The sequence below is a fragment of the Zea mays genome, chromosome 9, assembly GCF_902167145.1.
Source record: "Zea mays cultivar B73 chromosome 9, Zm-B73-REFERENCE-NAM-5.0, whole genome shotgun sequence".
NCBI lineage: Eukaryota > Viridiplantae > Streptophyta > Magnoliopsida > Poales > Poaceae > Zea > Zea mays.
This window is the reverse complement of record NC_050104.1, coordinates 130,243,418-130,314,590: the sequence shown is the minus strand read 5'-3', so window position 1 is coordinate 130,314,590 and position 71,173 is coordinate 130,243,418. Positions and strand designations below refer to the sequence as shown.

General features: G+C 50.3%; 3 protein-coding genes, 1 long non-coding RNA gene and 1 pseudogene across 7 annotated transcripts; 1 reads left to right on the top strand and 4 right to left on the bottom strand.

Moving 5' to 3' along the window:
• Window positions 1–16,805: 16,805 nt before the first annotated feature.
• On the top strand, window positions 16,806–18,467 carry LOC103639069 (uncharacterized). Its single transcript, XM_008661862.4, has one exon. The coding sequence runs from the start codon at window positions 17,275–17,277 to the stop codon at window positions 17,980–17,982; it is 708 nt and encodes a 235-aa protein (XP_008660084.1). The 5' UTR covers window positions 16,806–17,274; the 3' UTR covers window positions 17,983–18,467.
• Window positions 18,468–29,424: 10,957 nt separating this feature from the next.
• On the bottom strand, window positions 29,425–31,170 carry LOC103639070 (protein ALP1-like). Its single transcript, XM_008661863.3, has 2 exons — window positions 30,738–31,170; window positions 29,425–30,658 (listed from the first exon to the last, which is right to left on the bottom strand). Exons 1-2 carry the CDS (start codon window positions 31,151–31,153, stop codon window positions 29,644–29,646), a joined length of 1,431 nt encoding a protein of 476 aa, XP_008660085.3. The 5' UTR covers window positions 31,154–31,170; the 3' UTR covers window positions 29,425–29,643.
• An 80-nt stretch (window positions 31,171–31,250) lies between these two features.
• On the bottom strand, window positions 31,251–34,204 carry LOC100502405 (uncharacterized). Of its 2 annotated transcripts, NM_001358083.1 has the most exons (3): window positions 33,415–34,063; window positions 32,932–33,285; window positions 31,956–32,837 (listed from the first exon to the last, which is right to left on the bottom strand). In NM_001358083.1, the coding sequence occupies exons 1-3, from the start codon at window positions 33,883–33,885 to the stop codon at window positions 32,190–32,192; spliced, it is 1,473 nt and encodes a 490-aa protein (NP_001345012.1). In that variant the 5' UTR covers window positions 33,886–34,063; the 3' UTR covers window positions 31,956–32,189. The 2 variants fall into 2 exon arrangements, with proteins under 2 accessions (XP_020399396.1, NP_001345012.1); XM_020543807.3 differs by having other exon boundaries at window positions 31,251–33,285; window positions 33,415–34,204.
• A 6,817-nt stretch (window positions 34,205–41,021) lies between these two features.
• LOC100274678 (uncharacterized) lies at window positions 41,022–44,690 on the bottom strand. 3 transcript variants are annotated; one of them, XR_002265315.1, is made up of 9 exons: window positions 44,560–44,690; window positions 44,101–44,271; window positions 43,348–43,804; window positions 43,089–43,247; window positions 42,071–43,001; window positions 41,893–41,983; window positions 41,770–41,817; window positions 41,602–41,668; window positions 41,022–41,487 (listed from the first exon to the last, which is right to left on the bottom strand). It is a non-coding gene; the product is annotated as an uncharacterized lncRNA (long non-coding RNA). The 3 variants fall into 3 exon arrangements; XR_002749275.1 differs by having other exon boundaries at window positions 41,569–41,668; window positions 41,770–41,826; window positions 41,895–41,983; XR_002265316.1 differs by lacking the exon at window positions 44,101–44,271.
• Window positions 44,691–44,816: 126 nt separating this feature from the next.
• On the bottom strand, window positions 44,817–46,804 carry LOC103640282 (uncharacterized; annotated as a pseudogene).
• Between the last annotated feature and the right edge of the window lie 24,369 nt (window positions 46,805–71,173).

Sequence of the window (71,173 nt, the reverse complement as noted above, 5' to 3'; positions counted from 1 at the left end):
CCGGATATTATGCTTAGCGTATGCATGTGTGCTAGATTTCAATCCGATCCTAAGGAGTGTCACTTAGTGGCAGTGAAGCGAATCCTTAGATATTTAGTTGCTACGCCTTGCTTCGGGCTCTGGTATCCAAAGGGGTCTACCTTTGACCTAATTGGATATTCAGATTCCGACTATGCTGGATATAAGGTCGATAGGAAGAGTACATCGGGGACGTGCCAATTCTTAGGAAGGTCCCTGGTGTCATGGAATTCTAAGAAACAAACCTCCGTTGCCCTATCCACCGCTGAGGCCGAGTATGTTGCCGCAGGACAGTGTTGCGCGCAACTACTTTGGATGAGGCAAACCCTCAGGGACTTTGGCTACAATCTGAGCAAAGTCCCACTCCTATGTGATAATGAGAGTGCTATCCGCATGGCGGAAAATCCTGTTGAACACAGCCGCACAAAGCACATAGACATCCGGCATCACTTTTTGAGAGACCACCAGCAAAAGGGAGATATCGAAGTGTTTCATGTTAGCACCGAGAACCAGCTAGCCGATATCTTTACCAAGCCTCTAGATGAGAAGACCTTTTGCAGGCTGCGTAGTGAGCTAAATGTCTTAGATTCGCGGAACTTGGATTGATTTATAGCATACATGTGTTTATGCCTTTGATCATGTTCCTTATGCATTTCGTTGCTTACTTATGGTGCTAAAGTTGTACAAACACTCCCCGGACCTCACAAGTCCTTTGTGCAAGTGATGCACATATTTAGGGGGAGCTGTGCTACAACTTGACCCTTTGAGACTAACCATGTGCTTGAGTTTGCTTATTTTAGTCTCAAAGGAGGTTTGAAAGGGAAAAGGTGGACTTGGACCATGAAAGACTTCCACTGCACTCCGATGAGAGGGTAACTTATTCCAAGTTCATCTCATGTACTCTTATTGCCTTTGTATTCTTATTGAAGATTTTGGTAAGGCAATGAGGTTCAAGGGCCAAGATTAATCCCGTTTTGGTGCTTGATGCCAAAGGGGGAGAAAATAAAGGCCAAAGTGATAAATGGATCAGCTACCACTTGAGAGATTTTAAAAATAGTAGAATAGAGCTTTTGGTTTGTCAAAACTCTTTTATTGTCTCTCTTGTCAAAAGTTGGCTTCTTGTGGGGAGAAGTGTTGATTATGGGAAAAAGGGGAGTTTTTGAAATCTTGAATCAATTTTTCTTGTAATGACTCTCTTTACGTCTTAACATGTGTGTTTGACCTAGAGATAGAAATTTGAGTTTGATTTGCAAAAACAAACCAAGTGGTGGCAAAGAGTGATCCATATATGTCAAATTTGAATCAAAAACAATTTGAGTTCTTATTTGAATTGATTTTGTATTTGTTCTACTTGCTTTATATTGTGTTGGCATAAATCACCAAAAAGGGGGAGATTGAAAGGGAAATGTGCCCTTGGGCCATTTCTAAGTATGTTGGTGATTTACTGTCCAACACAAGTGCCTAAGTGTAAAATGGTGGACAAAGTACAAATCAAGGATAAAGGTATGTTTCTCAGACTTAGTACATTTTTTTAGAGACTAATGTATTGTGTCTAAGTGCTGGAAACAGGAAAAATCGAATTGGAAATGTGATGGCCTTGTTCAGCCAAACTCTGCTCAGTCTGGGAGCACCGGACTGTCCGGTGGTGCACCGGACAATGTCCGGTGCGCCAGGCTGGATCGAGCGAACTGGCCGCTCTCGGGAATTCACCGGCGACGTACGGCTATAATTCACCGGACTGTCCGGTGTGCACCGGACTGTCCGGTGAGCCAACGGTCGGCCGGGCCAACGGTCGGCCGCGCGATCTGCGCGGGACACGTGGCCGAGCCAATGGCTAGAAGGGGGCACCGGACTGTCCGGTGTGCACCGGACATGTCCGGTGCGCCAACGGCTCTTTGGCTGCCAACGGTCGACTTCGCTAAAAAAGGAAAGAAACCGGGCACCGGACAGTGTCCGGTGTGCATCGGACTGTCCGGTGCGCCACGCGACAGAAGGCAAGGATTGCCTTCCCAGATTGCTCTCAACGGCTCCTAGCTGCCTTGGGGCTATAAAAGGGACCCCTAGGCGCATGGAGGAGAACACCAAGCATCTTTTAAGCATTCTTGATCACTCACACTCCACTCTTGCGCACTTGTTCGACATTCTAGTGATTTGAGCCCCGTTCTAGTGTGCTAGTTGTCGGGGACCATAATTAGGGGTACCCTCAAGACGCCTAATTCTCAGCTGGTAACCCCCATCAGCATAAAGCTGCAAAGGCCTGATGGGTACGATTAAGTCAGGGATCAGTCCACACGAGTGACTCGATCACGCTTCACCCGAGCCTAGCCTCGGCCAAGGGCAGCCGACCTCGAGAGACTTCCGTCTCGCCCGAGGCCCCCCCTTTTTACGGCGGACACATCACCGGCTCGCCCGAGGCCTTGGCTTCGCTCAGAAGCAACCCTGACTAAATCGCCACACCGACTGACCAAATTGCAGGAGCATTTAACGTAAAGGTGGCCTGACACCTTTATCCTGACGCGCGCCCCCCCGGCAGAGCCGAAATGACTGCCGTCACTCCACCGCTCCTCTGACCAGTCTGACAGAAGGACAGCGCCGCCTGCGCCACTCCGACTGCGGTGCCACTCGACAGAGTGAGTCTGACAGGCAGTCAGGCCTTGCCAAAGGCGCCACGGCGAACTCCGCACCACCCGACCCCAGGGCTCGGACTCGGGCTAAGACCCGGAAGACGGTGAACTCCGCTCCGCCCGACCCCAGGGCTCGGACTCGGGCTAAGACCCGGAAGACGGCGAACTCCGCTCCGCCCGACCCCAGGGCTCGGACTCGGGCTAAGACCCGGAAGACGGCGAACTCCGCTCCGCCCGACCCCAGGGCTCGGACTCGGGCTAAGACCCGGAAGACGGCGAACTCCGCTCCGCCCGACCCCAGGGCTCGGACTCGGGCTAAGACCTGGAAGACGACGAAACTCCGCCTCGCCCGACCCCAGGGCTCGGACTCGGGCTAAGACCCGGAAGACGATGAAACTCCGCCTCGCCCGACCCCAGGGCTCGGACTCGGGCTAAGACCCGGAAGACGACGAAACTCCGCCTCGCCCGACCCCAGGGCTCGGACTCCGCCCTGGCCTCGGCCGAACGACTTCCGCCTCGCCCGACCCCATGGCTCGGGCTCGGCCTTGGCAACAGAGGACAGACTCAACCTCGGCTTCGGAGGAGCCCCCACGTCACCCTGCCTAGGGCACAGACCCGCCACGTCAACAGGAAGCGCCATCATCATCCTACCCCGAATCAACTCGGGTCACAGAGAACAAGACCGACGTCCCATCCGGCCAGCTCCGCCGGATGGGCAATGATGGCGCTCCACAAGCTCTGTGACGACGGCGGCCCCCAGCTCTCTTACGAAAGCAGGGCGACGTCAGCAGGGACTCGACCACTCCAACAGCTGTCCCTCCGCCAGGCTCCGTCGCGCCTCCGACAGCCACGACATCACGCCAGCAAGGTGCCAAGACCTCTCCGGCTGCCACATTGGCATGTACCTAGGGCGCTAGCTCTCTCTCCGCTAGACACGTAGCACTCTGCTACACCCCCCATTGTACACCTGGATCCTCTCCTTACGACTATAAAAGGGAGGACCAGGGCCTTCTTAGAGAAGGTTGGCCGCGCGGGACCGAGGACGGGACAGGCGCTCTCTTGGGGCCGCTCGCTTCCCTCACCCGCGTGGACGCTTGTAACCCCCCTACTGCAAGCGCACCCGACCTGGGCGCGGGACGAACACGAAGGCCGCGGGACTTCCACCTCTCTCACGCTCGACTCCGGCCACCTCGCCTCTCCCCCCTTCGCGCTCGCCCACGCGCTCGACCCATCTGGGCTGGGGCACGCAGCACACTCACTCGTCGGCTTTGGGACCCCCCTGTCTCGAAACGCCGACAGTTGGCGCGCCAGGTAGGGGCCTGCTGCGTGCTGACGAACAGCTCCCCGTCAAGCTCCAGATGGGCAGTCTCCAGCAACCTCTCCGGCCCGGGGCGGTGCTTCGTTTCGGGACTCTTGAGTTCATGTCCTTCGACGGCAGCTACGGCATGATACTTCTTCCACCGCCGCGCGACGACGACAATGGCGGCCGACAACCCGCCCGCCGGTGGCGGAATCGACGACATCTTCCTCGCGTGGTGGAAGAGCAACATTCGAGCTCGCTCCGTTCTCTCCCCCGCCAACGGAGGAGGAGGCGGGGCCGTCAAGGCCAGGCGGGAGACCGCGCTTCGTTGGCCGTCGAGCGAATCGACGCCCCCGACGCCCCGGCGGAAGGCACGCCGGACGTCGACCTCGCGTTCAAGACGGAGGCAAGCGTCGTCCCCCCGCGACACGCCGACCCCGAACAAGAAGATGACGCCGGCGCGCTCGCGGAAAGCCTGCAGGACGTCGCCCTCGTACCTGAGATGACGGTGCAACCAGTCCCCGATGTGACTACGTCGCTCCCCGTCGACCAAAAGGTACCAACTAACTCCCATCTTGCGTCATTTCGACTCGGCCTCAACCCGCCAAACGACCTCGTTTTGGCGGGCGCTCTCATTGAGGCGAGTGCAACCCCACTGGGTTTCGTATGCGGTCGCCTTGGGACCGGCTGACGGACGTCTCGACCTACGGGCCCTCTGGGTCCGAGGAAGATGACGATCCCAGCATCTGTTGGGATTTCTCCGGACTTGGCAACCCCAGTGCCATGCGGGACTTCATGACCGCATGTGACTACTGCCTCTCCGACTGTTCCGACGGAAGCCGCAGCCTTGGCGACGAGAGCTGCGGCCCAAGCCGCGAATGTTTCCACATCGAGCTAGGGGATCCCTCCGAAGGCAACCATCTCGGCATGCCGGAGGACGGTGATCTTCCTAGGCCGGTGCCTCGCGCCGACATCCCACGGGAGCTAGCTGTGGTCCCCGCTCCGGCGGGGGGTTACGACCCACAACTCGAGCAAGTCCGCGAGGCGCAGGCCAGGCTCAACAAGGGAACAGGAGCGCTTGAGCCGATCCGTCGGGACGTCGGACAGGCATGGGCGGGCCAACCCCTAGCCGGAGAAATGCGTCACCTGCCCCAAGGTCTCCAGCACCGCGTCGCCAACGATGTCAGGGTCAGGCCGCCGCCCGCATCCAGCGGGGTTGGTCAGAACCTGGCAGCCGCAGCAATGCTCCTCCGCACGATGCCGGAGCCATCAACCACCGAGGGTCGGCGAATCCAGGGAGAGCTCAAGAATCTCCTGGAAGGCGCTGCGGCCCGACGGGCCGAAAGCACTGCCTCCCGAAGGCAGGGATATCCCTCGGAACCTCATGCCGCGACTTCCCGATTCATGCGGGAAGCCTCGGTCTACACCGGGCGCACGCGCAACACCGCGCCTGCGGCCCTGGGCCACCTCGGCAACGAGCACCATCGACGCAACCGTCGGGCCCACCTCGACGAAAGGGTGCACCGAGGCTACCACCTCAGGCGTGGGGGGCGCTACGACAGCGGGGAGGATCGGAGTCCCTCGCCCGAACCACCCGGTCTGCAGGCCTTCAGTCAGGCCATCCGACGGGCGCCATTCCCGACCAGGTTCCGACCCCCGACTACTATCACGAAGTACTCGGGGGAAACGAGACCGGAACTGTGGCTCGCGGACTACCGCCTTGCCTGCCAACTGGGTGGGACGGACGACGACAACCTCATCATCCGTAACCTCCCCCTGTTCCTCTCCGACACTGCTCGCGCCTGGTTGGAGCACCTGCCTCCGGGGCAGATCTCCAACTGGGACGACTTGGTCCAAGCCTTCGCTGGCAATTTCCAGGGCACATACGTGCGCCCCGGGAATTCCTGGGACCTTCGAAGCTGCCGGCAACAGCCGGGGGAGTCGCTCCGGGACTACATCCGGCGATTCTCGAAGCAGCGCACCGAGCTGCCCAACATCACCGACTCGGATGTCATCGGCGCGTTCCTCGCCGGCACCACTTGCCGCGACCTGGTGAGCAAGCTGGGTCGCAAGACCCCCACCAGGGCGAGCGAGCTGATGGACATCGCCACCAAGTTCGCCTCTGGCCAGGAGGCGGTCGAGGCTATCTTCCGAAAGGACAAGCAGCCCCAGGGCCGCCCATCGAAAGAGGCTCCCGAGGCGTCTGCTCCGCGCGGCGCCAAGAAGAAAGGCAAGAAGAAGTCGCAATCGAAACGCGACGCCGCTGACGCGGATCTTGTCGCCGCCGCCGAGTACAAGAACCCTCGGAAGCCCTCTGGAGGTGCAAACCTCTTCGACAAGATGCTCAAGGAGCCGTGCCCTTACCATCAGGGGCCCGTCAAGCACACCCTCGAGGAGTGCATTATGCTTCGGCGTCACTTCCACAGGGCCGGGCCACCCGCCGAGGGTGGCAGGGCCCGTGACGACGACAAGAACGAAGATCACCAAGCAGGAGAGTTCCGCGAGGTCCGCGACTGCTTCATGATCTATGGAGGGCATGCGGCGAATGCCTCGGCTCGGCATCGCAAGCAAGAGAGCCGGGAGGTCTGCTCGGTGAAGGTGGCGGCGCCAGTCTACCTAGACTGGTCCGACAAGCCCATCACCTTCGACCAGGCCGACCACCCCGACCATGTGCCGAGCCCGGGGAAATACCCGCTCGTCGTCGACCCTGTTGTCGGCAATGTCAGGCTCACCAAGGTCCTGATGGATGGGGGCAGCTGCCTCAACATCATCTACGCCGAGACCCTCAAGCTCCTGCGCGTCGATCTATCCTCCGTCCGAGCAGGCGCTGCGCCCTTCCACGGGATCATCCCTGGGAAGCGCGTCCAGCCCCTCGGGCGACTCGACCTCCCCGTCTGCTTCGGGACGCCCTCCAACTTCCGAAGGGAGACCCTGACGTTCGAGGTGGTCGGGTTCCGAGGAACCTACCATGCCGTACTAGGGAGGCCATGCTACGCGAAGTTCATGGCCGTCCCCAACTACACCTACCTGAAGCTCAAGATGTCGGGCCCCAACGGGGTCATCACCGTCGGCCCCACGTACAAACACGCGTTCGAATGCGACGTGGAGTGCGTGGAGTACGCCGAGGCCCTCGCCGAGTCCGAGGCCCTCATCGCCGACCTGGAGAACCTCTCCAAGGAGGTGCCAGACGTGAAGCGCCATGCCGACAACTTCGAGCCAGCGGAGACGGTCAAGGTCGTCCCTCTTGACCCCGGTGGCGACACCACCAAGCAGATCCGGATCGGTTCCGGGCTCGACCCCAAATAGGAAGCAGTGCTCGTCGACTTTCTCCGCGCAAACGCCGACGTCTTTGCGTGGAGTCCCTCGGACATGCCCGGCATACCGAGGGATGTCGCCGAGCACTCGCTGGATATTCGGGCCGGAGCCCGACCCGTCAGGCAGCCTCTGCGCCGATTCGACGAGGAGAAGCGCAGAGTGATTGGCGAAGAGATCCACAAGCTAATGGCAGCAGGGTTCATCAAAAAGGTATTCCATCCCGAATGGCTTGCCAACCCTGTGCTTGTGAGGAAGAAAGGGGGGAAATGGCGGATGTGTGTAGACTACACCGGTCTCAACAAAGCATGTCCGAAGGTTCCCTACCCTCTGCCTCGCATCGATCAAATCGTGGATTCCACCGCTGGGTGCGAAACCCTGTCCTTCCTCGATGCCTACTCAGGGTATCACCAGATCCGGATGAAGGAGTCCGACCAGCTTGCGACTTCCTTCATCACGCTGTTCGGCATGTACTGCTACGTCACCATGCCGTTCGGTTTGAGGAATGCGGGCGCGACGTACCAGCGGTGCATGAACCATGTGTTCGGCGAACACATCGGTCGCACAGTCGAGGCCTACGTCGATGACATCGTAGTCAAGACAAGGAAGGCTTCCGACCTCCTCTCCGACCTTGAAGTGACATTCCGATGTCTCAAGGCGAAAGGAGTCAAGCTCAATCCTGAGAAGTGTGTCTTCGGGGTGCCCCGAGGCATGCTCCTAGGGTTCATCGTCTCCGAGCGAGGCATCGAAGCCAACCCGGAGAAGATCGCGGCCATCACCAGCATGGGACCCATCAAGGACTTAAAAGGTGTACAGAGGGTCATGGGATGCCTCGCGGCCCTGAGCCGCTTCATCTCGCGCCTCGGCGAAAGAGGTCTGCCTCTGTACCGCCTCTTAAGGAAGGCCGAGTGTTTCGCTTGGACCCCTGAGGCCGAGGAAGCCTTCGGCAACCTGAAGGCGCTCCTTACGAAGGCGCCTGTCTTGGTGCCCCCGGCGGATGGAGAAGCCCTCTTGGTCTACGTCGCCGCGACCACTCAGGTGGTTAGCGCCGCGATCGTGGTCGAGAGGCAAGAGGAAGGGCATGCATTGCCCGTTCAGAGGCCGGTCTACTTCGTCAGCGAAGTGCTGTCCGAGACCAAGATCCGCTACCCACAAGTTCAAAAGCTGCTGTATGCTGTGATCCTGACAAGGCGGAAGCTGCGACACTACTTCGAGTCTCACCCGGTAACTGTGGTGTCATCCTTCCCACTGGGGGAGATCATCCAGTGCCGAGAAGCCTCGGGCAGGATCGCAAAGTGGGCGGTGGAAATCATGGGCGAAACGATCTCGTTCGCCCCTCGGAAGGCCATCAAGTCCCAGGTGTTGGTGGACTTCGTGGCCGAATGGGTCGACACCCAGTTGCCGACGGCTCCGATCCAACCGGAGCTCTGGACCATGTTTTTCGACGGGTCGCTGATGAAGACAGGAGCCGGTGCGGGCCTGCTCTTCATCTCGCCCCTCGGGAAGCACTTGCGCTACGTGCTGCGCCTCCATTTCCCGGCGTCCAACAATGTGGCCGAGTACGAAGCTCTGGTCAACGGGTTGCGGATCGCCATCGAGCTAGGGGTCAGACGCCTCGACGCCCGCGGTGATTCGCAGCTCGTCATCGACCAAGTCATGAAGAACTCCCACTGCCGCGACCCGAAGATGGAGGCCTACTGCGACGAGGTTCGGCGCCTGGAAGACAAGTTCTTCGGGCTCGAGCTCAACCACATCGCTCGGCGCTACAACGAAACCGCAGACGAGCTGGCTAAAATAGCCTCGGGGCGAACGACGGTCCCCCCGGACGTCTTCTCCCGGGATCTGCATCAACCCTCTGTCAAGATCGACGACGCGCCCGAGCCCGAGGTACCCTCGGCTCAGCCCGAGGCACCCTCGGCATAGCCCGAGGTACCCTCGGCCCCCGAGGGCGAGGCACTGGACGTCGAGGAAGAGCAGAGCGGGGCCACGCCAGATCGAGATTGGCAGGCCCCGTACCTGCAGTATCTTCGCCGAGGAGAGCTACCCCCCGACCAAGTCGAGGCTCGGCGGGTAGCGCGACGCGCCAAGTCATTCGTCTTGCTGGGCGATGAAGAGAAGCTCTACCATCGCAGCCCCTCGGGCATCCTCCAGCGATGCATCCCCATCGCCAAAGGTCGGGAACTGCTGCAAGAAATACACTCGGGGGCTTGCGGCCATCACGCAGCACCTCGAGCCCTTGTCGGGAATGCTTTTCGACAAGGCTTCTACTGGCCAACGGCGGTGGCTGACGCCACTAGAATTGTCCGCACCTGCGAAGGGTGCCAATTCTATGCGAAGCAGACCCACCTGCCCGCTCAGGCTCTGCAGACAATACCCATCACCTGGCCCTTCGCTGTATGGGGTCTGGACCTCGTCGGTCCCTTGCAGAAGGCGCCCGGGGGCTACACGCACCTGCTGGTCGCCATCGACAAATTCTCCAAGTGGATCGAGGTCCGACCTCTGAACAGCATCAGGTCCGAGCAGGCGGTGGCGTTCTTCACCAACATCATCCATCGCTTCGGGGTCCCGAACTCCATCATCACCGACAACGGTACCCAGTTCACCGGCAAAAAATTCTTGGATTTTTGCGAGGATCACCATATCCGGGTGGACTGGGCCGCCGTGGCTCATCCCATGTCGAATGGGCAAGTAGAGCGTGCCAACGGCATGATTCTACAAGGGCTCAAGCCTCGGATCTACAACGACCTCAATAAGTTCGGCAAGCGGTGGATGAAGGAACTCCCCTCGGTGGTCTGGAGCCTAAGGACGACGCCGAGTCGTGCCACGGGTTTCACGCCGTTTTTCCTGGTCTACGGGGCCGAAGCTATCTTGCCCACTGACCTGGAATACGGCTCCCCGAGGACGAGGGCCTACACCGATCAAAGCAACCAAGCTAGCCGAGAAGAACCGCTGGACCAGCTGGAGGAGGCTCGGGACAGGGCCTTACTACACTCGGCGCGGTACCAGCAGTCCCTGCGACGCTACCACGCTCGAGGGGTCCGGTCCCGAGACCTCCAGGTGGGCGATCTGGTGCTTCGACTGCGGCAAGACGTCCGAGGGAGGCACAAGCTCACGCCCCCCTGGGAAGGGCCATTCGTCATCGCCAAAGTTCTGAAGCCCGGAACATACAAGCTGGCCAACAATCAAGGCGAGATCTACGGCAACGCTTGGAACATCAAACAGCTACGTCGCTTCTACCCTTAAGATGTTTCCAAGTTGTTCATATACCTCGCACCTACGCAAAGTTTAGTCGTCAAGGAAGGGTCGGCCTAGCCTCGGCAAAGCCCGACCCTCCCTCGGGGGCTAAAAGGGGGGAGACCCCCTCTGCGTCGAATTTTTCCTCGAAAAAGGATCTCTTTTTAGCAGGGTTTCTTTCGTGCCTCTTGACTACTTCGGAAAGCGGATCCTGGAAACGACGGAGTACACGTAAACAGCCAAGGCTGACCGAGCCGAGGGACTCCTACGCCTCCGGGATACGGATACCTCACTCATCACCTTCTGCGATAAGTAACTCGCGCTCGGATAAAGCGACTCCGTGGACCGAACAAGTCTTCACGTTCGGAAGCTCTCCTGCCGAAGCAGTCCTTCGAGCTTTCTCGACTAAGTCGGGGACAGGGCCTCATGGACGGGTGAAAGTACGCGTAAGCGGCAAGGCCGACCGAGCCGAGGGATTCCCACGCCTCTGGGATACGGATACCTCACTCGTCCCTTCCGTGAGAAGCAACTCTCGCTCGCACAAACATCCCTGTTGCCGACAGAGAGTCCAGATGCTCGAAACGAGAGGAAAAAAGACGCAGCTTCGCAAGCACGGCGAAGGTGTGTTTTCTGGCCTCGGCGGCCGCAGAAGGCACACGCTGCAAGACGATCTGATCCTGCAGGCTCGGGTCTTCACGCTGAAGGGAGCCGTAGCACCCTCGGCATCGACGGCGTCTTCAGCAAAGTCCGACCCAGCCTCGAACGGCGACGCGCTCCAGGGACTCCTCCGGGAATCCGGCCCGAGCAGGCGGCTCGGCCGGTTACCCCTGGGGCCTCGGCCAACCGGCTTCCAAGGGCGCCAGCCCGACCCGAGGCCGCGGCTGATCGACTTTGGCGTCGGCTCCGCTAGACGGACAACACGACTAGGCTCCGGCCAACCAGGTTCCCATTCTCGAGCCAACTCCGCCTCTGTTCATACTGATATCGCTACCCCTGGCCTCGGTCCATCGAAGGGCGGCCGAGGGGTCTCTTTAACTAAGCTAGAGGAGCCCCAGACAACAAGGCCGAACGGGCCGAGGGATTCCTACGCCTCCGGGATACGGATACCTCACTCGTCACCTTGACACGGGGCGACTCATGCTTGGGAAAGCGGTTCAGATAATCAACAGGCGAGACTTGGTGCTCGAAAATGAGGAAAAAACATGGCTCCGTGCCGAAATTACATACATGTTCAGGCCCCGACAGCCACAATGAACAAAAGACACTGGCATTCGAAGTGCCATTACAAACGGAACTCCGGTTCCCCTCCGCGGGAACGAACAACCCCACTCCGAGAGGGAAGGCCTGCGGAGTAACAGAAGAACGATGAGCGGCTCGCTGCCGCCCGTTCCAACCACGACGACAACCACCCCCGCCCTAGGCAGCGAAGCGGCTTAGGCAGCAGCTTCGGGGCAGGTGTCACGACAGGAGGGCTCTCCCCCGCTGAGGACGAGAACCAGCCATTGAGGCAGGGAGACGGAGACCCAGGGCCACTAGCGCCCTGCCTATCCCGGCATGGCTGGAGGAAGTCTCCGTGGGACTCGAGGACGCCATCCTCCCCCAGGCGCAGGGGGAAGAAAAAGGCAGCCGACCCACGCGGGGGCGGCCCCCCGACTCGCCTCATCTTCCATCTTGGCCTGAATGACGAAAATCCTTGAGGCCGAGGGAGGAGTAGAGGCCGCGGCCTGGCCCGCTTTCCCCACCGACGAACTGGAGGTCACCATCTTGGGTGACCGCCGGTGGCGGGGTGTGGCCAGGCTGCGTGATGAAAATCCTTGAAGCCGAACGATGGCTGAGAGGTACCAACTCCCATGGAGTTGCGTTCCTCCAACGAGGAGGCGGAAAGGTGGCGGATACCCCCCATCCGGGGGCTTGGAAGATGGAAAGACACGACGCATAAGGGAGGAAGAAGACATGGTTGCCTTCTGAAAGGAGTCTCCCTCCTTTTAAAGGCAACTCTCCCTACGTGCGCCCCCAGACGCCGCGGGCTAAGTCTTCTCCAACACGCTCCAAGGCCCTCCCCTGCGACTCGGGGGCTAGGTCCCGCATGTCATCCAAACCGGCTCAGGGCAGAAGAAGCCAAACCGCCGCGCGTGGTGCGCACGACCGCCCAGCGGTTACAAGCGACCCCCACTTTTGCCCAGACCAACGGGCGGAAGGGGCGGGCAGCCATGCAGGTGGCATGCAACCGCGCCAGGTGGACGCGCTTCTCCGACTTCTGACACGCCAGCTTGGAAGCCCAGGCCCACGCGTCAAGCAACCGGCGCGCCAGTTGCTGCATGCAAGCAACCGCACCGCCACTCGTGCCACCGTCGCGCCTCTTCGGTTGCGGAGCCTATGCCGCGACTCGAGGCGACCCAGCAGCGCCAGCCTGGCGCGTCGGTCAAAGCGACCGAAAGTGGGCCGGCGGTAATGGCGGTGGCAGGCGGGCGGGCGCAGCAGTCACGTCGTCAGCCAGGCTCACGTCTCATCCTGGGACAACAAGAGAGCCTCCCCTCACGGCGTGAAGACGGTGCACCCGTGACCCGTTCCTCGAACGGATCGCGCATGCGCAACGGCCGCCCCGCCAACTACACGCCCCGTCGCATTAACTCCGCGGCGGGACACGCGGCGCCTCTGGCGGGAGAAGCGCGCGACGCCTCGCCTTCGCCGTAATAACCGCGTCAGAAAGAGGTACGCCACGTCGTTCGATTTCGTATCCTTTTCCTTTTTCCTCTTTCTCTATCTCTTGCAACAGGGATCGGGAAAGGGGGATACCCCGAAAAGGACCCTTCTCCACGAAGGAACCGGGCTCCGAGCCCCCTTACTGATCAGGGGTTCGAAGACTGGCCCTCCGAAGGGTTCAACAGTCGCCTCAGATCGCGTGGGCCTGACACCCACTACTGGTCAGGGGTTCGAAGGCCAGCCCCCCGAAGGGTTCCATGGCCGCCTCAGGCTACTCGGGCTCCGCGCCCATTACTGATCAGGGGTTCGAAGGCTGGCCCCCGAAGGGTTCACAGTCGCCTCAGACACCGAGCGAGGGATGACCAGGGGTACGTTCGATACATAACCGAGGCTCGGGCTGCGCTCCCGAGGTACCATAGGACATTTCCGAGACCAGCGGGAACAATCTTGTAACGGAATCCCATCGGAGGGAGGCATCGAGCCCTCGGACCCCGTCGCCAGGGGACCGGGTCCGGCAAATCACCCGCAGGTACTTTTGGGCGTGCCTCTGGGCCCCTAGCCGACCCCCAACGAACGGGGCACGGACGTCCACTCGGATTACCCGCTTGCAGCTCACCGGAGACACCATGTTCGGTGCCCATCGAGGGTAACATGGCGCACTCCCCCCCTCCTCCTTGCGGAAAGGCGACGTAGGGGCGTATGTAAAAAGCCGAGTCTGTCCCTGATCGTCCTCTCGCCCTGTGCAGAGGCTCGGGGGCTGCTCTCGCAAAAACCGGCTCCGGCCGAACCATTGACAGCGTCAACATACCAGCCCGAGAGCTTGGGCCCCGACCGTGCACCCGGGCTACGGCCAGTTCGCATGAGGGAACGACCAGACCAGCCGAAGCGTTACGCGAGGTATTAAGACCTCGAAGGAGTGTAACCACTCCTCCGAGGCCTCGGGGGCTACACCCGGCGGGTGCGCTCGCGCGCACCCACCGGAACGAAATGCTACCGAGAAAGGCTGGTCCCCTTGCAAAAAAGTGCGACGAAAGCCTCCAAGCGAGTGCTAACACTCCCTTCGAGGCTCGGGGGCTACTGTCGGGGACCATAATTAGGGGTACCCTCAAGACGCCTAATTCTCAGCTGGTAACCCCCATCAGCATAAAGCTGCAAAGGCCTGATGGGTACGGTTAAGTCAGGGATCAGTCCACACGAGTGACTCGATCACGCTTCACCCGAGCCTAGCCTCGGCCAAGGGCAGCCGACCTCGAGAGACTTCCGTCTCGCCCGAGGCCCCCCTTTTTACGGCGGACACATCACCGGCTCGCCCGAGGCCTTGGCTTCGCTCAGAAGCAACCCTGACTAAATCGCCACACCGACTGACCAAATTGCAGGAGCATTTAACGTAAAGGTGGCCTGACACCTTTATCCTGACGCGCGCCCCCCCGGCAGAGCCGAAATGACTGTCGTCACTCCACCGCTCCTCTGACCAGTCTGACAGAAGGACAGCGCCGCCTGCGCCACTCCGACTGCGGTGCCACTCGACAGAGTGAGTCTGACAGGCAGTCAGGCCTTGCCAAAGGCGCCACGGCGAACTCCGCACCACCCGACCCCAGGGCTCGGACTCGGGCTAAGACCCGGAAGACGGCGAACTCCGCTCCGCCCGACCCCAGGGCTCGGACTCGGGCTAAGACCCGGAAGACGGCGAACTCCGCTCCGCCCGACCCCAGGGCTCGGACTCGGGCTAAGACCCGGAAGACGGCGAACTCCGCTCCGCCCGACCCCAGGGCTCGGACTCGGGCTAAGACCCGGAAGACGGCGAACTCCGCTCCGCCCGACCCCAGGGCTCGGACTCGGGCTAAGACCCGGAAGACGACGAAACTCCGCCTCGCCCGACCCCAGGGCTCGGACTCGGGCTAAGACCCGGAAGACGACGAAACTCCGCCTCGCCCGACCCCAGGGCTCGGACTCGGGCTAAGACCCGGAAGACGACGAAACTCCGCCTCGCCCGACCCCAGGGCTCGGACTCCGCCCTGGCCTCGGCCGAACGACTTCCGCCTCGCCCGACCCCATGGCTCGGGCTCGGCCTCGGCAACAGAGGACAGACTCAACCTCGGCTTCGGAGGAGCCCCCACGTCACCCTGCCTAGGGCACGGACTCGCCACGTCAACAGGAAGCGCCATCATCATCCTACCCCGAATCAACTCGGGTCACGGAGAACAAGACCGGCGTCCCATCCGGCCAGCTCCGCCGGATGGGCAATGATGGCGCTCCACAAGCTCTGTGACGACGGCGGCCCCCAGCTCTCTTACGAAAGCAGGGCGACGTCAGCAGGGACTCGACCACTCCAACAGCTGTCCCTCCGCCAGGCTCCGTCGCGCCTCCGACAGCCACGACATCACGCCAGTAAGGTGCCAAGACCTCTCCGGCTGCCACATTGGCATGTACCTAGGGCGCTAGCTCTCTCTCCGCTAGACACGTAGCACTCTGCTACACCCCCCATTGTACACCTGGATCCTCTCCTTACGACTATAAAAGGGAGGACCAGGGCCTTCTTAGAGAAGGTTGGCCGTGCGGGACCGAGGACGGGACAGGCGCTCTCTTGGGGCCGCTCGCTTCCCTCACCCGCGTGGACGCTTGTAACCCCCCTACTGCAAGCGCACCCGACCTGGGCGCGGGACGAACACAAAGGCCGCGGGACTTCCACCTCTCTCACGCTCGACTCCGGCCACCTCGCCTCTCCCCCCTTCGCGCTCGCCCACGCGCTCGACCCATCTGGGCTGGGGCACGCAGCACACTCACTCGTCGGCTTTGGGACCCCCCTGTCTCGAAACGCCGACACTAGTCTTTTGAGCTCAAGTCTGGGTCTTGTGTGTGCGTATTTGCTGTGATCTTTGTGTTTTGTGTGAGTTGCTCATCCCTCCCTTACTCCGTGATTCTTTGTGAACATCAAAAGTGTAAGGGCGAGAGGCTCCAAGTTGTGGAGATTCCTCGCGAACGGGATAAGAAAAGAAAAGCAAAACACTGTGGTATTCAAGTTGATCATTGGATCACTTGAGAGGAGTTGAGTGCAACTCTCGTCCGTTGGGACGCCACAACGTGGAGTAGGCAAGCGTTGGTCTTGGCCGAACCACGGGATAAACCACTGTGTCATCTCTGTGTTGAACTCTTTGTGGTTATCGTATTGTGCAAGATCTTCTCTCTAGCCACTTGGTGATTATTGTGCTAACACTTAACCAAGTTTTGTGGCTTAAGTTTTAAGTTTTACAGGATCACCTATTCACCCCCCTAGGTGCTCTCAGTTACCGTTATTAAGCCATTTTCCACATTAATAATTCAATCACCGTTAATAAATGAGATTAATCTATACCATCTATTCTTAACAAAGAAAAAAAGGAAAAAAATCGATACAGGGCCTTGAATTATGTGGGCCCTGCCCTGAGCTCTAATATTGATTTGTGCCTAATTTCAAAGGCACCTACTCATGGCATAATGTGGGATCAAATCTTCATGCCATCCAACAACCAGGGAAACCCTCATACCTTTTGCAGAGGTTTTGCCGAGTCAATGATATATTTTGCTGAGTGCGGTGACTGGTGAGCCAAGCCCCGAAGCTAACACACAGCTTAGCTATAAGGCACCGAAAAGCACAAATTTATATATTTTTCTGATTATGAGAAACGGAGAGAAATGTTTTTTTCCCGCTGGCTTGCGCATGCCACATTGGGCTGCTACTGCCCAAATCACATGAGCCCACCCTGGCATTCACACTGGACATGGACACAAGCCCAGCAGACCCTTGGAACATGAAAACGGTGGTCAGATTACGCGGCATCGACTTGGTCTGGTCAACGAAATGCGGGTCGTCCAAGCTCCCCCGATTGACTGGCAACTGGCATGTGTATTTTGCAATCCAACCATGGCCTGAGCAAGAAACGGACCTGGAGGACACATGACCTTTGTTCTCTTCCATTACCTCATCTCCTGTGCTCCGATCCGATCATCCACTCCTGTGCAGATAGTGGACCGATCTGATGTGCTTATCAGCATCTGTAGGCGTTCGCCAGTGAGAGAGTAGTACTCGAGAGACCTATCGCAACAATGGCAGAGATGGTCGGGTCCGTCGTTGTCGGCGAGGTGGTCAACCGGACCTTCTCCTTCCTCATCAGCAAGCACAGCAGGGAGCGCCTGAGCACGCGGGAAGGCGTCGAGCGGCTGGAGATGGCGCACATCAAGATGGAGGCCGCGCTGGAGCTGTCCAGCCGCTGGCAGCACCACGCCACCGACGCCGACGCGTCCCTGCTCCGCTGGCGCCGGAAGCTGAGGCGCGCCGCGGACGAGTGCGACGCCGCGCTGCACCGGTGGAAGCTGCGGGAGCTGCAGGAGGAGGACGCCCGCGAGAGGCTGGCCCGGGCGCCGCTCCCGCGCCGCGTCGCGCACGCGGTCCTCTGCTTCCTCTCGGCGCTCCTGCTCCTCGCCCGCGCCCGCGGCGGCGGCGGCGACGACGACGCGTGCTCCCACGCCTGTGCCGCCGTCCGGAGGTTCGAGAGGCTGGCCAGCGGCGCCGCCGAGTTCCTCAGGTGCGTGGAGTTCGGCAGCGCGCCGCGGAGGTGCGGCGGCCTGTTCGGTGGCGGCCCCGTCGCTGGGAGGCTCGCGAGCTACGAGAGGCTGCAGCTGGGAGCTCCTCAGCAGCACCGTTTCTTGGGCGTCGGGCCCGCAAGTCCGGCGGAGGTTTGGGCGGACAGCAAGCCCTGCCGTGCTTACCCCAATCGTAGGCCGTCGTCGGGGAAGAAACTGCTGCTGGTGTGAAAAATGGCGAAGGCAACAGGAATACAGGATACACGATCTGCTCCGGTTCCAGACTTCCAGTCAAGCCAGCCAAGCAGGGCCATGTCACAGCAGCTCTGGCAGGAGGTTCCGTCTGGGCTCCGGACCGGAGAGCGCGCGGTCACTCTCAACTCCATGTGACGTTCGTATCTGCGCTGAAGGCGACAATTTTATGGCCCAACTTGTACACTGTACACCGTTGAAGTTCATCGAGTCTATGGTCAAAATTATCGTGTTTCGTGTCTTTTCAAGATTTCTGGATTGGGAATTTTAAGACCCTGTTTGGATCCATTAGGTCTCGAAACTGGTTTTTAAAAGCTAGAAATAGGTCTAGTTTTTATTTAGTTTTCAGAAACTAGTTTACTGGTTTCTTAAAAACCAAGAATCTGATTACCTACTGCTAAAACCAGTTTTTAGATGGCTATTTATGTACTACCTTTAATGAGATAGAGAAAAATTACTAACAATGCCACCGTCTCATTGGCAACTCCACGCGAGATCCTCCCAGCAACCAGGTCATCTTCATCCTCCCAGCAATGCATCTGGCCAACTCCATGCCTAGGCTTTCGAGCGCGCAGGCCTCCACGTCTTTAGCCGAACACATCGTATCGGCGTCTCGCCCAGGAGGCCCGCTCTCGCGACTCCTCCATGCATCTCGTCCTAGCGCCCAGGCTACTGTTTCCCTCAGCGCTGTCGTAGATCGTAGACCGATCGCACGCATTCGGCCAAGGGCGACGCCGCTCCCTACCGCCCATCGCAGAGACCAATTTTTAAAAACTAGTGATCCAAACACCCTTGTTCAGTTTTTTTTTTATAAAAGCCAGTTTCCAAGTTCAAAAACCATTTTTTATGAAACTGAGGGGGATCCAAACACCCTAAAGTCCAGCAGGCTCTTTTGGTGCCATCCAGCCACTTCAAATGGATTCGGACTGTTTCTGTGCACGAATATATTCAGAATTGTTTCTTTCAATACGACGTGTTAAAATTATGAACAGACAAATGGGCCAAGAGCCCAAAACCAATGGGTGTCATTGGTCTCGGCCCGATGGCCAGTGCCATATTTCTACCGTGATCTTGGCCCTATTAAGAAACCGTAACAAAGCGTTATATAGGTAAATACCGACTTTACCTCTCATGGGTCTCGCATCTCTATATAAGGAATATGTACATCTCTCATAATAAAGAAAAAAAAGGCTAGAAGCTCAACTCTACATATTATGTCTCGTGTGTTCTCTCTGTCGTGCTTCTGAGAAGGGAGACGAGTCTTCCACATCTTCTCACGCCTAATCTGCTGACGGAAGGGAATGAAGTATATCTGGTGATCCGCGGTAACGTAGTTCTCAACAGGCCCGACAACTAGAAGCCTAGCACAATAGCACAAGCACAACATGCTTGGTCTGACCTCGTCTTTTTACCTTGAAGACTCATCTTCAAACTTTGGTTCTAGAGTATAGTGGGACTCGGACAGAGCCCCTTCATTTCCAATTTATTTTTGTTTGGATTGGTTCCATATAGAACGGGATGACTCTAAAACGAAAAAAATTATACTCAAATGTTAAACCATCCGGCTCTCTAAACTTTTCTGGACGAAACCATAAAGTTGTTCGTAGAGATGAAGTCGCTCTATCCCAACTAGCTCCAAAACCAAACACTACCTAAATCTCTCACCCCACTACATGGCGATGCTCCTTCCTCGACTCCACAGCACCCCCTTCCCTCCACAGTGCAGCGCTCTATCATCGCTACCCATGCTATAGGTTGTTACCTTGAGTCAAAAGTGCTTACCCAATGGCTATTTTTACTCCCCTCCCATCTCGCTTCGACCCAACATTGTGCCGCCACCACCATTGATTTGAGCTGAGCCACTACGACACTGCCATTGCCTTGAGCAAGTATTGCTTTCTAGGTATCGGTGGTAGACTAAGATCGGAACCTAATCTAAGGATCAGTTTTTTTAGCTAATAGATTATGTCGGAGGGGTGAATCCTTAGGTTGGGTGGCGGATTGCACCGCCCTGATCCTCAGATGAGGGGTAGGCTTAGGTGATTGTTTGGCCTTCTCGATGAACACAAGAACACAAGGGTTTAGAGTGGTTCAGGCCTCTATAGCGTAATACCCTACATCCATTGTGGGTTGTATTGCTTGAGGACTGGGGAGTCGAACGTTTGAGTGTGAACTGACCTCCCCTACTACAGAGCAAGTACTCTCCCTTTTATAATCCAAGGAAGGCACGTTATAAGGGAGTTCATGCCCTAACAGGTGGGCCTAGAAGAGTTTACAATATGGAACGAGAAACAACTGGATAGAGCTGACAATGCTAGATCTTCCTGAGTGTGTATATCTTCTTTAGGGTTCAGGTTTCGGGTTCAATTCATTTCCTGACCCATATAACCTGAAAAGACATATTAACCCGAATTAAATCACTGTCAGTCACTGTCAATCGGTTACCTTGCCAAGAGTAAAGTTTCTAGTTAGTTTTTTTAATCCAACAAATCATTTATTGGTTAGTACACATTGCAAAAAAAATGCTAAAATAAGTAGAGACAAATCAGTTTTGCTGATCTGGATATCAAGATTTTTTGTATGACATACTGTTGTCTATTCGGTGGATCGAATAGACCAAACCAAAATTTTTGTTCTATTAGGGTTCGGTCCCTATAATTATATGTGTCATTTAGGTCCATTGTTTGTGATACCGAAATTTTCAGCATCCAAAAATACTGAACCGTATAGACCAAATAGACCGAATGGCCACCCCTGGCCTTCTTGGGCGCTGTATGATCTTCTGGCGTCCTTATGCTGCCATCTTGTCCCGTCTAATCAGAACACAAGCCTTGGTGTAGGTTGCGGCGTAGTCTGATACACTGTCGTACGTAGGGTGTAACGTATGGTGTCGTCTAGTCTTCTCTATCCGTATGTTCATGCCTCGGTAACACACAAAGAATAGTAGAATTCATAATAAAAGGCGTCCAAACAGCGACCTAGCTAGGTCAATGCACCATGCCTCGGTAACATGCGAGTAACAGTAAAAGTTGCATGTTAAAGTCCTGGCATGCTACACATATTTAATGTGGGGATACGCTACCCGCTGTTGGCAGACCCTATGTCAGAGGCTTTCGTGAGGAATCGTCCGGTGGCTTACGCTAGGGGCCTCTGGCCACATGTTAGCATTAGACCCCTGCCTTAGTGAGGGACAAACCTAGGGATAAGTGGTGACAATGTTTTCCCAAGTCATTCCTGACCGTGGGCGCGACTCGCACCCGAGGGGGTCTAGGCTCCTGCCGCCCCTCCCTGGACACGTGGCGACTTTGGACCTCACCTAGTCTGAGGTCCGGATAGTGTTTTCCATGCCTGGAGCCGCTCTGAAGGCTTGCTGTTGTAACTAGAGAGCGTATTGTCCTCCGGGGCTTTATGTTCCCTTCGGATCCCTTTGTCTGGAGATCCATTGGGTCACAAGGAGTTACAGGTCCTATGTGCATGATCCTAGAGCTATAGCTAATAGTTGTTGATTCTTCCCTTTACGGGTAATGACTCCATATGGTAGGTCTCAACCCCGTGCTGGGCCGGCTGCATGTAAAATCCTCAACGGTAGCCCATCGAGGACTCACATTGACATAATAGGAGTGAATACCCTGTATTCAGGGTACCGATAGATTATATAATCTGGATTATGATATAGATTACATAATCTAGTTGTAACTGTTTAGTAACCTAGATTATTGGAACTCAAATTATTATACTCATAGATGTAAAGACAGAGGCGAAGCTACATGGAAACGTCGGTGTCAACTGATACCGACGACGACATGCTCGGCACCTTTAATATTCCTATATTAATTACTATTCGATACCGGCCAAAATGCAGCATAACTGAGAATAGCCCAGCAATCAGCGACGCCAAAGCCCATAGAATAAATAAACAATAGCTCAGCCTGTTGTCTTTTGGAGTCCGACGTTTTCGTTTCGTTGCCAACTGTTACATGTTTGTGCTGGCTAGTGCTTCTGGCGGCGACAGGCCGCGAGGGCAAGGCGTTCTGGGCTTCTATCGTTTCGTAGGTGAGAGACCACGAGTCTACAACTCTACACTCTGCAGACTATTTCAGCGCTAAACCGATCCAACATCCAAGCTCTGAACTCTGAAGACCGAAGTACTCACTCAAGTGTATCATATAATTTTATTATTGTGTTATCTATATTATCATAAGTATTAGACTATTATATGTTATACTGACACCGGCGCCTGTAATTTGTAGCTTCGCCCCTATGTAAGGACAACAAATGTGAGGAGCATACGTGAATGGGCTGTTGCTGATACGTAAGTATGTATGGCTACTTGTACCCTCTGTTTTTCTTCTAATATGCGGCGGATTTGGTATAATTCTTTACTATGTACGTTATTTTGGTTGGACCTAACAGGTAGGCTCATACCTAAACTATAATAAGCCCAGCATGCCGGCCGCCAAGATGATTGTTGGTTGGTCCCTTGCCTCATTACAGTGTGCTAGAAGCATTTGGTGAAAGCAAAGCAAAGCAAAGCAAAGCAGGCAGGCAGGGGTCCATCACCATCAGTAAACGGCCTGGCCTGGCCTGACATTCAGGATCAGGGAATCACCAGATCAACGTTGGCAGTGCCAGCTACCGGAGACCCACAATTGTGCTACATACATACATACAGTACGAACCGCATACACCAACCCTTTTGCTGTTTCTCTGCTAACGGGGGATCTCAGTACTATAATAATAAGTACAAAATACAAACGCCATCACAGATCTCAAGTATGATTAGCCAAAAGCAAGCCGAGACGACCAGATGCCAATCTGAAGAGTGAAGACTGCCAAAAAGAGCGAGCTCTACGGAACGACGACAGGCTAGAATAATATAGAGCTAACGTACTAATAAAGCCAAGAAGATCACGAGATCTACCTCTTCTCTTCGTTTGTTGTATGATGGTCACCAATATCTATACATACATACATACACAGACATACATATAAAAAAAACAAGCAAAGGAGCATAATAAAAAGAGCAACCGCATAAAAGGGAAACGGATCGGTCGGACGGATCTTCGTAGTAGACAGTAGTACCCGACAGTATGAAAGGCGCAAGGCCGCCATATGATAGTTAATGGTGAAAGGGGCAAATCGCCATGATGAGATTTGGATCCGGCCGTTGCAGCAGGAAGAGCTGAGCTGATTATTAGAGTGAGGTTATACTAGTCTATCTATCTAATCCATCTTGCCGTCTGTGAATAGTATTCCGTTCGTCTACATTGTTGATATATACTATACTGCACACCTTTTGATGCATCCAGAGCTAGCTCACATGCTGGAGTACGCTACGCAATGGGATTCCAGTCATTCAGAATCCCCACCCGAGCAGTGAGGTGAGGTGAGCCGTATGAAGGAACATGTGGGAGCGCCTGTGGTTCTCTCATTGGACGCAACGCAATGATGCGCATAGGATCGAGCACGTATCGTCGTCCCCTTTCCCTTTTTTTTCGGGGGAAGCAATTAAAAGTGGGCGCTAGTACAAGATGGTAAACATAAAGAGGTAAAGCGAGCGAGCGAGCGATCGATCGATTTGAAACGATGCACGAGAGCGTATCAAAAGGAGAACACCACCACCAGCTTGAGAATTGAGATGGATGGATGGATAAAGAGGACCGACAGCTGAACGATTAGAATACTACTACTATACCAGTATGGCATCAGTTTAGGGGACTACTTTGTGTTTATTTTCCAGCGAAAGATAATATATGGCTTTTGCATGACGCGGTTTTCCGAAAGGAAGAAGGAACATATCGAACATGTGAGATGCTCAACTTTTGTGTTCACTGCTGCACGTACAGTGTGCTGATTAGCATGGGCCTGCCACAGTAGCAGTACGCCAGAACTGATCTCTCGTCTCTCCGTGCCCTGTGCCCCCTGTTCTCGCGCCAACGTCTGCGTGACGACACAACATGCATCGTCTGGCACTGGGCGGGAGGGGATGGATGCCAGTGCCATGCCAGTGGGACAGGCTCCTGCTACGCTGCTGACCTGCCGTGCTCCGAGCCCAGACCCCAGAGAGAGTCACAGCAGCAACGCTCGTCTCCTGTCCAGACTCCAGACACACAACACACATCGGCCATGCATGTGAAGGCACCCTGTCGTTTCTGTACTAACTAGGTGTTCGCTGCATACTATACTATATATACGGCTTCAGAAAAGTCACCGCAAGCTATGGTCTATAGAGAATGGAGATGGCCTTGCTGCGTTGAGACTAGTTGAGGAACTCTACTCTCAATGAGAGTCCGTGCGTGCCGTGTGTGACTCTTGCCATTAGTCACCATTGCCATTGCCGTTGCCAGAAATGAGGAACCATGCAGTACTGCAGCAACTTAACAGAAATGGAAACTGTAGTGTAGTGGGAACATCTTGTGCAGGACAGCCATGCCCCTAGCACTAGCAGTAGCAGAGTAGAGACACACACATGGTACAGTACAGTAGCACACATGGGCCGGGGGTCGTTGGTCAATAAAGGCAACCACGTCAAAAGGCCTCCGGTTCTTCGATCACAGACCACAGCACAGCATCCATCACCAGACACCAGTTCACCACACACACAGAGCGCCTCGGCCTGCAAGTGGGTCCCGCGCATTCCCTACAGCTGCAGGCCTGCCACGGCTCCATGAGGATGTCATGATGCAGTGAGAGCAACTATATGACAGGTACACTGGGCGCGGCGGTGGACGGGCATGCCATGCCAGGGAGGAAGGAATAGGATAAGGGGTCCCCCGCCCTCATCTACCACTGTCCGGTGACCTCAGCATCCAATGTTGTAGGAGTGCTCTGTACTGAGCGTGACAGTAGTGTGAATATGTAGTAGCAGACGGTAGTGACATTTTTGCCCCCCCCTCTCTCAGCTCACTCTGTAGCCACCACTCCAAGGAAAACTATCAACCTACTACCATCACGAGGAATGTGGCAAGGACCTCCGAAAGGGTGACGGTGAAAAGATAGTTTTAGATACTATACTCCCTCCCCGTTCCAAAATTTTCGTTTTTCTAAAACAAATTTATATAAGTATTAATTTATTCTATCATTAGAAAATAGTTTAGCACTGAAACTCATCTATTTTATCAGTTGCAAACGAAAACTGAATAAAGACTGTCGGTACTCCCCAAACGCAGGGCTAATGCTCAACCATATGGAGTCGTAGCCAGGTTAGGCTCGTTTTCTGGGCTAGATCACCATCTCCATCAAGCCTCATAAAGGAAGGAATCAACAACTTCAACTATAAATCTGGGATCCTGCAAATAAGATTCTGACCTTCTTGTGGGTCCATCGGATCCTTAGAGAAAAGGATCCGGAGGGAGCACCAAACCCCGGAGAAGAAGCCACGCTCCGGTTGCAAACACCGAGCCTTTGGAGTGGCTTCGAGTCTAGAAAATGTCATTCATACCTCAGGCCAGGTGAGACCCCGTATCGCCACGTATTCAGACAAGTGCGGTCGGGACCTAGACCCCCCTCGGGTGCGGCCCGAGCCCACGGCCAGGGAAGGCTCGAGAATGGCAGGCCATCACTTATTCTCGGGTCTACCCATTGTCCAGGCAGAGGCCCGGTGCCGACGCGTGCCCAGACACACCTGGCGTAAGCCAGCGTTACGCCAGCGAATGATGCCTGACGAAAGCCTCTAAAATGGACCCACCAGCATTGACTGCGAATGGGGTGCATACTTATCCGCGCTAGTGGCGGAAAGCGTATCTCTGGCATTAAATGCACGCAGCGCGCCAGCCCTGCAATGTGCTTATTATACTGTTAACCACACATTACCGAGGCAAGGGCATTGACCAAATTCGTCGTATGGGGCACCCTTCATTATGACTTCACTGTCCTTCGTGCGTTACCGAGACATGAAGAGACGGGCGGAGGAGATGAGACGACACCGCACACACCTACATACGGTAGCATGGCAAACTACGCCCCAACCTACTGCAGGAGTTGCATGCATACTCTCATTAGACAAAACAGGAGAATAGGATGTCAGGAGCCTGCTCGACGACCAAGAAGGGATACATGCTCAGGAAGATCTGACGATTCAGCTCTATCTGATGTATCGATCAAGAAGGGATATATGCTCAGAAAGATCTGGCGATTCAGCTCTATCCGATGTATCCCGTTCTATGATGTAAATACTTTTAGGTCCACCTGTTTGACCCTAAGCTCTCTTGTATGGTGCCCCTCTTAAACTATAAAAGGTATAAAAGAGAGGACACTTGCTTCGTAGCCGGAGAGGTCGATTCACCCTCATACGGATGACTCGTAAGTTTTTAAGCAATACAATTTATAATAGATATAGGGTATTACGATCCGACGGTCCAAACCACTTTAAACTCTTGTGTTCTTGTGTCCATCCATAAGACTGTGTCCAGCAAGGGACGGTAAACCGTCTGGTACCCTTAATATAGGGTTCAGACACGTCCCCAACGCGCCCAGCAACGTACTCTATATTGCACTCTAAATTTTAGAGGACGCCGCACGCACGCTAGATGTGGAGAAATCCAGACGTCCGGTATCCGTGGTCGGGCTCGGGCTCGCGCGGTGGTGAAAAATCCGTAGCCGCTGTTGTGCCGTCGCTGGCGACTTCCATCGAAGTCGGCGAGGGGGGCTCGCGGCGCTGCTCCTCGGCGGCGCCGCCCAAGCTGGGCTCGAAGAGGCCATGCTCGAGCGGGTCCGGAGGCGGACCGCTCGCGGTGGTTGGAGGCAAGGAGGTCGGCGCCGACGAGTCAAAGATCCAAGGAGCGGGTGGTTCCGTGGGTGTTCGTCGTCGTCGAACCGCCATCGCCAAGAAGTTGAGAAGATCGACGGAGCCGACGAAGGAAGCTGGGGAGAAACGCAAGCGCATCTCGACGCCACCTTCTTCATCGTCGTCCATTAGGTCAGGTGGTCCAGATCCGAAGAAAAAAAGGTAAACATTGAAGATCGATTTTGCTTTCTATGATTCTAGTACTTCAAATGGTAGAACTCGTCCACATCTAGGGTTACGGATTTAGGGTTATACATTCGATGGATGTAGGATTCCTTGACCATTATGTTTTCTGTTCATAAATTTGGTTCCCATTACACAAAATTTTATTGTGGTACAAGAATTCTCTGTTGTAGTGATCGATGTGTATTTACAAATACATGCGGACTGTTTTAGACAGACTGAATCATGAGCATTATGCTATCTCTTCAAAATTGATGTTCAGATTAACCAAATATCTTTCTGGTACAAGCTTTGTTTCATATACGAATCGAGGTGTATTCACAATGCCTTGGGCAATTCGTTTGACACACTCAATGATGATTTTATCTTCATAATTCATGTTCATTACTCATGTGCTCATTTCAACTGCCTACTGGCAATACTAGCTCAACTAAAGCACGATACTAGGTCCACATATATTAACACAACCATATGTTTTATGTAGACCATGGATTCGGAGAACGCAAAGCTCCGAAGAGCACTGGCTCATTTAATCAAAGTAGTGGAGCAGCGTTGTGCCGACATCGTCGATGTCGTCCACGGTGCCTTCCAACCAGTTAGCGGACCAGTCCTCAATGAAATGAATCGTGCTTTAGTTCAGATCGAGGACCTCGCCAAGGACCTTGATCACCTAGCTCTGGAAAAAGACTGGGAGATGGAGCACATGGCCCCTTCTCCTATTGCCTCATCATCAGAAACAGAGGATGAGCTTCTGCTTGATTATGATTCAGAGTTGAATCCTGACGATATCGTCGGCTACGACGATGGACGCGACTACTCCACCGACGACACCTATCCCTACTAGATTAGCATGCACCTAAGGAATATGTGTATGTGTTAGGTTTATGTGAGTCGAAGTACTCTTTTGTATGTGAACACAACAGATGTGTGTCACAAGTCAGTGGTTTAGTTGATGTCATGTTTATGTTGTCGAAAACTATCCGGACGCGATGTTCATGACATGTTTATGTTAACGTGGTCTGTAAAATGTTATGAAGTCTGCAATATATCTAGTGTGCACCACTTCTGAGTTTCTTGTGTCTGTCCTGTTAACATTGACATGGTTCTTCTTTCATTTGACATGGTTCTTACGTGACTTCCTTGAATGTACAGCATGGGTACGGATTGGAACCAAGTTATGGCACAATATGGCAGCTTCCTATCCGAGGATGATGCCACTCAGTTTGACAACACTGCACTTCCTCCTCCGCCTGATATACCAGCCCAGGCCTCACCAGCACCACCTCCAGTGAAGAAGCCTCCTCAACGCACAAAGCTAGCCAATTTCACGTCTGAGGAGGATATGAGGGTGTGTCAAGCTTGGTTGGCTGTCAGTTGTGATCCGATTGTGAACACTGGTCAGAAGCGTCAAGGATTTTGGAATCGGATTACAGAGGCATACAACTCTCGTAGAGGATCAATGCCAGAGAGGTCTACGAAATCTCTCATGAGCAGGTGGGACAGTATCAAAACTCAATGTTCTACCTTTGCTGGATACATGATGGCTGTGCTTCGACAAAACCCAAGTGGCATGACTGATGCAGATAAGGTACGTAAATGTTGAGAACAAGCTAACAGGCTTTTCTAAGTAAATGTTGAGAACAAGCTAACAAGCTTCGACAAAACCAACTGATTTTGTTTTGCAGACTTCGCTTGCGGCTACTCGTTTTGCTGCTGTTGAAAAGAAGCCCTTCCATTTCTTACATTGCTGGTCCATATTGAAGGATCAACCTAAATGGATGGACCAGCACATGAGCACTCAAAATCCTCCACCCAACCCAATTGGTACCCAATCAAATACTATTGACTGTGATGCTGCTGAAGAATCAGCTCCTTCAAGCTTTACTTCCAAAAGGTCGCTTGGTCGTGATTCAGCAAAGGAAAAGGCAAAGAAGCAAAGATCAGAAAACACATCATCCACTGATTCGGAGTACCTAACACGAATGGGTGAGCTCTCTTTGGAACGGTTATCTGTCTACAAATCAGTAGCTTCAACTGAGGAGAAGAAGTTGGAGTTCATGAAAAAACAGGAGAGGCAGAAACTGATATTGGAGAGGAAGAAGCTAAACTTAGAGAAGATGAAGATGGAACGACAAAAGGTGAAGGAGGACACGGAACAGGAGGTTCTCATATTGAGCATGGATTTGACAAAATGTAACCCCCTTCTTCGCCAGTACTACGAGGCAAAACAACAGGAGATTCTGGCAAGGGTAACTGGAAGCTCGTCATCAAGCAAGTGAATGTTCATTGTACTCGTTGAGGAAGTACTCTTATTTGTTTTCGAGAACAATTTAATGTTTCTGAACTCGACAAATTTATGTTCTGTGATATTAGAACCGAGTCATGTTGCTTAATAATAGTGGACTTCTTATATCATTCCTCAATTATAGCATTACACATTCGCCAGCTTCCGATTACTAGAAACATAGTACAAACATAAACTGCATCGTACTTAACACATAGTAGCTTCGGAATAACGGAACAGACGACATGACAAACTTGTTACTTAACACATACTACCTTCGGATTACCATAGCTGACGACATAACACACTAGACATGACAATGACAAACATACTTAACACATGGCAGACATAAACTTCATACTTAAGCAGCTCCAGATCCAAGCCGCGCTCAGTGGTGGTGGATTAGATCAACCTGCAACTGATTATATTTCACTGGATCATGTAGTTGGTCGTACCTGTTGTTGATATACTCATTGCGCTCGGAAAATGAACCATGACTAGTATCCGCCAAAACTCCGATGTTGTCGAAGCTTGTGTTCAAAGACGAAGGTCCTTCATCTTCTACGATCATGTTGTGCAATATGATGCATGTTTTCATGATATCTCCAATGTGTTGTGGAGACCAACCATATGCTGGACCACGAACTATGGCCCATCGCTTCTGTAGTACTCCAAATGTTCGTTCAATGTCTTTTCTAGCAGACTCTTGAACAGTGGCAAAATGTTGGGTCCTCACATCATACGGATGACGGATTGTCTTCACAAACGCTGGCCAGTCCGGATAAATACCATCTGCTAGGTAATATCCCATGTTGTAGGTGTGTCCATTGACGGAGAAACTCACTGGTGGACTATCACCATGAAGATGCAAATCGAACAAGTTAGAACGCTGAAGAACATTGATGTCGTTACAGCTACCTGGCATGCCGAAGTATGCATGCCAAATCCATAAGTCATATGAGGCAACAGCTTCGAGGATCATTGTAGGGTGTTTACCACGACCGGTAAACATCCCCTTCCATGCAGTTGGGCAGTTACGCCACTCCCAATGCATGCAATCGACACTACCAAGCATACCAGGAAAGCCGCGTGATTCTCCAACATGGAGAAGCCTAGCGATATCAGCAGGAGTAGGTTTCCTAAGATAGTACCCCCCAAAAGCAGTTTGTATGGCAGTGCAAAAGTGTTTCAAAGCCTCATGTGCTGTAGATTCTCCAATTCGTACGTACTCGTCAACGGCATCCGCGGGAACACCGTATGCAAGGATACGTACGGCAGCAACAACTTTCTGAAGGGCAGATAGGCCTAGCTCACCGGCACAGTTTGGACGTTGAACGAAGTACGGATCCACTTGTTGCACAGCAAGAATGAGACGCTCAAACACATGGCGACGCATGCGAAACCTATATTGCAAACTTTTTTTAGTACAATTGTGAAGTACGTACTATGGACGTTAATACATGTGCGTATGAATAAACATACCTCCTCCGAAATTGTGCATCCGTGTAAACCGGTTGGGCGCAAAAGTAGTCGGCTCGGATTCTTGCATCACCACTGATATGGTCACGATGGATTCGAACACGACCGGGAATGGAACCAGCGTACCGACGCTCGTTAAGTGCACGACGCCTACGATGTTGGTACGTCGCAACCTCGAGCTCATGGTCTTCATCTTCCATGTCTTGTGCCATCCTAAGAAAAATATTGGAATCTACGAACCGGTCCATTGTTGTGGATGAGTGTATGCAAAGTGTGAGTGAAGTGTTGAAATAGTGATTATTTATAGAAGGGATAGGCTTCGGAGAGAATCCATGCGCTTGTCGTGCAGCCGAAGCTACACAATGGCTTGTTGAAGAAGTGTCGTGGCTTACGGTGGAAGCATGTGAATTCGTAAACATTTTTTCGTACGATTCAAATATGGTGTCACGTTTTTTCCACAATAATTGCACATAACATAAATTGCAATGTTATTTGTTTTGTACATTTCGAAATTATTAATGAACCATAGTTTTTAGATTATTATTTGAAATTTTATTGATTACAAAATTTTTAGCATCCTTTCAGTACCATTAAATGGGTACAAAACAAAGAAAACAGAAAAAGAAAAGAAAAAACGAATTCTGTTAACACTGTAGCTTTAGGGGATCGAATTTAGGGGACGTTGCTGGAGACACAGAAGATATAGAGGACAGAATCTTTTAGAGTGTCTTATAAAGTACAGGGAATATTCCTTTAGGGGACGAAATTTAGGGGACGCTGCTGGAGACAGCCTAAGGCGAGACAAACGCCTAAGCCTACTCCTCCTCCGAGGGAGTGTGTACACTCTCGCCACTCAGCCGAGGGATTCGCCCTCCCACAAAGACAAATGGTCAAACATGATAGGTGCCAAAAGGAACAAAAGACCCGTCTATTTCATAAGCAACGGAGACGGAGGGAGTAGTTTCTAAGCAAAAAACAAAAGGCCCAAAGCCATGGAATGGAAACGAAACGGAGGTCGACAGCAAGACATACCTCACCTACCACTTTTACCACCCAGCTTGAAGATCATCCTGGCGCCTACACAGTAAGACGTGACGTAGAATTGCAACAAGTATCCAGTTCCATCGTCTCATATCCAGAATCTGGTGGTATACTTGTGCACCGTAAATTCTTGCGATTCTTACGGTCATACAGCTAGAACTGGAGTACAGTACAATTGATGAGCTCAACATTGTCGCCGAGGCGCTTCCTCACCGATCTGTACAGAATACAAGGCACTGATGACTGGTAGGAGGAGGAGATGGAGTTCGTTAGTATTTGGAGAGAGATTTGGTTTCTAGTAGTACTATGAACAAATTGTTTGCTTGCTGAATTCCCCCCCGCCTTCTTCCTAGCTACTAGTAATAGTGCTACTCTTACGATACGAATCCGCTCGATCAGTCCCGTCGCCCACAGTCAGAAATCGCATCTCCACCGTCCGGTAGATCTTGTCGCCAGCTCCCCATCGGCCGGGGCCACATCCCGCCGCCGCCGCGAGTGCACCGCGTCGCACGCGGGGTGCACGGCGCCGGCCTTGGCGCCGCGCGGCGGGAGCTCGCAGGGCTCGCCCACGGAGTCGGAGTCGCGCCGGACGTCTGCCGGCGGGATGAAGCAGTCGGTGGACAGGCCCGGCACGTCGAAGGCGGCCTCCTGGATGGTCCACGCCTCCTCCATGCGCGTCTTGGTGTGGCTCATGGCCGTCTCGCCGAACCGGAACAGCGTCACGGCGGACCGCCCCGCGTGCGCGATCGCCACGCCGTCCACCGCGCGGTAGTCCTCCAGGAACGAGCTGATGGTGGTCTCCCAGTACACGGCGTCCCCGCCGGCGTGCGGCTGGATGCGCGTCAGGTGCGAGTCCTCCACCTGCACCAGCAGGCCCGTGCGCTGGCTGAAGTACCCGAACACCACGTGCCGGATGATCTCCGCCGGACCCTCGCTCCGCTGCCGCAGCGTCTCCGCGTCCGCCGACAGCTTCAGGATGAAGCACTCCTCGTCGCCCACCTTCTTCTCGCCCACGCACCGCGCCTCCGCGAACAGCCCCGCAGTCGACAGCGGATCCAGACCCTGCACAGTACACGCGCGCGCGCACACACACACACACAATGGTTGGCACCAACCAATGGCAGGCATCCAGACGAGCTCGGGAAGGGAACGCTACCTGGAGGGCTCGGCGGAGCGGGCGGACGGGACCCTTGGCGGCGTGGGCGCCGAGCCACGGCGTGTGGCGCCAGACGAGGCGGCCGTTGCAGCCGGCGCGGACCTTGCTGCCGCCGACGGCCAGCTCCACGTACCACATGTCCGGGGACATCCGCCAGAGCACGAACCCGCCTTGCTCCACGGCGGCGGCGGCGGCGGCGCCCCGGTTCTTGACCACGCGCGTGGCCGTCTCGAACTCCGACGCCACCATCCGCACCTTCCCCATTGCGTACGCGTTCCGCGCCGACCGGAGCACCTTGGCGCCACCCGACGCCGCCAAGTACTGCTGCAGGATGTACTGCGCCGACGAGGATTCCTGCAACGCCATAAATACCAGATCCAGAGCCGCCGGAGGAGTCAAGGCCCAAAACGCTGCCGCATTTGCCAAAGCCAGGCGTGAAAACAGTGGAGATCCAGGAGAGAAAAAACCGAGGCGTGTACGCACAATGGGGGCGCCCTTGACGGGCGCGAGCGGCAGCGGCTCGGCGGTGGAGACCGAGACGGGCGCGAGCGGCGCGCCCATGACGCCGAGGAGGAGGCGGAGGTCGGAGCGCCGGAAAGACCCGTCGCCGCCGCCGGCGATCAACGGGGCACGGGTCAGGTGGCCGCGGACCCACTGCCCGAACCCGTCTCGCCGTCCGGAATCCTCGGCGAACGTGTCGTCCTCGGCGACGTCCGGGCCCTCCATGAGCGGCGCCAGGACCTCGCCGGCAAGCCGCAGGCTGCCGGAGTGGGTGACGAGCGGATCCGGCGCGTACTGGGCGAGCTTCTCTGGCGGCGCCACTTCCTCCGCGGCCGCCGTCTTGCGGCTGCGCGGAAGCAGCAGCGACTTCCCCCGGGATCTGCCTGGCGAGAGACCACGCACGACTTCCCCCTTGAGCGCCGAAAAGAAACCCTGCTTGCTCTCCTTCTCCATTGCCTCCGGATCCTCCGAGGAAATGGCGATTAATTAGCAGTGTGGAAAGGTTTGCGTCAAGAGAGGAGAGCGGTGCGGCGAGGGGTAGTGGAGTGCAAGACTGCAAAGGGAAGGGAAGGCGGAGGAAGAAACGGATGCAAAGCGCAGGTCGATGACAAGTGAGGGGTTTGGGGTTTGTGACTGGGAGTCTGGGACTGGCTTGGGAGCTGGGGACACGGGCAGTGGGAGAAGACAACAAAAGAAACAGCGTTTGGCTGCCAGCCAGGCAGCCACACACACTGCCACGCGCAGTGTGATTGGTGGGGAAAATTAACTTGGGTTGGCAAAGCGTGAAATTACGGAGGATGGTAAATATTCTAGTTTAGAGCAACTTCAATAGTTCTTTAAATAACTCTCTAAATCTTAAATTTAAGAAGTGAACAGAAAAATGCTTCTCCAATGGTTCTCTAAATAGACTTGCTAAATTTACTTAGTTGCTATTCAACTCTATTTACTCTCCACATTTAGCAACTCGGTAGGAACTCCCTAAATACAGTTGACGTCAATTTCTTCACACTAGCGTGATTATTTTTACCTTTCCCATACAGTGAGATAGCCAGGTATAACACACTCTTTTTTTATTTTCTAGCATAATGAGGTAGCTAGGTCAAACACGTATGACGCAAGTTTCTCCTTCACCGTCGAACCTAACTTTCTCATAGATTGCGTCACCGGACCACCACTCATCCATAATTCATATCGACCGACCTTTTTTCTTCCGCCCTCATATCCTCTGCTCTCAACCTTATTATCAGGCAGATCTCATAGGGACAGGGCCGCTAAAGCTAGATTCAAAATCGAACTACTTTCTAAATATGAGCAACTATTGGAGACTAAGTTATTTTTTACTTCCAATAGCTATTTAGCAACTTGCTAAACATGATTTTAGCAAACTATTTTTTAGAGAACTACTGGAGTTGCTCTTAGGACATTTTTAAGGGATTTCTATTTTTTAAGAGAAATTAATTTATTTTAGGGCGAGTTTAGGAACTATATTTTTGTCAAGAAAATCCTATTTTTCTATGGAAACTGAGCTAATTTCTCTTGGAAAGATAGAAATCTCTTGAAAAAATGGAGTTTTCAAACTAGGCCTTACATTGAGAAAATATAAATCCTTAGAAAAATGGGGTTCAAACTAGCCCTTAAAGCTAGTTCGGCAACCCGGTTTCTATTTTCTTAAAAAATTAGTTTATTTTTTCTTACAAAATAAGAATAAATTGCCAAACTAGCCTATTATATATATAATTATTTATTTTTTGGAAAATTAAGATCTCATTATCTCCACATAGAAAATACGATACAAAATAATACATTTGTTCTCGAATACTGATCAGCCACTATTTCATTTTTGAACTAAATCACGACAAATAAAAAAAGAACGAAGGGAGTATCATATTAATGACCCAACTGTCATTGAATAGTGATTAAATAAAATCCTTAAAGGTCTAACTAAACAAGTTTGTTTATATTTATAAACTTTCACAGTGTCAAACAAGTTTTGATAAAATTGACCAGATTTAATTTAGATTATACAAATTTCCTACATATTAACCAATTAAGTTAGAATCTAAGTTTGCATAGTTTGACTAAGTGTAGCTATTATTCCTTAAATTTGGCTAATTAACTAGGTATAACTTAATTTAGCGAGATTACCTGACCTAAACTGTATGAGAAGACCACGGAAGGAAGCTGCATCCCCCAATGCGGTGGTATGCTAAAAAAAACTATTGAGCTAAAGCACATCATAACATCAAGAAACAAAGCATGTTAAAACTATAAAAATAGAATAAACAAACAAATAAAGCATATCTAAACTACTAAATCAGAATAAACAAATAATTAAGGCGTACTTAAACTATCAAACTGAAGCGTATGATAACTTAACAAAACATAATAATCTTACTTGTTAAAATATTTCATAAACGATTGAAGTGTTTAAGTACTCTAGTGTTGTAGTTAAATACAAGCCATTAACATCACCAAGCACAATAATTTTTAACGAAACTGGACATTTCATCTATATTTTAATATATATATTTTTTGTTCTATACATGGCGATCTTATAAATAACCACATAAAACTAACCACTAACACTGAATGTTGTTTCTGCTAACACCGGACTTAGGACCGGTTTAGATCCGTGGTGCTGAAATTTAGCGCTGCATTTATTTTTTTTGTTAAACTTTAGTACTTGGAGATCCAAACAAATTAAAGTACTAAAAGTTGGTGCTAAAATTGCAAGGTTAAACTTGACTCATTAACAGTTTAGCTGCTCCAACACCGGCGAGCGGGCGGCGGACAGCTGAACATGCACGGCCTTTCGTCTCGTCTCGGCCCTGTTTATTCGGCTTCTGGCAGCTTCTGGCCACCAAAAGCTGCTGCGGACTGCCAAACGCTCAGGTTTTCCGCCAGCTTCTATAAAATTCGTTGGGGCAAAAACCATCCAAAATCAACATAAACACATAACCGGTTGAGTTGTTGTAATAGTAGGAATCCGTCACTTTCTAGATCATGAGCCCTATGAACAACTTTATCTTCCTCCACACGTAATCGTAATGATACTTAGATTCTCTCCACAGGCAGATTCTTTCCACAGCCAGATTTTTAGAAAAACTGGTAAGAAAAAAGCTGAATCAAACAGGCCCCTCGTCTCGTGTAGGGGCCGGCCGGGTAGCAGAAGAAAGAAACGATCAATCTGTCCAGCCAGGGTGGTCCGCGGCGTAGGGCGGGCGCGTAGGCCTTCGCGCGGCGCGGGGCAGGCCGACACGGCGCCGGGCAGGCAGGCACGGGTCACGTGAGTCCGCACCCGCATGCTTGGTTCGTTTTCTCCTCGGCCCCGACCGGGCTAGCTGTACATTATTAGGATTATAGTCCTAGACTCCTAGCACATGCACGTATATTACCATACAAATCACGCCTGGACCAGAGCCCCTCCAGCAGACCCATCGCCGCGCCGGATCTGGTGGCGGCCGCCCGGACGGCACGGCGGACGTCGTCCATTTCCGCTGCGTCGCGTGCAAGAAACACGCCATGGCTACCACAACTGTTTCTACTACGAGCGTTGGCTCGTATGTAACGTGTGGGCGTCAGTAGTGTCGCTGCCGGTACAGCATGCAGATCCAGCGGCGTCCTTGTCCTTGGGGACTGGACTATACGTACAAGCGACAGTAAGATGACGTAGTATGCAGCAGCTTCTTCCGGTTCCGTCGACCATGAATAACGACTCTCTACTACTACACGCATGATTATGGTTCGTTGCCCTGCACGCACCTGCAGTGCAGACTTTCGTACGTGCGCACATGCATGCATTCTCGGGACATATATGTGATCCATCCATCGCTGGTGTTCATGAGTACTGCTCCTGATCGATCGAGTGCGTGTCAGGTCTGTCTGGTGTGTGGCGTCGTCCAATACGTGCACGCGTGCTCTTATCCCCCTGCATAGCGCAGCTGTGTGTCCGGCCCGGTTTCTCTATCCGACTTCATGTCAGTTATCCGCAAAGGAAATAAGGTATAAATAAACCTATCTAAAAGTTTCTTTTCCATAACAAGTGACCAATTATTTAATTTCTCTAGTAGTGTTTCTTGCTACTATGTACCGGTACTATCCGTAAAAGATTTGATGACAACAAAATAAAATCTTACCTAATATTAGAGACTAGCATATAGCACCGTGTTAACGCTACGTTCACATGGATATAGAAGCGACATGAGTGACGGAAAGGAGGCAACAGGTCCAAGACGGAGAGGGGGAAGATGATTCAAATAGCATTGTCCATTAATTTCTTGGAACAAAATATGTGGCAATCCTTGTGCACCAAAAAGGATTGCATCACTCCTGCTTGAAACTAATTCCTTTCATAATTTCTAGCTCTTTTTTTCTTCTTCTTTCGTGACGGCTGCCCTACGTCCTTCCAGAATTCTCGGACTATTTGAACGTGTGTGCTTGCTAGCCAACTGTGGGCGTACGTGTTGGAACGTGCGTGCGTGGTGATGGGACCTTAGCCGTTAGATGTGAATGATTGAAAGAAAGGATAACGGGGGAAGAGATCTCGACGGTTCAATGTGATGGTGGAGATTTTTTTGTGTTATACAAAAACGGGGGTGCACAAATATATGTAACGTATATAACTAAGAGATAGCCCAAATAGCATTTCACTGATTTCAGTGTTGTTTGTTCTTGTCGTCCCCGCTGGATCGGATCTCTGTGAGTGCTTCGCCCAATGCAAGCACCATCGCCATGTTCAGTCAACTTTTCGATCAGCATAGAGCGTTCGGCGCGCGGACGGATGGACGTCTGGATCAGACATGATTAGTTAGCGTTGGCGTGTTTCTGTCGCGCATACTAAATACCACATGCCTTGTAGCGCTAAACATGGCGCCGAACACGGCTCTCTCTCTCTCTAGGCCCTCCTCCCCCCTCCTGTACGCGCGCGGGGACGACGACGACAGAGAGCCAGAAAACCTAAGATGACTGGGCTCAAATACACTAGCCGGCCTATAGCTATTTTTCTTGTGGGCAACAGCGAAACAAAGCATGTAATGCTGCGAAGGATGAGTGGGTTAGAAATACTAGGTACACAATGATTTACGTAGCAGGGACTGCATGCGCGGTGCCACATGTGGAACCAACCAACAACTCTAGGGTTAGAACCGATCATGGGCTTGTTGCGTGCATGTTATGGTCCGCTTGGTTAATTTGGTCCACGGACTAAAGTTTAGTTAGAAGATTAAAAGTTTAGTCCCTACCTTGTTTGGTTTTATAGACTAAAAGTATTTAAAATGCATTAAATAAATCAAAAGAGGTCTAAAATACCTCTTAACACTCTCCTGTCATCAGGGGCGGGGCCAGGATTACGATATAAGGGGAACCGATCAATTCATCAAGACTATATGATAAAAAAATATTGTATAATGTTATCAAGTTTAAGTACTCGACATGTAATAAGAGTCCTAAATCTTTATAAATTATCTTAGTTCATGAGTCCATTTTCTAACTAATTGATATATTGAACTAAAGTTATAACGCAAGAACAATGCCAAATTAATAAAGACGACATAACGATGAATATCCGACTGATGAGATTCAACTTTTATATTATGACTCTAGTATTCATGAGGCATCCAACAAATTTGTGAGAGAATTCAAAAATCTAAATAGCCTCAAGGATCCATGAAAATTCGTCAACCTACGCAGGTGCACATCAAATTTGTCATGTACACGCCAACTATCAGGTGACAACTTTAGCTGAAATTTGTTAATTTTATTATCTACGAGATCTAGTGTAGTATGTATATAAGTTGTTGGCGTTCATCCTGCTGCTTCGCGTGATCACCTTTGTTGGACTTTGGTTGTGGGTCTATGGCAGAGACAAGTCAAGTGGACAACGACAATCAACAGCTGTCTAGATAGATGATAGGATGAATCATAAAGGGGTGAGGTTCAGATACCATCGTATGCAAACAAATTAGGTTTGACGTTTCATGCATCAATGGGTCATTCAACGGATATTTTATCTTATATTCTTTGTCTCTTTTAGATTTTGGTTGGCATATACTACAACAGAGTTATGGATCATATATCACCAACCACTATATTAAATTTGATTAATTGCGCTCCACAAAATTTAGAATATATATATATATATATATATATATATATATATATATATATATATATATATATATATATATATATATATATATATATATATATATATGGCAACGTATCATGTGTAAAAGGTTCTCCTGTGTAAACATGCTAAAACGTCTTAACAACCTTTGGATCCAGAATCAAAGGCTAATCTTAATCCCACATGATAATCTTGTGTTTTATCTAAAGAACCCCCTCCTGGTAATCTGGTGCGGTGGCGGTTAGGTGGGATTAAAATTAGCCTTTGATTCTGGATCCAAAGGTTGTTAAGGCGTTTTAGCATGTTTACACAGGAGAACCTTTTACACAGGATACGTTGCCTATATATATATATATATATATATATATATATATATATATATATATTTACATACACAGATTTTAGACTATATATATAATTCTCTTGTCTGTCTCTCAGCCTTAGAGGCCATGGCCTCTACTGCCCCCTGGCTCTGCCCCTACCTGCCATTAGTGCAACTGAAATAAAGGAGTGTCTAAAGGTGAAATTTATATGATTTATTCTCTTTTAGTTACTCCTTGAGGGACTAGATACGAAAACAATTTAGTCTTTGTTTTGGTCTTACCGTTTGACAATTTAAAGACTAAATGATTCTAAAATGGAGATACTAATATTTATTCCCTTAAATCAGACGGGATCTTAGTTTTTTTTTTTTGAATATGCTGCTCCAATCGGCACCAGTAAGAGAGGGTGTTGAAACAGGAACGAGATCCTCTGACGTGGGGGGTGGGTACTGCCGCGTGGCCCCCGCGTGCGATAGGGCCCGCGCGCAGTGACCCTACTGTCCCCTGCAGTACGTCAGAAGAACCGGCTCCGTTGAAACACAGTTTGCCACGCACGAACTGCCTGAGGCGTACAATTATTTGGACGCGTCCGGCCCTAAACTAGGCTAATGGACAAAAACTCGGTAGCCACAAGAGAAGATCATTTGCACTACGATGTACGGATTGCTTAGCATACCAGGTGCTAGTTCAGTTTAGTGTTGTTAGCTCTAGTACAGTTGTGAAAAAGGAAGACATACGTACACGCACTCCCCGACCAGATGATAGGCCCCACACAAGGGATCGAATAAGATGCATAGTCTCATTGCGGCAGCGCAACGGTACACGAAGATTGTCTTGTATTAGACTTACGCGTACTCGTATCTATATCTATACTAGGTATATACCCGTGCGTTGCTACGGAACCAGTATAATAAAATACATTGATATGCAAAAACATTAATTGTTATTCTATATTTTTGTTTCATCACTAAAATTATATGTTATCATAAAAGATATAGTAAATTGTGACGACACATAAAACCATATTTATCTTAGTCATAAAGCTCTGGTTCAGATATGCATGTCTAGAAATTACAGATCAATTAGAATATGAACTTAAAATAGACATAATCAAGACTGCAAAAGAGGTTACAAATGTAAACACAAAAATAATAGCCCAAATTCAGCTCATATTTCAGTAGCAACAAGCTAAAAGCTAACAAATGCTACTCCATCTAATCTTAATCTTCCAAAAATTTGTTGTATTCTAAAACTTACACATGTATATGCAGCTTGGTATGGACAGTGTTTTGAAGGGTACAACGGTGAACTATACACTCGTGTTATAGCTAGCTACGATCACAACAAACAGTTGTGCCTTTGGAAGCAACAAAAAAACTTCACTGCCATTCGCTAGGCAACATAAAAAACAAAGACCTTTCTTGTGTACCTATATATTACCATCGGCTATAGGTTACTCCAATCAGTGGTTCTTAAAGGGGCGTACTTTGGACGGTCATTTCTGATTCCTCTGAAGCCGGTTGTTCTTGACGAGACCATAAGCATGACAAGCACCGATGAAGCGCTTATGGTGCTCTCCCCAAGGCCAAGGGACATGGAGCATGCAGACTGCAAACAAGATCAGGTGAGAGAGGCAAGACTTGTGACAGATTTATATGGTACAATCAGATCTAGGAAGAAACCAATGACCTTTGCCTTTGAAAGTACATGTTTTGCACTTACTTTTACAGAAGTAACAAAGGAGATGCTATCATCTGTGTCTGTCTCCTCCATCGGCATCTTTCCATTTCTGCAGTGTCCAGGTTATATATCAGAACATTGAATGCAATACTGAACACAAAATGCAACAGAGCAAAGCTTGAAACTTTCTACAAGTTCGTGGAATAGAACCTGTCTATGTCAATTATGGAGTCCTCGGAGGTGCTTGAACCATCTTTCCTATCAGCCACCGATAGTTCACCAAGAGTCAAAATCTTCTATGTGCAAACACATGAAAATCAACGTTTTACCAACCTTTACTGTCATCGGGTGCTAGCAAGGAGATCCCAACAAAGACAAATGTCATGCCTAACACACACATAATTATCCTGAGCGTATCAAATACCTGACAGCAGAAAAACAGAATCATCAGTTTATAATTAGGAAATGCATGATTCACTTCATTATCCGATTATAATAAACAAGAACTTACTTGATATTCTTGAAAGTAAACAAATCCTGTACAAATAGAGAAGAAGGTCCAAACAATTTGAAACATTGGAACAATCAGTATTGCATCAAATAATGACAACCCTTCATTCAATCTTTCCATCTGTCACATAGGGCATACGGAACTTGTAGTGCTAGCAAATAGTGTTAGCAAATACATTCCCTACCATGTAACATGTTGAAAACTTAGCTGCTTCTAAACCATAAGTTCCCATACATGACAGCAACGACAAATCGATCAGTTTCATGGAAGTCTCAATCAGACCCTTGTTGAACAAAACTTGACTGAAAGTTGAATTTTGTAACCAAGTATCCATGTTTCATAGGTTCTATGCTTGCACTGCTAGCTACAACATAGAGAAGACAGTGAAATCATAGTTTTTATTTATAGGATAGTCTTACATAAAATCACAAGATCACATGAATTCAATATAGTTTTATTTTATAAGGTTGCCCATGAATTCATCAATTCAACCTTTTCTTTTGTACAACAGCACTAATAAATGGCATCAAAGTGACACCTTTTCTAGACCCCGTACATCCAGTGCAATAACTTAGCTCCTTCCTTTCATTCCTTCATCTAGAGATTGATTGACATCCACATTTGGTCTCTTCACTTCATCTGGAAAGTGGCATGTATATTTGTCCATACCACATCTAAGACAGAAGTCTCAATAAGCTGGTGCTATAGAAAAAAGTAGAACAATGAAATGTCTTGAAATTGTTCTGGTTTCTAAAAGTTATTATGCTTCTGTTCTAGTTCAGAATTGAGCATATCTGAATAATGAAATGGAGATCCCAAATAGTCAAAATTTTACCTTCGATGAAGTAGGTCGAGCATGGGTACCCGCAGGAGGCCCTGACAATGGTGTGGGCAGATACCATGCCTCGACGCTGCCAAGGAGCCCAAGAACCTGCCACCGTGACCAATAAGAGCGAGAATCCCCAAGGAGACTAATAACACAAAAGGAGACATATTTGTGTTCGGTTTCTTTTCTTACTATGTTCAGTGTTAGTTGCCTTGATAACTTATTCCATTGCATTACATGCTACGGGCAGCAGCTACTGCACGGTGTGGAGATGAGAGAGGAGCATGCTTTCCGTGGTCGACATTGGCAGCCCGCTGACGAACACCTCGGTGCCCTTCGTCGTTCGACGATCTGCGCGTAGCCAAACAACACACAAAACCTGGGGTCATTGGCATAAAATTCTCTCCACAATCCATAAAAAACAAAACAACGTCTCTCGATAAACACTGACCTTGATCATCGTACCCATCCCCAGCGATGGCGCATTCTTTTTTTCTTGAAACAGAATAGACTAACATTTAAACAACAAACTATACTTGCTATTTGCAATAGCCAAAAGGGGAAATAGACAATATGCTTATGACACAAAGCTGGACTTTTAATTCAACGAGGATATATATAGTGATTTGTGCAAACAAAAATCATGGTCGTGTGAACGGAACATAAAACAAACAATTAAATAGAATGCAATGTGAATTAGAATTCCTACAGAGTATGAGCTGAAGTTGCTTGCCAGTGATACATGATTCATTCAAGTAATGATAGAGCATAAAAATTTATAGACCTCATACAATCTACGTTTCACAAGAACCCCAACTGCTCTTCCTTAACCTTATAAAGATATGGAGAAACATCACTTTCAACCAAGGATCCTCTCTTCACCAATACGCAAGCTGATCTTCCTCCCTCTACAAACAGTAAACAATAACATGGAGTTCGAGAAAGCTAGTAAGAATGGATACATTTCTCATTATACTTTATAAGATATGTTAAAAGCAGGTTTAAAATAACAAATGTGCAAACACAGACTATTGTATATAAACCACAAAAAATTAGACAAAAATGATAACCATCATAGATCAATTACCTGACGATGTTATTAGTTTTGAGGTAGATTGTATTTTCAATCACTGTAGAATTATTAGAAATGGTGTAAATTTCTAACTAAACATTTAGGCATCAAAATATATGTTGAGATCGCAACCTCTAAGAAAGACGCCTCCAGTGCCATATAGTCCCTCTCGCTGAACTTGAAATAGTCTAATTTCTTGACTATCTCTATTCATGGTACTGAAGAAGAGATCAGACAATCAGATCATACCAAGATTCTCACAAAGGTATCACTCGACACTGCCAAATTCTCTCCATGCTCTTCCTGTACAACCAGATTAATAGGTACATCATACTAAACCCATTTTTCTAATGCAAATTGTAGGTTGAATTATCACGTGTAAGCGTTGATGGTGTGGCTGGTGAAGACAGTGACATGGCTCACAATATGGAGTCGATTCATTCTATCAGAAAAAAACTTGAGGAAAAATAACTAAATTCATTATCGGTGGACACAAAAACTTAGTGGAAAATATCTTAATCGAAAAAATCATGCAATCTGAAAGTTGCTAGTCACAAACAATGTACTAAAACAAATGGAATCAGAAAGTACCAGGGCATAAATTCACTGGCTGATAATTGGACGGAGATCGCTCCTTAGCAGGTCTACTGAAAGTTGATAGCGAGTTCAAGTCTCTGTTCAGATAAAATCAAATATGAAAAATGGCTAGCCAGAATCCACTGAAACTGCAAAAGGCCAAAAAAATCAAAGATGAAAAATGGCTTGGAAATGAGACTGGTCACAAAACACTAATTTGCCATTCATGAGTAAACACTAATTTACCATTCGTAAGTTTATCTAACCTGGACCACCCGAGTTTATCCTCAATCAGCCTGCTGAACGTCCTTCTTTTTCATCAATAAAACACCGATAAATTTGTTCCACATTTGATAGATACACCCTAATTAGTTCCCTTCGGTACTGACCATCAAGGCAACGAAATGGACGGTCTATCTTCTCCCTCAAATATTAAAATGCAGAAGCAGACATGGTTATGCAAAGTAAACAGATAATTCTAACTTGAGAATAATTGATGCTAATGTTAAATCTAAGACACAAATAAAATAGATACCTAATGACTTGAACTTGGGCTTTGATGGTAAGAGAATCCTGAACAATAAAGCCATCGTGTAATTCTGACAGCTCCATAAACTTTTAACACCCCCAATCATGCTCTTTCTTCCAAAACCGATGCAGTGTATCTAAAACACTACTTTCAGTAAACTAAAGTTGTACAAGGCAAGCAAAAGCTTGCTATTTTAGTTGTAGGCACAAAGAAAGGCAGATAGTCATTGAACTCACCTGAATACTTAGATTTCTTAGGGTCTTTATTAATTAGAGCTATTGTAAATTGCGCAAAGTGACTCCATCCTGAACAAAAGAAAATCATATTGACGATATGTGAGGAGTCACAAACTGAAGTGAGTCAAATACAATGCATCAAATTATGCATCTACCTGGGAGTAGCTTATTATGGTCAGCACAAAGAAAGAAAGAGAGGTGATTGCAGACACCACATCCTCGCAGGTAAATTAATATATACCTGAAACTCAACTGATAGATCTCAAAAATCCAGAGATTGTATTGAGAATGGACCAAATCATATCCAAGAATATAAAGGTACTTGCAATATGATGATCCATGATGAAAATGACGAAAGATGCAGACTGATGAGCAGAATCAAATGCAGGGTACGAGAGCTCTAGAGCAAGCAAAGAGCATGGGCGGGCTCTACGCCGCATAGACTTCGTCAAGAGAATGCTTGATTTAGAATTACGGGGGGCAGTGTGTGTCACCTCAGCTTAGGATCTTGCAGGGATAAGGCCAGGGAGCGCGGTGAACGTGGGGCTGACGAACCTCAGCGTGACGAAGTGGTTAGCACGTACTGCACGAGGACCTCGTCCAGCGGGCAGGCGACGACGAGATAGGCCGACGAAGCTGAGCGCCCCGGTCGCCCACAGCTCCTGGAGGAAGCGCTTTATCGGGGTGACATATTGGTGGATGAAGACCAGTGATAGGCCCCGCCCCGCGGTGCCGGCAGCATACAGGAGGTCGGCGGTGGCGATGATGGGGTTTCCCTCCGGCAGGAATGCCACGGAGGCAGTCGTCGTCGTCACCAGCCTCGACCGGTACAGTAGGACCTCGCGCACACCAGAGTCCTCTCGGATCCAGGGACCATAGGTGCCATTGAGACTGTGACCTGCTCAGCCAACCCTGCGTCGGGCCCGTCCCTGACGGCCCGGAGCCTCGCGCTAGCGCCGCAGCGGTCGAGGGGGTAAGGCGATGGTCTCTTGGTGAAGGCCGAGGAGTGGTTCGGGTGAGGCGAGAAAGGAACGAGCCGAGGATGGGACACGGCGTGGCAGCGCCGATCTCGGGAGGGGGCAGGGCGAATGCGATAATCTCAGACGGAGGCAGGTTGGGGGCGAGGTCACGGGATGGGGGCATGGCTTGGGCGCGGAGTTTTGTTACCATGCGGTGGATGGGGATTGTAGGAGACGTGAGAAGGACTACAGATGGAGGAACGTCGGGGGAGGCTGGGCGGCGGAGGGAGGACCGCGGTGAGGAGCCAGTGGGGGTGCGGGAGGCGGCGCGGTGGAGGGAGAATCGAGAGGGCGCGACGGAGGGAGAACCGAGAGGGCGCGACGGAGGGCGCACATCCAGCGCGTCGGGTCCTCGCAGCGGTCCTGTCGCCCTCATCGGGGAAGCCGCGATGGTTGAAGGTGGTGGGGCGGAGGACCAACAACGGCGGTGGAGTCGATGTGCCACGGCGGTTGAGGACGCAGCGGAGGGGGCACATCCAGCGCGGTGGGTCCTTGTAGCTGCACCGAGGCTCAGAAGGGCACGACCGCGCCGAGGGGCAGTGGCTGGGTGATGATGCCGACGATGGTGGAGAGGAAGATGATGAGCGGAGGGAGGTGGGGACGCATGGCGGAGCGCACCGAGAGGTGGGTTCGGGTTCGCGGCGTTCGTGTGGCGATAGAGGGAGCCAGGGCGGTTAGGTGAGAGAGGGGCGTGGAGAGGATCGGGGGAGCTGTTGCTCACGCGGGGCGTGGGCGTGATGCGGCGTGCGACAAGGATGAGCACGGGGATGGCGGGTCATGCGGCGTTTGCGGTGGGGAGGGCGCACGCATTGAACGGGGTGTGTTTGCTGTTGGACGCGGCTTGGGAGGGAGGACGCGCATCGGACGGAGGGGGCACATCGGACGGTTGAGATCGATGAGAGGCAGAACGGCAGGCTACCCTTGCAGTCTTAATAGAGTAGTATAGATTTTTTCTTGAAGTTCAGCCTCGCGCTCCATAACCGCTGTCATTTTTCCAACATTCATAGCCACACCCTTTAGATCACCTTGGACTTCATTTAACATGTCCAAAAGAGGGTCACTTGATCCACTCTTCTCCTTCCCAGATGTCCTCCTCCTCTTCACACTTGATGATGCTGAATCAGTAGACCACCTAGGGGTTCTATAGATCTCATGCCCTCCTCTTCTTCATGATCATTACCATACCCAGTAGCAAGCTCTTGTTCTAAGTTCCCAACGGCTTCATCAATCCCTTCCGCACCTTCACCGGTAGCTATATCATTTCCATATATGGTCGACAATGCATCAAAATATGGGAATGCGACGTCATATAGGCCTCTAGCTTCAGGATGTTTCTGCAAAATAAAACAGAGCAAAGGATCAAATTAAGATGCTACCATTAAGCCAAAATACATCACATAGAAATCAAAATGCAACACAAGTAAATAAAAAATAAATTACAAACGCCAAGGACATACCTTGCAATGAGCTTCATATTGACTCCTTTCACATTGGATCATCTTCTTATTGTCATCCCAGGTGAAGCCACTATTTTTCAGCATTAACTTTATTGCTCCAATTTTTTTTCTAAAATTCCTAACTCTAGAGTCAATGTGTGGAACTGCAGATATCCCACTATTTGGTAACCTTTCAGCAAGAACAGCCTCAAGTGTAGAAGTATATCCATTCTTGAAGCCTCATATACTCGATCTCATAGATCCCTATAGAATTCTGTGGAAAGCCGTATTCGATGAAAGTCGTATGTACGGCTTGGAGGGAGATCTTTCCTATCTTTCGAGATCCACCCTACAATATGGGGCCAAAAAGCCAAAAAAATAAGTGATTCGTTTTTAGCCCTTATAAAAAGAAAACGGATTCATTCCCCTTTCCACCTTGGATCCGAAGACATCTCATACAAAGCTTTAATTAACTCATCATCCTCAAAAAGCTAGAAATATGAAACTCATACTATGTGCCTTCGAGCAATTATAAAAAAAGGGGCGTACCCAGTGTCGTAGGCTTCCCGCACTGTGCGGGGTCTGGGAAAGGGTATCTTTAAGCATTAAGCCTTACCCGCATAATATGCAGAGGCTGGGACTCAAACCCGGGACCTTCCGGTTATAGACGGTAGGCTCTACCGCTGCACCAGGCCCGCCCTTCTTGCCCTTCTTACCTTCGAGCAATTATCTGGCCTCAAAATAAATTTCCACAAGAGTGAGTTATATTGTTTTGGAAAAGCACAAAATGACATAGATATCTATAAGGACATCTTTAAATGTAGGGCAGGAGAATTCTCCTTTAATTACCTTGGTATTCCCATTCAGTTTAAGAAGTTAAGGAACTCGGATTGAAGGCGAGTTGAGGAACGATTTGAAAAGCGCCTGAGTAGTTGGAAAGGCAAACATCTCTCCATCGGAGGCAGATTGACACTGATCAACTCGGTGCTCACTTGCCTGCCAATGTATATGATGTCTTTCTTCGACGTTCCCAAAGGCGTGATGAAAAAAATTAGATTACTTCAGATCCCGCTTCTTTTGGCAAGGAGACGAACATAAGAAAAAATATCGACTAGTGAAGTGGAAGATACTCACCCAACCTAGGAACCAAAGTGGTTTAGGTCTCCACGATTTGAGGATTAAAAACACAACTATGCTTGGTAAATGGCTCTTCAATCTTCTGAACTCAGATGGAATATGGCAACAATTGCTTCGAAATAAATACCTTAGATCAATCCCTCTATCCCAAGCAGAATGGAGGCAGGGAGATTCATATTTTTTGTGTGGCCTAATGAAGATCAAACATGAGTTTTTCAGTTTTAGAGCTTTTAAGGTACAGGACGGCACACAGGTCCGGTTCTAGGATGACATCTGGTTGGGATCTACACCCTTGAGAGCCCAATATCATTGTCTTTATAACATCGACAGAGCTAAAAATGCCACTATTGCCCAGGAACAACTTCACCATTCACCCGTGACACACCACGGCCCGACCATGCGCACAAAATGGCAGCGCAGGTGAGTTTCCTGGGCGGTGGTGTTCATCCCAGCTTCGCCCGCGACGGGACCTGGGTTGGGCACGACGCCATGGGTTCGGAGGACAAAGAGGTCGCGGCTAGGTCCTTTATGTAGAGGTGGGCGGAGGTAATCAGTCGGCCAAACTGACCCCGAGTTCCCCGGCGGCCGGTGAGCGAGCGAGTCGCGCGAGGGGAGAAGAAGACCCAGCCACAGGCGCCCACCAAATCCCAACGGATTTCGTCACTGGTTCAAGCTCCGCGGAGATCTCACCAGGAAGAGAAACAGCGCCCAACAGAAAAGTGGATAAGGGAGGAAGGAGTTCCTGACGTCCGGGCCCCACGCGACAGCCAAGTGGGTTCAAGCGTGCATGTGTGGCTGAGGCGCTGCGACGTGGAGTGGGCCGGCGGGCGAGGGATACAGCCCAAATGACCGTGTTGTTTATGTACGGGAGATGGGCCGAGCAGCGACTTTGGGCCCAAAACGAGGTCTGCCAAATTTTCTTTTCCTTTTCTTTTATGAATTTTTCTGCTTTGTTTTCGATTTCAAGTACTCAAACCAAATTCAAATTCCCCTTTTGATTTCTTTCAGATTTGCGAGTTCCAAAATTAATAATGATGTAAATATAATCCCTACTGTTTTTCATATTATTATTTATTTTCCTTGTTATTCACTTATGGAAGAAATAAATAGTTGCATTAGAATCCCATTTCTCATTTTATGTCTTCATTTAAAATCGGAGGTCTAATTCATGTTGCCAATAAAATGCATTACTACAAAACCTTTGGCAAAAGGTCAACCTCCCCTCAACTATTTATTGGTCTCTTAATTTTAACTTAATATTATTGTTTAAACACGAGGAGGGAGAGTTCTAATAGATTTTCAAAGGTCTTCACAAAAAAAATATTCTCACAACACTATTCTATATTCTTATTTATTTATTTTATTATTTTATGATATATATTATTATTATTATATTTTTTTCCTACTAAATTTTAGGGTTTACAGTTCGCATGGCCAAACTGATTATGATGTGTCAGATTGGGTGAATGTTAATGCAAGTCAAGAAATGACATTAGTGAGAGATTGGATCGTTGTTGTTGGAGTATGATTGATGGAGTGTATGTAATGTAGTTAGATGTAATGAAGTAGTTAGATGGATGTTAATACATTTATGTAGTGTATTAATGATGTAGTGTATGTAGTGAGGATTAGAATTAGGCAAGTGAAGATTGCTGGAGTACCATTATGTTGTAATGTATTGTGGTACTGAGTACTCTCTGGTACTAAGTAATCATGTTGTCGGCGTTTCGAGGCCGGGGGGTCCCTGGACCGACGAGTGAAATGTCGTCGCGTGCCCCAGCCCAGATGGGTCGGCGCGAGGCCGAGCGCGAAGGGGGGAAGTGAGGTGGCCGGAGATGGGCGTGAGAGAGGTGGAAATCCCGCGGCCTTCGTGTTCGTCCCGTGCCCAGGTCGGGTGCGCTTGCAGTAGGGGATTACAAGCGTCCACGCGGGAGAGGGAGCGAGCGGCCTCACGCGAGCGCCTGTCTCGTCCTCGTCCCCGCGCGGCCAACCCTCTGTAAGAGGGCCCTGGTCCTTCCTTTTATAGGCGTAAGGAGAGGATCCATGTGTACAATGGGGGTGTAGCAGAGTGCTACGTGTCTAGCGGAGGAGAGCTAGCGCTCTAAGTACATGCCGTCGTGGCAGCCGGAGAGGTTTTGGCACCCGGTTCGTGTGGTGTCGTGGCCGTCGGAGGAGCGCTGGAGCTTGGCGGAAGGACAGCTGTCGGGGCTGTCGAGTCCTTGTTGACGTCCTCTTGCTTCCGTAAGGGGGCTGAGAGCTGTCGTCATCAGGGAGCGTGCGGGGCGCCATCATTGCCTATCTGGCGGAGCGAGCCAGATGGGACGCCGGTCTTGTTCCCCGTAGCCCGAGTCAGCTTGGGGTAGGGTAATGATGGCGTCTCCTGTCGACGTGGTCGGTCTGCGCCCTAGGTTGGGCGATGCGGAGGCTCCTCCGAGGTCGAGGTCGAGTCTGTCTTCCGTGGCCGTGGTCGAGTCCGAGCCCCTGGGTCGGGCGAGGCGGAGACTGTCGGCTGAGGCCAGGGCTGAGTCTGAGCCCTGGGGTCGGGCGAAGCGGAGTTCGTCGTCTTCCGGGGCTTAGCCCGAGTCCGAGCCCTGGCAGTGATAGGCCCCGCCCCGCGGTGCCGGCAGCATACAGGAGGTCGGCGGTGGCGATGATGGGGTTTCCCTCCGGCAGGAATGCCACGGAGGCAGTCGTCGTCGTCACCAGCCTCGACCGGTACAGTAGGACCTCGCGCACACCAGAGTCCTCTCGGATCCAGGGACCATAGGTGCCATTGAGACTGTGACCTGCTCAGCCAACCCTGCGTCGGGCCCGTCCCTGACGGCCCGGAGCCTCGCGCTAGCGCCGCAGCGGTCGAGGGGGTAAGGCGATGGTCTCTTGGTGAAGGCCGAGGAGTGGTTCGGGTGAGGCGAGAAAGGAACGAGTCGAGGATGGGACACGGCGTGGCAGCGCCGATCTCGGGAGGGGGCAGGGCGAATGCGATAATCTCAGACGGAGGCAGGTTGGGGGCGAGGTCACGGGATGGGGGCATGGCTTGGGCGCGGAGTTTTGTTACCATGCGGTGGATGGGGATTGTAGGAGACGTGAGAAGGACTACAGATGGAGGAACGTCGGGGGAGGCTGGGCGGCGGAGGGAGGACCGCGGTGAGGAGCCAGTGGGGGTGCGGGAGGCGGCGCGGTGGAGGGAGAATCGAGAGGGCGCGACGGAGGGAGAACCGAGAGGGCGCGACGGAGGGCGCACATCCAGCGCGTCGGGTCCTCGCAGCGGTCCTGTCGCCCTCATCGGGGAAGCCGCGATGGTTGAAGGTGGTGGGGCGGAGGACCAACAACGGCGGTGGAGTCGATGTGCCACAGCGGTTGAGGACGCAGCGGAGGGGGCACATCCAGCGCGGTGGGTCCTTGTAGCTGCACCGAGGCTCAGAAGGGCACGACCGCGCCGAGGGGCAGTGGCTGGGTGATGATGCCGACGATGGTGGAGAGGAAGATGATGAGCGGAGGGAGGTGGGGACGCATGGCGGAGCGCACCGAGAGGTGGGTTCGGGTTCGCGGCGTTCGTGTGGCGATAGAGGGAGCCAGGGCGGTTAGGTGAGAGAGGGGCGTGGAGAGGATCGGGGGAGCTGTTGCTCACGCGGGGCGTGGGCGTGATGCGGCGTGCGGCAAGGATGAGCACGGGGATGGCGGGTCATGCGGCGTTTGCGGTGGGGAGGGCGCACGCATTGAACGGGGTGTGTTTGCTGTTGGACGCGGCTTGGGAGGGAGGACGCGCATCGGACAGAGGGGGCACATCGGACGGTTGAGATCGATGAGAGGCAGAACGGCAGGCTACCCTTGCAGTCTTAATAGAGTAGTATAGATTCAAACTTCACTCTACGATAGGTGCACAGTAAACTTTAGATGAACTGCTGGAGTCGGCCTTACCGATAGTTACCTCCCTCCCCCCTCCCCTCGAGTTCGTCGTTGGCTTCGACGTCTTTTCTTCCTCGCAAAAAATTCCCTTTGGAATTAGGGCTGAACAAAATGCTCGTGGCTCATGAGCTCGCTCGACTCATCTTGGCCCGTTTCAATTTTGTCATGCTAGCATCTCAGCTCAGTTCGTTAACGAGCCAGCTCGTTAGCTCGAATGAGCTAGCATTTATCAACAAAACAAAACCTACACTTTTATTGGATGAACTAATATGTGATGAACTATGTTAATTTGAGGTTTAATTGATGTGATATGAAATTATGAGTATTATTACTCCTTTTCTAGTGTTAAATTAGTATGAAGTTAACTAGCAATTCATTATATTGTTGTGTGTGTATATATGGTTGGTGTGTGTGTCTATATATTAGGAGCTCAGGACTTCCAATAGTCACAGGAAGTTCCAGCCACCCTCTGGTCCACGTCCGACGACTAAGTGCGTGCGACCGACCGACCACGACCTCCTGCCATGCACCAGGTCAAACCTTCCGGTCAAACACTGAACCCTCCCCTCTCCCCCGTGTGGGACGCAAGCCATAAATTGCAGTTCCTTTTTTTGCGCAAATTGTGTAAATCGTTCGCAAAAATAGCGTAAACAGTTCATAATGATAGCATAAAAACCTCGCCTAGACAATGACCATGTCCACACAAGCAGGCGTATGCATGCGAATCCTATTTTTATGATAGATGTGATAATTATGGCAAATTGTGGGTGTTTCCATTACATGTGCACAAATTTTGGACGACATTTTCGTTTCCACTTCATGCGCGCAAAAAATGGATGACTGCATAAATATAGGATCACTCCAACAGCCATGCAACTATGCTCCTTAGAAATAATTTATGATATATATTGATAGTAATTATGCTACATGGTTTATGTATTTATGCAAATCGGTACATTGCGTAAAAAATTGTTTCCTGCTGCATGCGCACAAATTTAGGATGACACTAATGTGCGATGAAAGAAAATGGATTGGCATGTATGGAAACAAAAAAAATCTTATTTTAATGCTTTATTTCCTTCATAAATATAGGATCACTCAAAATCTCAAATAGTCATGCAGTTAGTTTCGTTAGAACCAGTTTATGATATATGTTGATACTACTTATGCTACACGGTGTAGTTATTTATGCAATACAGTTCATGCGTAAAGATCTGGCATGCGGTTCACTAGTGGACGGATCTCCATGTTCCACTAGTAGAAAAGAGCTCTAAGCTGGCCGCACGCAGAAATTTATACTGGCGGTTTCAGTTACCGCGCGCTAGTGAAAATAAACAGGTGGGCCCGGCTTAAGGATCCGTCAGTGGAAAGGAGCTATTTACACTGGCGGTTGTGTTAAGTGAACCGCAAGTGGAATGTTATTCCCACTGGCTGTGCACTTAAGCCAACGGCCAGTGGAACGAGCTACTTCCACTTCGGTTTTGTTAAAACAACCGCCAATGAACCGCCAGTGCACCGATTTGTCTTAAAAAGTAATTTTATAAAAGTATAAATGTATTAACATTCACCCAATACAATACATGTGTCGGGGACCATAATTAGGGGTACCCTCAAGGCTCCTAATTCTCAGCTGGTAACCCCCATCAGCATAAAGCTGCAAAGGCCTGATGGGTGCGATTAAGTCAGGGATCGGTCCATTCGAGGGACTCGATCACGCCTCGCCCGAGCCTAGCCTCGAGCAAGGGCAGCCGACCCCGGAGGATCTCCGTCTCGCCCGAGGCCCCCCTCCAGCGGCGAACATACTTCCGGCTTGCCCGAGGCCCTGTCTTCACCAAGAAGCAACCCTGACCAAATCGCCGCGCCGACCGACCAAATCGCAGGAGCATTTAATGCAAAGGTGGCCTGACACCTTTATCCTGACGCGCGCCCTTCAGTCGACAGAGCCGAAGTGACCGCAGTCACTTCGCCGCTCCACTAATCGACCTGACAGAAGGACAGCGCCGTCTGCGCCGCACCGACTGCAGTGCCACTTGACAGAGCGAGGCTGACAGGCAGTCAGGCCCGACCTCAGGCACCATAGGAAGCTCCGCTCCGCCCGACCCAGGGCTCGGACTTGGGCTCAGCCCCTGAAGACGGCGAACACCGCTCCGCCCGACCCAGGGCTCGGACTTGGGCTAAGCCCCGGAAGACGGCGAACTCCGCTCCGCCCGACCCAGGGCTCGGACTTGGGCTCAGCCCCTGAAGACGGCGAACTCCGCTCCGCCCGACCCAGGGCTCGGACTCGGGCTCAGCCCCTGAAGACGGCGAACTCCGCTCCGCCCGCCCCAGGGCTCGGACTCGGGCTAAGCCCCGGAAGACGATGAACTCCGCTTCGCCCGACCCCAGGGCTCGGACTCAGCCCTGGCCTCAGCCGACGGTCTCCGCCTCGCCCGACCCAGGGGCTCGGACTCGACCACGGCCGCGGAAGACAAACTCGACCTCGACCTCGGAGGAGCCTCCGCATCGCCCAACCTAGGGCGCAGACCGACCACGTTGACAGGAGGCGCCATCATTACCCTATCCCAAGCTGACTCGGGCTACGGGGAACAAGACCGGCGTCCCATCTGGCTCGCTCCGCTAGATAGGCAATGATGGCGCCCCGCACGCTCCCTGACGACGGCAGCTCTCAGCCCCCTTACGGAAGCAAGAGGACGTCAGCAAGGACTCGACAGCGCCGACAGCTGTCCTTCCGCCAAGCTCCAGCGCTCCTCCGACGGCCACGACACCACACGAACCGGGTGCCAAAACCTCTCCGGCTGCCACGACGGCATGTACTTAGGGCGCTAGCTCTCCTCCGCTAGACACGTAGCACTCTGCTACACCCCCCATTGTACACCTAGATCCTCTCCTTACGCCTATAAAAGGAAGGACCAGGGCCCTCTTACAGAGGGTTGGCCACGCGGGGACGAGGACGAGACAGGCGCTCGCGTGAGGCCGCTCGCTCCCTCTCCCGCGTGGACGCTTGTAACCCCCTACTGCAAGCGCACCTGACCTGGGCGCGGGACGAACACGAAGGCCGCAGGATTTCCACCTGTAACACCCTGAATTTGGGGTATAAATTTTTCTTTTTTAATATTCACCAAATTCATGTGTTACCCTCTCTTTTTTCATGCTTCTCTTTTCTTTTTCTAAATAATGGAGAGTTATTTTGCTATATTAGCGTGAGCCCTAGAGTTAATTTGATTGTTACATTCATGCAATTGTATAAGTGAAACAAGTGTCTGAGTCATGTTTATATACATCGTAGACGTATTCAACAGATTTTCACAATTTTTCCGAGTATTTTCCCTTTTCCGAAAATCAAAATTTATTTATTTGAGATACCTAAAAATATTTTTTATAAACTCCAAACATGTTATTTGTGTCTTTAGGTGTCGTAATCTCTAATTAATTTACTTTGGTCTTAACTCAAAAAAAAGGAAATTCCTAAATCTATTTTTTTTATCTCACGAGCATGGCATGGAGGATTTTCTTTTCTTTCCTTTCCTTGCATGTCGTTCCTGCATGTGATGGTGGTTGGAATATCCAATTTTCTTGCAAACGTGGACCACCCAACCCCCCGCATGCTCCTGCTCTCCCATCAGCGTTGCAGCCCAGCCGCACGTGCTCCTGCGTTCCCACCTGCGCATGTGCATGGTCGCTGCTAAAGACTCGTTCCGTCAACAACCGCATGCAGCCTGAGCCACGCCCACGACAAAAAAAAGTAAATAACCACGCCCGGCTTGCATGCGCTGCATGGCTTGCCCAGAACGCTGCCACGACGTATCCCTTCGCCCATTTCTCTGGTAAGACCGCGCCCCCTTCTCCTCACACCCTGCCTTGAGCCAGGAACCACCCAGCACGCCGCTCATCTCCGCCATGGCGCCGTCCGCTGATGTCGTGCCGTCCACCTCGCCGGAGCACGACCCCAGCACCCGCGCTCGGGTCCGCCGGGGTGAGAACTCCTTGCCGTCTACCTTTTTTTGCTCCCTCCCCTTCCGTTCCCGGCGGTCGAGCGGCCATGGCTGGCCTGCTCTGCCCCTGTGCACCGGCGTGGCCCGCTGCCTATGCAGCGTGCGACCAGCCCACCGTCTCGGCGCGCCCTGCGCGTGACCGGTGTGCCCACGACTCGCTCGTGCGTCCCCGGCGTGTCGTCGTTGGTGCCCAGCGCAGTAGCCGGCGCAGATTGCCCGCGGCAGACTCGGCGAGGCTAGTGCGGCCTACGCAGCCCCGGCTCGCTCTTTGCGTGGCTCTGGCGTAGCAGCAGCCCCGCCGCCCTCGCGAGGTGAGCTTCGTCTACCCCGGTTTACCCCCTTGCGCACAGCTCCGTCGCACTCTCGCCGCCGTACGATTCGCGCTGCGCGCAGCACGTTTGACTTGCGCGCAAGTCACGTGTCAACGCGCGTGTCGTCGCGCGTTGTTCACGCGCGTTTTGCACGTGGTTACGTGCTGATTCGCATGTCATTCGCGCTCGTCTCCTCGCTGTTTCGCGTGGTCGTGCGCGTTATTAAATCCGTTTCGACCCATTTGTGTTGCGTTAGCTTTATTATAACTTCATCTACGCGTTAAAAATATTATTCACCATGTCGTATGTTTTAAGTAATTAAGTAAGCATTTGTTTAATCAATGTTAATTAATTTAGCTTGCTAGGTAAACCTAGTTATAGTATTTAACTATTGTTTTTTTACAAATATAAATGTTGACAGGATTTATACTAACTAAAATGCTTGTAGTTCGATACATATCTAGTATGAGCACGGTATACGTTAGTGATGCTCGCGTGGCACGCACGCTGTTCGCCTGCTTCATCGCCATCCGATTCGCGTGCTGTCGCGCGTGCGGTTTCGCGCGAGCCGTCGTTTGTGCAAATCGCTAGTTGCGCGTTTTGGTAAAATCATTGCACCAATTTGTGCATGTTAAATAATTAAGTAGTAACTAGTTGTTTAGTGGTCGGTTATTAAAATAATAATTTGACCGAAAACGAACTTGTAATTTTAATTACACGTTCCATCGATAGCTATTAAGGTAGTTGTGTCTATCCGAAGCGTTTTCATTTATGTTTGGTTAGTGTAGACATGATATCGATTGGCGCTGCGGCATACCGTGTTCATTCTAAATTAATTGTTCCGTCGCGTCGATTTCGTATTGGTAATGTATTTTATCATGTCGCAAGTCTATATTATTTAATTAGCTATTCATTCGATACTTGTTAAAATGACCTTCTAATTAAAATTGTTTTATAGTTTTAACTTGCGCTTTTATAAATAAATGTTAATTAACATGATTAATACCAACTGAAATACTTTTCATTAATTATTTGTTTGTTGTTCGCGTGCGACATCGTTTGCGTGTCATCGTGCCGTTCGCACGCGTTGTCACACGTCGTGTGCGTGCGTCGCATGTGCCATTTGCACATGTCGTTTGCCTCGCCGCGTGTCCGCGCGTCGTCGCGTGTCGATCACGTGTGTCGCACGACGTCTGCACATGGTAATAAATTGTTTTCGCTAATAAGCACTCATGCTAGTAACGTTAATTCGTCAGGTCATATATGTTAGATAATTAACTTAAGGTTCGCTCGACTAATATTTATTAGATTAGTATTTTAGTTATATTAAATATGTAGTGTTCAACTGCACTTTTATAATAAATAATAACATGACCAATATTAACTTAACTACTTTCTATTTATTTAATATTTGTTTAGTATAAACGCGTCAGCTATTTAGTTTCTCGCTTACCGCGCGTGCTGGTTCGCGTGTCGTTCACGCTAGACGTGCGCACTGCTTCATGTGTCGTCAGCGTGCTATGTTGCGCGTGTCCGCACGTTGTTCCACACGCTGTCGTGTTGTTTCGCGCGTCGTAAACTCGTCTCGCTTAGAATCTCTCGTGCTAATTTTATTACTTATTTATTTGACAGTTGTTAGTGTGGCAGATTAATCAAAACTAAATAGCAGCTATAATTTATGTTTGATAACGTCGAATTAAATGTTATAGATATACTGGTTTAGCGTAAACGCGATACCTTCTCGACCGTAGCTTCAAGTTCGACGTTTCTTTTTCCTCGCGCGACCGTAGTAACACGCTCTATTTCGTTTTGCATGTTTTATTATGCTCGTATTTGTATGGTGTAATGTTCTTATGCATTTATGTGTTTGCTTGCTTGTGTCTGTTTGTCCTCGCTCCGCGTTGTGAATAGATTGCGATCCGTTTTCGAGCTTCGAGGAATCAAACATCAAGCGTTGGCGACCAAGTGATCCAGTTCTTCGAGTTCCACGAGATCGAAGACCCTGAGCATCTGTTTGATGAAGGCAAGTGTCCTCAGTCCCATTATGTCTCATTTACTTTATAATACACTGTCTCGCATACTATGAACAACCTAAGGATTTACTAGCTTTCTATTTACCTTATCCTTGTTTACCTTTCGGATTACTATGGTTAGATTCATGCTAGCGCTTTAATTTAATCAATGAACATGACGAGATGCAACAATGATACGATGTTTTTATTTTGGATACGATGGTAATATACTTGTGGCATTTTAGGGGACTCGGGCTGTTTCCCGAGTACCTCTCCGTAAGGACCTGTTCGTTGAGAGACCACCCGGGATAACAGTGCAACCATGAGGGTGAAATGGGGCACCCTTAGCTAATTAATTAGAGGAACTAGAGGTGTAGTTGCTTCGCCGTTGTGCCGTCAATGGGGTCCAGGCACAGTGCTTGCTCTGCCGAGGCTGAGTGCCGAGGTTCTTTCGTTTTGCTTTTGTTAGTCACTCTCCTGCGGGGAGGAGTACTGTGTTTATCAAACTGGAGAAACCTAACGGGCGGCTATGATATCTAGGGAATCTTTATAAAAGCTACGTAGTGATACCCTGTCGGACCACCTAGGAAGTGATCAATGGGGATTAGCTCTCCCCGGACAGAACGGGAATCACGACTCATGGGTAAAGTGTGCGACCTCTGCAGAGGGTAGTGAAACTGATATATCAGCCGTGCTCACGGTTAAGAGCAGCCTTGGGATCCTCTTTGATTAGAGATACTTGATCAGAGATGGTTGGTTTACAGGTGGTGACAAGGATGATGGTTATGACTATGGTAATGGTAAGTGGTATTCTTTCCGTTTGGAAAGGGTACTTTGGGTTAATAACTTGGGTTAATGTTAAAACCCGGCTCTCAATTAATAATAATAACCTGACCAACTAAAAGCAACTGCTTGACCTTAACCCCAAATAAAGCTAGTCCACTACAGCCAAACGGGACATTTGCTGAGTACGTTGATGTGTACTCACCCTTGCTTTCACAAAACACCAGGTTGCCTTTGGTGCAATCTATGCTCAGGTAAAGAAGAAGGCGTCGAGGCAAATCTCCAGGAGTTCCAGGACTTCGATGAGTTCGAGGATTAGGCTAGCGACCTCCCCCAATCAGCTGCCTGTGGTGGGTTTATTTACGTTGGCTACGTTTCTGTTCTGTGTACTTTGATTATATTATGTAAATGACTCTAGTCTTTCATATTATTACTTATCTTTATTGTTATTCGAAGCATTGTGCTATGATGAGTCATTTATGTAATCGCCGTGTACGTGAATTTCTGATCCTGGCACGTACATGGTTCGCATTCGGTTTACCTTCCAAAACCGGGTGTGACATAAGTGGTATCAAAGCTGTGCTGACTGTAGGACCGCTGACCTAGAGTAGCATTGGTCGTTTAAGGGCTTATTGATTATTAATTCACCTCATCCTTGATGTTGCTTCAAAATATTGGTCACCTCAACCAATTCTATGTTGTGCTCCTATATGCCCCCTTGTCGAAAGTATTTTATTCTAGTATGGTCTATATTTCTCTCAATCTATTAGATCTATTCTCACTCTTGTGCTTGCGACATCTTTGTAGATGCCCCCTAACCATAACCTTCTTGTCTTTTTGGGATTCCTTCCGCTACTATCTAGAAAGTCTAGTCCTTTGCTATTGACATGCTCGTATCCCTTCAATACTCTTGTTTCAAATACTTGCCTTTCTATTATCTACTTAAATATTTTAGTTTATATGACCATGACCTTTCTGTCTTTTGAGACCCTTTCCTTTTATGTTGTTAAGTCGCTATCTTTCGGCAATTTCTTGTCTCTTGGTATTGGTATGCTCATCTCCTTGAAACCTTACATACTCTCATCTTTTTATATGCTTACCTTTATATCCAATGTCTATTTAAAACATTTCAGTTTACATGTCCTTGACCACCCTTGTTTCTTAATGATCCATGAGCGGTCATTTTATTTTGCACATCCTTGGTGATCTCGTTGTTTCCTTGTAACTTCCTTGGGTAATGAATTTTTTACTTCAACCCTTCTGTTGGAACCATACCTATCTTACCCTTGATTATTGTCTCCACTTCGCCACTTCGCGAGTCTTGCCTTAACTCTATCCTTGGTTATGCTTTTCACGACTATCATCTTTACCCTTGTCGCCTCTATATCTTACCTTGATGCTTATGTCATACCTGTCCTTTAAAACCTACTCTCTTCCATCTCAATTTTATAGTTGTATTTTACCTATTTTCCCTTGGTCGTATCCTCTTCCTTGTCGCTTGCGAGTTTTCAACTCCATCCTTTGTTGTGCTCCTATTGGGTACTACCTTTAACTTTCTCATCTCTCGATCCTACCTTGGTAATTACATTATGTCCGTTCTCTAAAATCTCCAATATCCTATCTTAGTTTGAGAGCAGTGTTTTACTCACCTCACCCTTGGTTATATCCTCTTCTTTACCGTGTGTAAGCTAGGGCGCAACTCCATTCTTTGTTGTACTCATACCACTGGCTCTTCAATGTCTTCATCTTTTCACTCATACCCTTGTCTATTATCACCTTTGACCCTTGCGATATCGATGTCTTCTACCTAAATACATACTTTGAACTTACCATTTAAAAGCCTCCCCTTTCTTTCCACCAAGCTTGAGAGTTGTGAGTTACCTATCTCTCCCTTGATTTCTTTTCACTTCTTGTCGCCTTACAAGTTTTGTGTTAATTCCATCCTTTGCTGTGTTTTATTTGCTATCACCATCACCTTGTCATCCGTCGATCTTGTGTTGACACTCATCTTTATTCCGGCTCTTTTAAAAAAACTCCTCTCTTCCACCTCAATTTGAGAGTGGCAGTTTACCCATCTGGCTCTTGGACGTACCCTCTCCTTTTCCATTTGCAGGTTCTGTCTTAACTCCATCCTTTAGGGTATTTATATCGTTCGTCTTATGCCTATTTACCTCCTCTCATACATCCCTGTTCGTTAATACCTTTAAAAAAACCCTTGTAATATCTATACCCTTACCTTCATGCTTACTTCGAACTTACCCTTTAAAGCCTCCTATTTTCCATCCCTGTTCGAGGATAATGCCTCATCTATTTCATAATTTATTGCTTCCCCTTCATTGACATCTTGCAAGTCTTGCCTCAAATACATTCTTTGTTGTGTGTTTGCCCGTTATCACCTTAACCCTTGTCATCCCTCGATCTTTACCATGATGCTTATCTTGCACCTACATTTTAAAGCCTCCTCTCCCATTTCATTTCAAGAGTGATGTCTTACCTATCCCGCTCTTGTTCATTCCCTTTTTCCTCTGTCGTGTTGCAAGTCTTGTCCTAACTCTATCTTTCGATGCATTTTTGCCTTTCACCTCCCTTACCTTTGTAATCTCTAGATCTTTCCATGATGTTATCTTATGCCTACCTTTTGAAATATCATCTTTTCCATCTCGATTTGAGAATGGTGTTTTACCTATCCTAACCTTGGTTGCATTCTCTCCCTTGTCGGTTACAATCATTGCTTTAGCTCCATCTTTTATTATGCTCATGCCCCTACCCTCCATGTCTTATTATTCCCCTTGCCTTTTGTTGGCATTAGAGTAGTTTCCCTTTTTAAGGAAAGACCACCATTTAATTAAAAGGAACGTATAGCAACGAGATGTTTGTTGTTGTGTGCTCATGATGTTTGTCCTTCTGCTATGACTGATTTGCTTCTTTGGAATGAATGTTGATGTGTTATGGCCCTTGGTCCGCAATGGAATCTATTTATTAGGTGAGTGCCATAGAGTTAAGTAGTTGGGTTCTCCCCTGCTCTCTCTAATCCGTCTATACTTACCTTTTCTCGCTATTCTTTCCTCTTGCACCTGTCCATTTGGGCAACCTCCAACTCCTCTAAATCAGTCAAGATCAGAGTCGACAACATCTTCACCAAGTGCATATCAACGCTCCTGTTAAGGGGGTTAGCCGCTAACCCCAATGAAGACAATGTGATCAGCATCAACCAACAAGATCAGAATGGTGCAGTGAAAGCATGTGTGGGTCCCAACCCATAGGTCCAGGAGATCCTCAAGAATTACATCAATCGGTCTCAAGCATCTGAAGGTCAAAACAACCAATCCGCAAGTTAGAGTTGTCGAAGCCAAAGTTGAGTCACGAGAAGCTATGAAAGATCAATGAACCAATCTCATCTTCTTGCTAGCCTCTTCTTGAATCTCGAGGGCGAGATTCCTGTTAAGGGGGTTAGATTTGTAACACCCTGAATTTGGGGTATAAATTTTTCTTTTTTAATATTCACCAAATTCATGTGTTACCCTCTCTTTTTTCATGCTTCTCTTTTCTTTTTCTAAATAATGGAGAGTTATTTTGCTATATTAGCGTGAGCCCTAGAGTTAATTTGATTGTTACATTCATGCAATTGTATAAGTGAAACAAGTGTCTGAGTCATGTTTATATACATCGTAGACGTATTCAACAGATTTTCACAATTTTTCCGAGTATTTTCCCTTTTCCGAAAATCAAAATTTATTTATTTGAGATACCTAAAAATATTTTTTATAAACTCCAAACATGTTATTTGTGTCTTTAGGTGTCGTAATCTCTAATTAATTTACTTTGGTCTTAACTCAAAAAAAGGAAATTCCTAAATCTATTTTTTTTATCTCACGAGCATGGCATGGAAGATTTTCTTTTCTTTCCTTTCCTTGCATGTCGTTCCTGCATGCGATGGTGGTTGGAATATCCAATTTTCTTGCAAACGTGGACCACCCAACCCCCCGCATGCTCCTGCTCTCCCATCAGCGTTGCAGCCCAGCCGCACGTGCTCCTGCGTTCCCACCTGCGCATGTGCATGGTCGCTGCTAAAGACTCGTTCCGTCAACAACCGCATGCAGCCTGAGCCACGCCCACGACAAAAAAAAGTAAATAACCGCGCCCGGCTTGCATGCGCTGCATGGCTTGCCCAGAACGCTGCCACGACGTATCCCTTCGCCCATTTCTCTGGTAAGACCGCGCCCCCTTCTCCTCACACCCTGCCTTGAGCCAGGAACCACCCAGCACGCCGCTCATCTCCGCCATGGCGCCGTCCGCTGATGTCGTGCCGTCCACCTCGCCGGAGCACGACCCCAGCACCCGCGCTCGGGTCCACCGGGGTGAGAACTCCTTGCCGTCTACCTTTTTTTGCTCCCTCCCCTTCCGTTCCCGGCGGTCGAGCGGCCATGGCTGGCCTGCTCCGCCCTTGTGCACCGGCGTGGCCCGCTGCCTATGCAGCGTGCGACCAGCCCACCGTCTCGGCGCGCCCTGCGCGTGACCGGTGTGCCCACGACTCGCTCGTGCGTCCCCGGCGTGTCGTCGTTGGTGCCCAGCGCAGTAGCCGGCGCGGATTGCCCGCGGCAGACTCGGCGAGGCTAGTGCGGCCTACGCAGCCCCGGCTCGCTCTTTGCGTGGCTCTGGCGTAGCAGCAGCCCCGCCGCCCTCGCGAGGTGAGCTTCGTCTACCCCGGTTTACCCCCTTGCGCACAGCTCCGTCGCACTCTCGCCGCCGTACGATTCGCGCTGCGCGCAGCACGTTTGACTTGCGCGCAAGTCACGTGTCAACGCGCGTGTCGTCGCGCGTTGTTCGCGCGCGTTTTGCACGTGGTTACGTGCTGATTCGCATGTCGTTCGCGCTCGTCGCCTCGCTGTTTCGCGTGGTCGTGCGCGTTATTAAATCCGTTTCGACCCATTTGTGTTGCGTTAGCTTTATTATAACTTCATCTACGCGTTAAAAATATTATTCACCATGTCGTATGTTTTAAGTAATTAAGTAAGCATTTGTTTAATCAATGTTAATTAATTTAGCTTGCTAGGTAAACCTAGTTATAGTATTTAACTATTGTTTTTTTTACAAATATAAATGTTGACAGGATTTATACTAACTAAAATGCTTGTAGTTCGATACATATCTAGTATGAGCACGGTATACGTTAGTGATGCTCGCGTGGCACGCACGCTGTTCGCCTGCTTCATCGCCATCCGATTCGCGTGCTGTCGCGCGTGCGGTTTCGCGCGAGCCGTCGTTTGTGCAAATCGCTAGTTGCGCGTTTTGGTAAAATCATTGCACCAATTTGTGCATGTTAAATAATTAAGTAGTAACTAGTTGTTTAGTGGTCGGTTATTAAAATAATAATTTGACCGAAAACGAACTTGTAATTTTAATTACACGTTCCATCGATAGCTATTAAGGTAGTTGTGTCTATCCGAAGCGTTTTCATTTATGTTTGGTTAATGTAGACATGATATCGATTGGCGCTGCAGCATACCGTGTTCATTCTAAATTAATTGTTCCGTCGCGTCGATTTCGTATTGGTAATGTATTTTATCATGTCGCAAGTCTATTATTTAATTAGCTATTCATTCGATACTTGTTAAAATGACCTTCTAATTAAAATTGTTTTATAGTTTTAACTTGCGCTTTTATAAATAAATGTTAATTAACATGATTAATACCAACTGAAATACTTTTCATTAATTATTTGTTTGTTGTTCGCGTGCGACATCGTTTGCGTGTCATCGTGCCGTTCGCACGCGTTGTCACACGTCGTGTGCGTGCGTCGCATGTGCCATTTGCACATGTCGTTTGCCTCGCCGCGTGTCCGCGCTCGTCGCGTGTCGATCACGTGTGTCGCACGACGTCTGCACATGGTAATAAATTGTTTTCGCTAATAAGCACTCATGCTAGTAACGTTAATTCGTCAGGTCATATATGTTAGATAATTAAATTAAGGTTCGCTCGACTAATATTTATTAGATTAGTATTTTAGTTATATTAAATATGTAGTGTTCAACTGCACTTTTATAATAAATAATAACATGACCAATATTAACTTAACTACTTTCTATTTATTTAATATTTGTTTAGTATAAACGCGTCAGCTATTTAGTTTCTCGCTTACCGCGCATGCTGGTTCGCGTGTCGTTCACGCTAGACGTGCGCACTGCTTCATGTGTCGTCAGCGTGCTATGTTGCGCGTGTCCGCACGTTGTTCCACACGCTGTCGTGTTGTTTCGCGCGTCGTAAACTCATCTCGCTTAGAATCTCTCGTGCTAATTTTATTACTTATTTATTTGACAGTTGTTAGTGTGGCAGATTAATCAAAACTAAATAGCAGCTATAATTTATGTTTGATAACGTCGAATTAAATGTTATAGATATACTGGTTTAGCGTAAACGCGATACCTTCTCGACCGTAGCTTCAAGTTCGACGTTTCTTTTTCCTCGCGCGACCGTAGTAACACGCTCTATTTCGTTTTGCATGTTTTATTATGCTCGTATTTGTATGGTGTAATGTTCTTATGCATTTATGTGTTTGCTTGCTTGTGTCTGTTTGTCCTCGCTCCGCGTTGTGAATAGATTGCGATCCGTTTTCGAGCTTCGAGGAATCAAAGATCAAGCGTTGGCGACCAAGTGATCCAGTTCTTCGAGTTCCACGAGATCGAAGACCCTGAGCATCTGTTTGATGAAGGCAAGTGTCCTCAGTCCCATTATGTCCCATTTACTTTATAATACACTGTCCCGCATACTATGAACAACCTAAGGATTTACTAGCTTTCTATTTACCTTATCCTTGTTTACCTTTCGGATTACTATGGTTAGATTCATGCTAGCGCTTTAATTTAATCAATGAACATGACGAGATGCAATAATGATACGATGTTTTTATTTTGGATACGATGGTAATATACTTGTGGCATTTTAGGGGACTCGGGCTGTTTCCCGAGTACCTCTCCGTAAGGACCTGTTCGTTGAGAGACCACCCAGGATAACAGTGCAACCATGAGGGTGAAATGGGGCACCCTTAGCTAATTAATTAGAGGAACTAGAGGTGTAGTTGCTTCGCCGTCGTGCCGTCAATGGGGTCCAGGCACAGTGCTTGCTCTGCCGAGGCTGAGTGCCGAGGTTCTTTCGTTTTGCTTTTGTTAGTCACTCTCCTGCGGGGAGGAGTACTGTGTTTATCAAACTGGAGAAACCTAACGGGCGGCTATGATCTCTAGGGAATCTTTGTAAAAGCTATGTAGTGATACCCTGTCGGACCACCTAGGAAGTGATCAATGGGGATTAGCTCTCCCCGGGCAGAACGGGAATCACGACTCATGGGTAAAGTGTGCGACCTCTGCAGAGGGTAGTGAAACTGATATATCAGCCGTGCTCACGGTTAAGAGCAGCCTTGGGATCCTCTTTGATTAGAGATACTTGATCAGAGATGGTTGGTTTACAGGTGGTGACAAGGATGATGGTTATGACTATGGTAATGGTAAGTGGTATTCTTTCCGTTTGGAAAGGGTACTTTGGGTTAATAACTTGGGTTAATGTTAAAACCCGGCTCTCAATTAATAATAATAACCTGACCAACTAAAAGCAACTGCTTGACCTTAACCCCAAATAAAGCTAGTCCACTACAGCCAAACGGGACATTTGCTGAGTACGTTGATGTGTACTCACCCTTGCTTTCACAAAACACCAGGTTGCCTTTGGTGCAATCTATGCTCAGGTAAAGAAGAAGGCGTCGAGGCAAATCTCCAGGAGTTCCAGGACTTCGACGAGTTCGAGGATTAGGCTAGCGACCTCCCCCAATCAGCTGCCTGTGGTGGGTTTATTTACGTTGGCTACGTTTCTGTTCTGTGTACTTTGATTATATTATGTAAATGACTCTAGTCTTTCATATTATTACTTATCTTTATTGTTATTCGAAGCATTGTGCTATGATGAGTCATTTATGTAATCGCCGTGTACGTGAATTTCTGATCCTGGCACGTACATGGTTCGCATTCGGTTTACCTTCCAAAACCGGGTGTGACACCACCTCTCTCACGCCCATCTCCGGCCACCTCACTTCCCCCCTTCGCGCTCGGCCTCGCGCCGACCCATCTAGGCTGGGGCACGCGGCGACATTTCACTCGTCGGCCCAGGGACCCCCCGGTCTCGAAACGCCGACAGTTGGCGCGCCAGGTAGGGGCCTGCTGCGTGTTGACGAACAGCTTCCCGTCAAGCTCCAGATGGGCAGTCTCCAGCAACCTCTCCGGCCCGGGACGGTGCTCCGTTTCGGGAGTCTTGAGTTCATGTCCCTCGACAGCAGCTACGACATGATACTCCTTCCTCCGCCGTGCGACAACGACAACGGCGGCCGGCAGCCCGCCCGCCGACGGCGGAATCGACGACGTCTTCCCCGCGTGGTGGAAGAACAACATTCGAGCTCGCCCCGTCCTCTCCCCCGCCGACGGAGGAGGAGGCGGGGCAACCAAGGCCAAGCAGGAGGCAGCGCCTCGTCGGCTGTCGAGCGAGTTGACGGCACCAGCGCCCCAACGGGGGGCGCGTCGGGCATCGACCTCGCGTTTGAGACGAAGACGAGTGCCGTCTCCCCGTGACACGCCAATTTCGAGCAAACGGACGACGCCAGCACGCTCGCGAAAGGCTTGCTGGACATCACCCTCGTACCTGAGACGACGGTGCAGTCAGTCCCCGACGTGACTTTATCACCGCCCGTCGACCAAGAGGTACCGACCGATTCCCATCTCACACCTCTTGGATTCAGCCTCAACCCGCCAAGCGGCTTCGCTTTGGCGGACGCTCTCCTAGAGGCGAGTCCAAACTCTCTGGGGTTTCGTATGCGGTCACCCTGGGACCGGCTGACGGACGTCTCGACCTACGGACCCTCGGGGTCCGAGGAAGATGACGAGCCCGACTTCTGTTGGGATTTCTCTGGACTTGGCGACCCCAGTGCCATGCGGGACTTCATGACCGCATGCGACTACTACCTTTCCGACTGTTCTGACGGTAGCCGCAGCCTCGGCGACGAGGACTGCGGCCCAAGCCGCGAATGTTTCCACGTCGATCTAGTGGGTCCCTCTGAAGGCAACCATCTCGGTATGCCGGAGGACGGTGATCTCCCTAGGCCGGTGCCTCGCGTTGACATCCTACGGGAGCTAGCTGTGGTCCCCGTTCAGGCGGGGGGCCATGACCCACAGCTCGAGCAAATCCGCGGGATGCAGGCCAGGCTCGACGAGGGAGCAGGAGCGCTTGAGCCGATCCGCCGGGACATCGGGCAGGAATGGGCGGGCCAACCTCCGGCCGGAGAAATGTGTCATCTACCCCAGGGCTTCCAGCACCGCATCGCCGACGATGTCAGGATGAGGCCGCCACCCGCTTCCAGTGTATCAAAAGGAGAACACTACGAGCTTGAGATGGATGGATAAAGAGGACCGACAGCTGAACGATTAGAATACTACTATACCTAAAGTATGGCATCAGTTTAGGGGACTGTATACTATTTACCAAATTATAATTTGTTTGGCTACGCGATGGTACCACTGACTACTTTGTGTTATTTTCCAGCGAAAGATAATATATGGCTTTTGCATGACGCAGTTTTCCGAAAGGAAGAAGGAACATATCAAACATGTGAGATGCTCAACTTTTGTGTTCACTGCTGCACGTACAGTGTGCTGATTAGCATGGGCCTGCCACAGTAGCAGTACGCCAGAACTGATCTCTCCGTGCCCTGCCCTGCCCCTGTTCTCGCGCCAACGTCTGCGTGACGACACAACATGCATCGGCTGGCACTGGGCGGGAGGGGATGGATGCCAGTGCCATGCCAGTGGGACAGGCTCCTGCTACGCTGCTGACCTGCCGTGCTCCGAGCCCAGACCCCAGAGGGAGTCACAGCAGCAACGCTCGTCTCCTGTCCAGACTCCAGACACACAACACAACACACATCGGCCATGCATGTGAAGGCACCGGCCGTGTCGTTTCTCTGAATCTCTGTAGTCTGTACTAACTACTAGGTGTTCGCTGCATACTATGGAGGTGTTTGGTTGCTCCTGCTAAAGTTTAGTCCGGGTCACATCAAACGTTTGATTTTTAAATAGGAGTATGAAATATAGACCCAACCAACTGGACTAGATTCGTCTCGTCTTTTAATATTCGGCTGACAAATTAGTTTTATAATCCGACTACATTTAATACTCGGAACGGAGGTTCAAACATTCGATGGGACAGGGGCTAAATTTTAGTTTGGGGTAACCAAACACCCCCTATACTATATATACGGCTTCAGAAAAGTCACCGCAAGCTATGGTCTATAGAGAATGGAGATGGCCTTGCTGCGTTGAGACTAGTTGAGGAACTCTACTCTGAGGCTCTCCCCTAACACTGCTCACGTCGTAGCGGCTGCAGTAACCACGCTACCACCCGCACCGCTGCTCCCTATCTTACACCCTACCGAGCGTCTCTCTTCTCTTTCACATCAGATCAAGGGGATACTGTGCCAACCCCTTCCGTCAGAATCCGTGCATGCCAGTATTTTTAGTTGAGAAAAAAGTGGTAATGAATGATAAATAGGTATAAAAAATAATATTTATAGTTGTAGTGGGGTATAGGGGGAGTATTTAGGGGGAACCGCTGCGGGAGATGAAAAAATAGGGGGGAAAAGTGATATAGGGAGAAAAATTTAGAGGTAACAGTTGCGGATAGCCAATGAGAGTCCGTGCGTGCCGTGTGTAACTCTTGCCATTAGTCACCATTGCCGTTGCCCGAAATGAGGAACCATGCCGTACTGCAGCAACTTAACAGAAATGGAAACTGTAGTGTAGTGGGAACATCTTGTGCAGGACAGCCATGCCCCTAGCAGAGTAGAGACACACACATGGTACAGTAGCACACATGGGCCGGGGGTCGTTGGTCAATAAAGGCAACCACGTAAAAAGGCCTCCGGTTCTTCGATCACAGACCACAGCACAGCATCCATCACCAGTTCACCACACACGCTGAGAGAGAGAGAGAGAGAGCGCCTCGGCCTGCAAGTGGGTCCCGCGCATTCCCTACAGCTGCAGGCCTGCCACGGCTCCATGAGGATGTCATGATGCAGTGAGAGCAACTATATGACAGGTACACTGGGCGCGGCGGTGGACGGGCATGCCATGCCAGGGAGGAAGGAATAGGATAAGGGGTCCCCCGTCCCCCTCTACCACTGTCCGGTGACCTCAGCATCCAATGTTGTAGGAGTGCTCTGTACTGAGCGTGACAGTA

Bases quoted from the DNA above. Each gene is read 5' to 3' on its own strand.
- LOC103639069 (XM_008661862.4), top strand. From the start codon at position 17,275: ATGGCAGAGATGGTCGGGTCCGTCGTTGTCGGCGAGGTGGTCAACCGG.
- LOC103639070 (XM_008661863.3), bottom strand. From the start codon at position 31,153: ATGTTTACGAATTCACATGCTTCCACCGTAAGCCACGACACTTCTTCA. The intron at 30,659-30,737 runs GTATGTTTATTC...TTTGCAATATAG, and splicing joins GATGCACAATTTCGGAGGAG to GTTTCGCATGCGTCGCCATG.
- LOC100502405 (XM_020543807.3), bottom strand. From the start codon at position 33,885: ATGGAGAAGGAGAGCAAGCAGGGTTTCTTTTCGGCGCTCAAGGGGGAA. The intron at 33,286-33,414 runs GTGCGTACACGC...ATGGCGTTGCAG, and splicing joins CCGTCAAGGGCGCCCCCATT to GAATCCTCGTCGGCGCAGTA.